General features: G+C 41.9%; 4 protein-coding genes and 1 non-coding gene across 5 annotated transcripts in view; all 5 read left to right on the forward strand.

Moving 5' to 3' along the window:
* The window catches only part of LOC106595225 (zinc finger protein 664-like), a 6,734-nt gene extending 3,524 nt beyond the window's left edge, over nt 1–3,210 (forward strand). Inside the window, exon 2 of the mRNA XM_014186606.2 lies at nt 1,175–3,210. Coding sequence (XP_014042081.1) covers nt 1,175–2,118 — 944 coding nt within the window. The 3' untranslated portion in view covers nt 2,119–3,210. The remainder of the gene's footprint in view (nt 1–1,174) is intronic.
* A 10,645-nt stretch (nt 3,211–13,855) lies between these two features.
* On the forward strand, nt 13,856–19,001 carry LOC106595220 (zinc finger protein 501-like). Its single transcript, XM_014186598.2, has 2 exons — nt 13,856–14,562; nt 17,207–19,001. Exons 1-2 carry the CDS (start codon nt 14,115–14,117, stop codon nt 18,127–18,129), a joined length of 1,371 nt encoding a protein of 456 aa, XP_014042073.1. The 5' UTR covers nt 13,856–14,114; the 3' UTR covers nt 18,130–19,001.
* A 5,860-nt stretch (nt 19,002–24,861) lies between these two features.
* On the forward strand, nt 24,862–34,854 carry LOC106595152 (zinc finger protein 436-like). Its single transcript, XM_045711033.1, has 2 exons — nt 24,862–25,477; nt 33,137–34,854. Exons 1-2 carry the CDS (start codon nt 25,120–25,122, stop codon nt 34,135–34,137), a joined length of 1,359 nt encoding a protein of 452 aa, XP_045566989.1. The 5' UTR covers nt 24,862–25,119; the 3' UTR covers nt 34,138–34,854.
* A 4,691-nt stretch (nt 34,855–39,545) lies between these two features.
* LOC106595217 (zinc finger protein 883-like) lies at nt 39,546–47,341 on the forward strand. The gene is made up of 2 exons (XM_014186597.2): nt 39,546–40,282; nt 45,246–47,341. Exons 1-2 carry the CDS (start codon nt 39,757–39,759, stop codon nt 46,298–46,300), a joined length of 1,581 nt encoding a protein of 526 aa, XP_014042072.2. The 5' UTR covers nt 39,546–39,756; the 3' UTR covers nt 46,301–47,341.
* A 21,859-nt stretch (nt 47,342–69,200) lies between these two features.
* trnal-aag (transfer RNA leucine (anticodon AAG)) lies at nt 69,201–69,282 on the forward strand. Its single transcript has one exon. It is a non-coding gene; the product is annotated as a tRNA-Leu (tRNA).
* The last annotated feature ends 2,807 nt before the right edge of the window (nt 69,283–72,089 follow it).

A 72,089-nucleotide genomic window follows, 5' to 3' on the forward strand; every position in this document is an offset into this window, starting at 1 on the left:
CTAGCTAGCTGGAATTACCTTAAGTCTCTGTGTTAAGCTAGCTAGCTAGCTAATTAATTATCTTTCTTCGTAATTCACATTTCTCCAACCCTCCGCTTAATACAGAAACAAAGATGACACATTTTTTGTTGTTTAATGTGATGACATGCACTGCTCTTTTATTGAGGAACCTTGTCTGGATTAAACCTCATAAGAATACTGTAGTAACCTGGAATATTTATGTTAAGTATTATGTTTTCCAATAGATGGCAGTATGGACAATACGGGGTTTGCTTTCCCGCAATTCGTAGCCGTTTTCTATGTCTGCCATATAACCGTGCTTGAGAAAACCTTTGGTAGTTTACGACCGGGGGGAATTCTGGGAATGTTATTCAAAGTTACAATTAAATACTAAACGTACTTACGTGTCCGGTGTCATCAATCTAAGAAGCATCCTAATATACTACATATCTGGCGACGAGGATGGGATCAACTGATGCTGCCCAATCAGAGAACTTGAATCCTCTGATAAGTCTGTCAATTTCCACATCCATTGTAAGCTTCATGGAATATGGAAGTGATCTTGCCCTATAGAATCTGGGAGTAGCATCTGCAGCAACATGAATGGTAGCTTGGACCCCTTTTTAATGTCCCTAGCTGTTCTTTGAAAAAAACACTCATGCTTTGAAAGCACCTGCTGCAATGTCAATGTCTCTGTTGGTGACCTGTTTGATTTTAATCCCAGTTCAATTTTATTTCCTTCAACCACCCTCTCCATAGTAAGCTGGGGCCAGTACCTTCCACTACTAAGAGAGGCAGACTTTTTTTCTTTTGTCCTCGATTTCCCACTTGAACTTCAGCAACTGCGAACACAGTGATCTTCTCCCCTGTGTATGTTTTTGAGTTTAAATAGGGGTGTCTCTCAGTTTAGGCACTTCACTTCAAACGGTTCCTTATGTCCATTTAGTCCCATTTCTACAATGAAAGGCTTCACCTTTTTCATATTCGCCCCCCTGTACACTGTACATTGAGAACGCTTGCTCTCCGTCTGCGCACTCACTTTAACTTTCTTTTAATTGAATACTAAATGTACTTACTTGTTCGGTGTCATCAATCTAAGAAGCATCCTAAGATACTACAAATACATTTTTATCATGTGGGGGTTTCATTCAGGTCTCTGTTTTCTCTTTGGCAGGAGAGAGACCAGACTCTCATTCTGATAGCGGGAAGAGGCCTTCAGGGGAACCAGAGCCAGCGACGCCCAAACCAGTGAGACGACACCACTGCTCCCACTGTGGAAAGAGTTTTGCCCGGTTAGGGAACCTGAGCATGCATGAGAGAATACACACAAGAAAGAAGCCACAGTCTGGAGAAAAGCCTCATCAATGTTCTGAATGTGGAAATACTTTTAGTCGGTTAGGAAACCTGAAAAGGCATGAGAAGACACACAAAAGTGAGAACCCATACCACTGTGCACAGTATGAAAATTGTTTTTTCTCATCATGGGGCTTAAAAAAGCATGAGGAAACACACTCTGTAGAGAGGCCTTTCCAATGCTCCCAGTGTGAAAAGAATTTTACCCAATTAGCGCAGCTGAAAATCCATGAGAGAATACATTCTGGAGTGAAGGCTTACCACTGTTCCCAGTGTGGAAAGAGTTTTATCCAGTTAGGGAACCTGAAATTACACGAGAGAATACATTCTGGAGTGAAGCCTTACCACTGTTCCCAGTGTGGAAAGAGTTTTACCCAGTCAGGGAACCTGAAAATGCACGAGGCAACACACACCGGAGATAAACCTTACCACTGTTCCCAGTGTGAAAGGAGTTTTTTCTCATCAGGGGCCCTGAAAAAGCATGAAAAAACACACTCTGTAGAGAGGCCTTTCCACTGCTCTCATTGTGGAAAGAGTTTTACCGAGTTATGGAAGCTGAATATCCACGAGAGAATACACTCTGTAGAGAGGCCTTTCCAATGCTTCCAGTGTGAAAATAAGTGTTTTTCATTAAATTCCCTGAAACAACATGAGAGAATACATTCTGGAGTGAAGCCTTACCACTGTTCCCAGTGTGGAAAGAGTTTTACCCAGTTAGAGAACCCGAAAATGCATGAGACAATACACACCGGAGAGAAACCTTAAGACTGTTCTCAGTGTGAAAAGAGTTTTAACTTGTCAGGTGAACTGGAAACGCATTAGAGAATACATACAGGAAATAAATCACACACCATAATGCTGTAAGTATGGACAGAGGTTTACCCTATTAGCAAGCTTTGTTAAAAATATAAATACAATCTTAACTGTGTGTGTGTTTGCATTTGCGTTTCTGTGTATGTGTAGGAGAGTTAAAATTGTTATTTCATCAAATGTCAAGTTATTCCTATTTAGAACCATAGAACAGAACACCCAGGTCAAGGGTTAGTGGCCCACAAACAGGAATATTCCCAGTTCAGACAGAAGGTGGAACCAGATTGCTATGATCACCAGGAACTTTACTTCTGGTTTATTTGTTTTTGTTGATCTTCTAGTACTGCCTGATGATGTTTAAGAGGCAGCCTCACCCATTGCTGATGGGTGTATAAAATCAAGCACACAGCCATCAAGCACACAGCCATCTCCATAGACAAACATTGGCAGTAGAATGGCCTTACTGAAGAGCTCATTGACTTTCAACGTGGCATCGTCATAAGATGCCACCTTTCCATCAAGTCAGTTCGTCAAATTTCTGCCCTGCTAGAGTTGCCCCGGTCAACTGTAAGTGCTGTTATTGTGAAGTGGAAACGTATAGGCGCAACTACGGCTCAGCTGCTAAGTGGTAGGCCACACAAACTCACAGAATGGGACCGCCGAGTGCTGAAGTGTGTAAAAATCGTTTGTCCTTGGTTGCAACACTCACTACTGAGTTCCAAACTGCCTCTGGAGGCAACGTCAGCACAAGAACTGTTCGTCGTGAGCTTCATGAAATGGGTTTCCATGGCCGAGCAGCCACACAAGCCAAAGATCACCATCCGCAATGCCAAGCTTTGGCTGTAATGACGTAAAGCTCACCGCCTTTGAACTTTGGAGCAGTGGAAACGCGTTCTCTGGAGTGATGAATCGCGCTTCCTTACTAATGAATCTGGCAGGCTGATGGAAAAATCTGGGTTTGACGGATGCCAGGAGAACGCTACCTGTCTGAATGCATAGTGCCAACTGTACATTTTGGTGGAGGAGGAATAATGGTCTGGGGCTGTTTTTCATGGTTTGGGCTAGGCCCCTTAGTTCCAGTGAAGGGAAATCTTAACGCTACAGCGTACAATGACATTCTAGACGATTCTGTACTTCCAACTTTGTAGCCACAATTTGGGAAAGGCCCTTTCCTGTTTCAGCATGACAATGGCCCTGTGCAGAAAGCAAGGTCCATACAGAAATGGTTTGTCCAGATTGGTGTGTGGAAGAACTTGACTGGCCTGCACAGACCCCTGACCTCAACCCCATCGAACAAATTTGGGATGGATTGGAACGCTGACTGCGAGCCAGGCCTAATTACCCAACATCAGTGCCCGACCTTATGAATGCTCTTGTGGCTGAATGGAAGCAAGTCCCCGCAGCAATGTTCCAACATCTGGTGTAAAGCCTTCCCAGAAGAGTGGAGGCTGTTATAGCAGCAAATGCGGGACCAACTCCATATTAATGCCCGTGATTTTGGAATGAGATGTTCGACGAGCAGGTGTCCACATACTTTTGGTCATGTAGTGTATGTGTTGCAAATCACTCCTGTTATAAGTCCATAAAGTTAGTAATTAAAGCATCCCAAGGTTAATGCTATGGGCATTGTAATACACGTTTGTGAGACTAGAACAATGTAACTTTCAGAGTTTAACAAAGTGCAAAAATGTATTGCTAGCCTAGCTTGCTGTTTTTAGCCTAGCTTGACTTTCATGTTGCTGATGGCTAGCTGGGCTGGTATGCTAGCGTTGCATTATGGGAGATGTACACTGCTCAAAAAAATAAAGGGAACACTAAAATAACACATCCTAGATCTGAATGAATGAAATAATCTTATGAAATACTTTTTTCTTTACATAGTTGAATGTGCTGACAACAAAATCACACAAAAAGAATCAATGGAAATCCAATTTATCAACCCATGGAGGACTGGATTTGGAGTCACACTCAAAATTAAAGTGGAAAACCACACTACAGGCTGATCCAACTTTGATGTAATGTCCTTAAAACAAGTCAAAATGAGGCTCAGTAGTGTGTGTGGCCTCCACGTGCCTGTATGACCTCCCTACAACGCCTGGGCATGCTCCTGATGAGGTGGCGGATGGTCTCCTGAGGGATCTCCTCCCAGACCTGGAAAAAAGCATCCGCCAACTCCTGGACAGTCTGTGGTGCAATGTGGCGTTGGTGGATGGAGCGAGACATGATGTCCCAGATGTGCTCAATTGGATTCAGGTCTGGGGAACGGGCGGGCCAGTCCATAGCATCAATGCCTTCCTCTTGCAGGAACTGCTGACACACTCCAGCCACATGAGGTCTAGCATGGTCTTGCATTAGGAGGAACCCAGGGCCAACCGCACCAGCATATGGTCTCACAAGGGGTCTGAGGATCTCATCTCGGTACCTAATGGCAGTCAGGCTACCTCTTGCGAGCACATGGAGGGCTGTGCGGCCCCCCAAAGAAATGCCACCCCACCCCACACCATGACTGACCCACCGCCAAACCGGTCATGCTGGAGGATGTTGCAGGCAGCAGAACGTTCTCCACGGCGTCTCCAGACTCTGTCACGTCTGTCACATGTGCTCAGTGTGAACCTGCTTTCATCTGTGAAGAGCACAGGGCGCCAGTGGCGAATTTGCCAATCTTGGTGTTCTCTGGCAAATGCCAAACGTCCTGCACGGTGTTGGGCTGTAAGCACAACCCCCACCAGTGGACGTCGGGCCCTCATACCACCCTCATGGAGTCTGTTTCTGACCGTTTGAGCAGACACATGCACATTTGTGGCCTGCTGGAGGTGATTTTGCAGGGCTCTGGCAGTGCTCCTCCTGCTCCTCCTTGCACAAAGGCGGAGGTAGCGGTCCTGCTGCTGGGTTGTTGCCCTCCTACGGCCTCCTCCACGTCTCCTGATGTACTGGCCTGTCTCCTGGTAGCGCCTCCATGCTCTGGACACTACGCTGACAGACACAGCAAACCTTCTTGCCACAGCTCGCATTGATGTGCCATCCTGGATGAGCTGCACTAACTGAGCCACTTGTGTGGGTTGTAGACTCCGTCTCATGCTACCACTAGAGTGAAAGCACCGCCAGCATTCAAAAGTGACCAAAACATCAGCCAGGAAGCATAGGAACTGAGAAGTGGTCTGTGGTCACCACCTGCAGAACCACTCCTTTATTGGGGGTGTCTTGCTAATTGCCTATCATTTCCACCTGTTGTCTATTCCATTTGCACAACAGCATGTGAAATTTATTGTCAATCTGTGTTGCTTCCTAAGTGGACAGTTTGATTTCACAGAAGTGTGATTGACTTGGAGTTACATTGTGTTGTTTAAGTGTTCCCTTTATTTTTTTGAGCAGTGTAGTTTTAGCTCTCGTAGGTCTGAATGGGTAAATGTAATTTCATGTTGTAGCTTGGTTGTATTAGAGTTTCTGTACGTGAGTTGTTGTATTTTAATACTGTCAACACTGAAAGCACCTAGCAATGTTTTGGAGATGAGAGACAGGATGTGTGTTTTACCTTTCTTCATGCTCCTCTATAGAACAACTTGTCAGATGGTGCATTGCAGTCTCTTCATATATCATCATTGGATACTGATACATTATGGGAGATGTAGTTTTGCAGATCTACAGTAAATAAACCCCTAAAAGACAGCAGTGGAGTCGTTCTTCGTTTCTGGTTGATTCTTCTGTGGTGCATATAAAGACAGCAACAGATTGGTACCGTGACCCGGATCAGCTGCAGCGGATCGCACAGGGACCCCTCCTACGCAGAACCTGATGGACATCACACGTTTAGAACATTTGAGGGCAAGGTGAACTTTGGGGGCGCGGGGGGGTCAGTTGGCCAGTATGGTGGAACATAGTGCTAAAGCCCCTCCTGTTAGAACCTTTAGTCACAAATGTGATAAAAGATAATGAATATGTTTTAACTGTGTTAGTCACTAGTGGACATTCATTATATACATCTACATGATGTATTGTTAGACCACATAGGAGCAGTATGGACCTAGTCTGTTCATTATATACAGAACCAGTCAAAAGTTTGGACACACCTACTCATTCAAGTTTATTTTTTATTTTTACTATGTTCTACATTGTAGAATAATAGTGAAGACATCAAAACTATGAAATAACACATATGGAGTCATGTAATAACCAAAAAGGTGGTAAACAAATCAAAATATATTTTAGATTCTTCAAAGTAGCCACCCTTTTGCCTTGATGACAGCTTTGCACACTCTTGGCAATGAATGATATTCTTTACATCAAATGAAACGTATTAATTTGTCAGGATGCTGAACTAAAACTGAGTCTCTTCATAGTTTAAATAACAACAACAGTAACTTCTGAGCATTCATTTCAAACAAAAATTAAAGTCCCAACATTCAACTTTTCTTCAATTGTCCATTTTATTGTCAATGTTCCTTTTTTTTAAACCGCTATCTGATGGGTCTCTTCACAGGTCATTCATACCAGGTGGTAACTTTTGGTGATTCTGTAGATCTAGTTTTTTGGGGTTTGGTTGGAGGATAACCAGTATGGTTCGCTTCAAAAGTCTGTCTCTGCAGACGGCCCACTAGAACATCAGATTCTCCTTGTAGGGTTTCCATTGTGTCGGTCCTCAGGAGTAGCTTGGAGGTGTCTCTGGGTTTCTCCTGAACTCGCCACGCTCAGTATCTACAATGTATGATCTGGGCTGTTCAGCTTGACCTTTCACTGTTGCCGTAGTTGTGCAGCCTTTGTCTTGGTCGAGCTTCACGTGCACGGAGTCACCTGGCTGTAATGGTGGCAGGTGGTCTGGCTCCGTGACACCTGTGGTAGTAGGTCCTATAGGATGCTTTTGCCTCAGAGTCTTGCTTGGCAATCTTCTTCAAGTCTGGCCACCTAGGTTCGAGGTTTTTCGCAAAGGTTGGAAGCTTTGTCTGTAACTGATGCCCCATGAGTAGCTGTGCTGGGCTACAATCGGTGTCGCTCTGTAGGTAAGAAGAGCGAGAAAGGAATCTTCTTGCTTTAAAATGTTCTTAGCCGTCTGGACAGCTCTCTCAGCTTCTCCATTAGCTTGTGGGAAGTGAGGGCTGGAGGTCATGTGGTCAATGCCATACTCTTCCTTGAAGGACTGTAATTCGGAAGATGTGAACTGCCCTTGTGTTATCGGACACCGAGACCTCAGCTATTTACGAAATGCGAAAAGCATGCTCTTCATGTTCCAATCACTCCCTCTAGGAGCTGCCGGATTCCCAAGCTGCAGAAGGACACGTGTCTGCTCTCCCGGCCACACCATCGTCAACCTGCTTCATCTGGCATGTGTACCACTTTTATGAATCTTGAGAAGTAACCGACGACAACCAGGTACTGCTGTCTGTCAACCTCACATAGGTCGGCTGCGACACTTTGACCAAGATCTCTGTCTGGCAACTTGGTGGTCATCAATGGTTGTTTGCATTGTGTTGGCTTGGTAGTCTGACACTGCTTGCACTGACTCACTTTGTCCTCTATGTGCTGAGTCCCGGCCACCACACTGAGTATTGAGCACCTTCTCTGCACTTTGAGGTCCCTTGGTAACCCTCGTGGATCTTGCTGAGAAGCTCGCTGGAATCACAATTCTCTCTCCGTGAGCAGTAGTCCATCTGATTCACTTAGGAGCCCTTACTCACTAAAGTAGGTCTTGACTGTCTCGGGCATTGTTTTGATGTGTTTTGGCCATCCGTGCCTTGTGTACTTCTTCAGTGCTGTCTGTATTTCCTTATCTTCACCGCTTGCGTGTGCACTCTGGTGAAGCGGATGTGATGAAACTGGTCTGTGCTCGTTCACTGCGTCAACGAAGGCTGCAACTTCTTCCAGGTCTGAGCTCTTTAGGCAGACTGACGGTTGTCTTGAGAGTGTGTCGGCAATGAGCAGTGTTTTGCCTGGGGTATATTCAGCTTTGGGGCTGAACCTCATCACTCTAATAAGCAATCACTGGCAGCGCACAGGGACCCCATCCAGGTTTTTGTAGTTAAACAATGGCACCAAACGGTTTGTGGTCCGTTAGCAGTTTTAAAGACTCCAGGCAGCACAGGTAACGTGAGAACTTACCACAAGCCCAAACAGACGCCAAGCACACCTTCTCTATCTAGGCATACCTTCTCTCAGCAGAAGAGAGGGTGCGTGAGCAGAAGGCCACAGGCAGCATTTTCCTTTCATGCTCTTGTAACAGTACTCTTCCAATGTCATAACTGCTGGCATCAGCACTCACTACTGTGGGTCTCGAAACATCTTAGCATCCTAGTATTGGTGATGACTAAGGTTGCAAAATTACAATAAATTCCCTGCTTTTCCCAAAGTCCCGGTTGGAGATTTCCCAGAATAAGCAGGAAATACGGAATTCTCCAACCAGGATTTCTGGAAAACCAGGGAATTTTGGGGGAAGGTCCTGGAATTTTGCAGCCCTAGTGCTGACACTAGCATGCTCTTTTACTGTTCTAAAGGTCTTGGCTTCTTCCCCAGGACAAGACGATGTCTTGCTTCAGAAGTTTGTTGAGTGGCTGCAGCTCAGTGGAACTGTTTTTGGTAAGTATCTGCATGGGTAGTTAACCATGCCTTGTATCCGTTTTCAGCTCTGTAACGTTCTGTGGTTTTACCAGTTCTTGCATTGCCCTTACTGTCTCTGGGTCAGGGCTGACAAACAAACCTTGCTGATCCAGTACCCGACGAAGGTGAGCTCACTTTGGTTTTAGACGGCATTTCTCCTTGTTCAACTTCAGTCCTGAAGCTTTTATCACTCTGAAGGCTTCTACTAGCCTATGGGTTGTGCTCCTCCTTTTGAGCGTCCATAAACTAAAATGTAGCATTTCACTCCGTCCAGGCCACCCAACAGCTCCCGTTATCTTCTTTTGGAATATTGCAGGTGCACCGATTTACTCCAAAAGAGAAGTATGTGAAAGCAGTATCTCCTTAAAATAGTTTTATGAAGGTTTTTAGCTTGTTGCTAGTTTCATCCAGGGGGAAGCCAGAACCCACAGAACCCAGCCAGTAAACACTTTGGCTCCTGTCAGCTCTTGAATGATGTCATCCAACATTAGCAGTACGTATTTCCTCACACCACGGCCTCATTTAGCAGATGTAAGCCCACACCGATGCGGATGTAGCCATTTTTATTGACAAGCGGCACCATTTGGAGCACACAACACAAAGGAATCTTGTTGCTTTAAAATGTTCTTAGCTGTCTGTCTGCCCGTCTGGTTTTCAACCTTCCCAAGTTCTCTCACGTCACCCCGCTCCTCCGCTCTCTCCACTGGCTTCCAGTTGAAGCTCGCATCCGCTACAAGACCATGGTGATTGCCTACGGAGCTGTGAAGGGAACGGCACCTCCATACCTTCAGGCTCTGATCAGGCCCTACACCCAAACAAGGGCACTGCGTTCATCCACCTCTGGCCTGCTGGCCCCCCTACCTCTGAGGAAGCACAGTTCCCGCTCAGCCCAGTCAAAACTGTTCGCTGCTCTGGCACCCCAATGGTGGAACAAGCTCCCTCACGACGCCAGGACAGCGGAGTCAATCACCACCTTCCGGAGACACCTGAAACCCCACCTCTTTAAGGAATACCTAGGATAGGATAAAGTAATCCTTCTAACCCCCCCCCTTTAAAAGATTTAGATGCACTATTGTAAAGTGGTTGTTCCACTGGATATCATAAGGTGAATGCACCAATTTCTAAGTCGCTCTGGATAAGAGCGTCTGCTAAATGACTTAAATGTAAATGTAAATGTAATGTCTGGACAGCTGTCACTTCTTGCTTCACATTTGTATGCAAACAGAAGCAAAATGCCCCATTTCTTTTGTATTTCCAACATTCATCATTTTTAGCTAGACCGTATTTCTTCTGGCTGTGCTCTTCACTACATCTCTTCTAATCATCCTTGCCCTGTGCCTGTTTTTGTTTGAATGTCCCTTCCTTAAAACCTCTTGCCTTTTTCCCTGTGAGAAAACTTCACCTCTTTCACTTGCTTGTCACATGACTGCTCTGTGTTCAGACTCTAAATTAGCTGGTGGTTACATACCATTTCAATTGCTCTGGTCAGTGTTAGATTCAATATTTTCTTACTGATTTATCTCTGTGCTATGACAATTTTGTCACGGATGTATTCTTCCTTAGTTCCCTCAAAATATGTGCTTAGACAGTTCGTAGAGTCCCCTTATAAAAGCTTCAATGGACTCCCCGTATTGTTGGTTCATCATCCTCGTCCCGAAATCCGATATTTTTTTTGCCTGCCCATGACGTATATGAACGAGCTGATCTGCACGTCACTGTCCTCTTGTGTTAGCTTAGTTGCTAATGATGGCATGAAACGCTGTTTCCACTCAGACCATTCACTCGACTTTTAGAATAGAAACCCCTCTGGTGGGGGGAACTTTGTCATCGTTAACTCTCGTCAGTATTTTCCCCACCTAACGAAGCTCAGTATTCACTTTCTTGTAAATGATTTCTCCCTTTTTCTGCCGGTTTGACTTCTGACACAATGACATGAAAGCACAAGGGAGACAGTCATGTCATGTTCAAGTTGTTTACATTACGTAACATTTCAAGTACCGCCCACAGCGGGTTACATCCAATGAAGTAATTAAGAATGAGACGCTTTACATGGCTAAAAGAAAAGGAATATAACTTATATACTGTTTGCAGGAAACTCATTCTACATCCTGAGATGAAGTTGTGTGGAAAAAGGAATGGGATGGGGAAATAATTTTCTGTCATGGACAAAGAAGTTCAAAAGGTGTGATATTAGTGAACAAAAATGTCAATCTGAATATGCAAATAGTCAGGAATGATTCGCAAGGAAGGTGGATCTTTTTGAATATGAAAGTGGACGAAAAAGAGATTTGGCTCATTAATCTATGGTCCAAATAAGGATGATCCATACTTCTTCGAAAACATTTATACCAATTTATTGAATTTACACGCAACAAATTATCATATCATTATGGTAGGAGACTATAACACAGCTAACAGACTATAACACAGCTACTTATTTTAGGCAGATGTTCTCTTTACTATCCCATCCTCTCCCACAGAATGAAGATTAGAAAGATGTTTGAAAAGGGTATTTTGTTCTTAAATTATATTGTAAATTGGAATGGTACAGTTATGTCCTTCATGGAGTTATCATAATTGTACGGGAAGGTATTTTCAGTCCAAGAGTACAACCAATTGATTAGAGCATTACCCCCAAAATGGAGGAGGCAGGTGGCAGCTGGAGGAGGTAGGGAACTGGTATGTCTGCCCAATATAAAGGCTCAAAACTGGCGGAGGAATAAAAATAGCATAAATAGGAAAGTGTACCAGTTTCATTTAAGGACCAGGATGATGACAACTGTTCCATACAGATTGTAAAATAGTTGGGAAGAGATTTTTGATGTACCGATTCCATGGGCTGATATATAAAACAACGCAAGATTCAAGACTTCATGCTTTTCAGCTAAAATTATTATATGGCAAGAATTCTAACAACAAAATTTGGAATATTTGGGGCATAAAATCATCGAAGCTCTGCAGATTTTGTTGTGAGGATACAGAATCAATAGACCATTTATTTTTGGCATTGCCCTCTGGTAGCCTGTTTCTGGTCTCAAGTTAAGGAATAGCTGAAAATGCATAGCATTGATCTAAAATCGACCCTAGAAATAGTACTGTTAGGAGATCTGGAGAGACTGGGTCAGTCAAATACTAATATAATAATACTCTTAGTAAAAGTATTTATCTTCAACTCGCAATCTGTGGATTCTATTCGATTAGATAGATTGAAATTGTACGTTAAACATCACAGCATAGTTGAAAGATATATGTTGCGTAGAAATCCGAAAAGGGTGGCCAGCAGAGATGGTTGGGATGGGCTGAGGGAGTTGCTGTGCGGGAGATCGAACGATGGTCAAAGATAAAAGTAAAAAATAAAGTCAAAATAAAACAGGGGCAGTTTTTACAGCTAATGCCAGTTTGCCTGAGGCTGATACCGTGCAGGTGTTGGTACACATGCATATACACACACTCTCATTTAAATAAACACATACAAGAACACACACATACATGTAATAGTGCCAGACATGCACACAGTTGGCATTGCTGTTATGGTTGTTGGTGCATTGGGGCGGGGGGGTTCTTGGGGGGTGGGGAATGGAATTAATAGTATTTTTGACATGTATTTTTCTTCTTGGGGGGGCTGTGGGAGGGGTCTCGAATGGTTGAGGGACAGCTATTGGGGAACTGTGGGGGGGATCTTGGAGGGTTCGGCTTCACGTTTCTTGCCTGGTGGTAGATCTGTCAACGTGCCCTTGAGCAGGACATTGACCCTGGATGCTTCTGTGTGTCGCTCTGAATGGGAATCTGTTGGATGACTGGTGTGGTGTAGTTGTTGATCGGCTTCACTGCAAGTATATTGTATGTTTCGGATATTCAATAATTTAAAAAAAAATCGAACAAAAATAAAAAGAATGAAAATCTGAAATGTCTTGAGTCAATAAGTATTCAACCCCTTTGTTATGGCCTAAATAAGTCAGGAGTAAACATTTCCTTAACAAGTCACATAAGAAGTTGCATGGGCTCACTGTGTGCAATAATAGTGTTTAACATGATTATTTGAATGACTACTTCATCTCTCCACCCCATACATACAATTATCTGTAAGGTCCCTCAGTCAAGCAGTGAATTTCAAACACAGATTCAACCAATGCCTCACAAAGAAGGACACCTATTGGTAGAAAAAAAAATCTAACATCTGAGATTGAATATCCCTTTGAGCATAGTGAAGTTATTAATTACACTTTGGATGGTGTATCAATACACCCAGTCACTAGAATACAGGCGTCCTTGCTAATTCCGTTGCCGGAGAGGAAGGAAACTGCTCAGGGATTTCATCATGAGGCCAATGGTGACTTTTAAACTCTAACTGTTTTATAGCTGTGATAGGAGATCTGAGGATGGATCAACAACATTGTAGTTGCTCTACAATACTCACCTAATTGGCAGAGTGAAAAGAAGGAAGTCTGTACAGAATACAAATATTTATAAATATTCCAAAATCCGCAGCCTATTTGCAACAAGCCAGTAAAGTAATACTGCAAAATATGTGGCAAAGCAATTCACTTTTTGTACTGAATACAAAGTGTTATGTTCGAGGCAAATCTGAGTACCACTCTCCATATTTTCAATCATAGTGGTGGCTGCATCATGTTATGGGTATGCTTGTAAGCGTTAAGGACTGGAGAGTTTTTCAGAATAAAAAAGTTAACAGAATGGAGCTAAACACAGGCAAAATCCTAGAGGATAACCTGGTTCAGTCTGCTTTCCACCTAATACTGAGAGATTAATTCACATTTCAACAGGACAACCTTAAACACAAGGCCAAATCTACACTGGGGTTGCTTACTAAGAAGACAGTGAGTGTTCCTGATTGGCCAATTACAGTTTTGACATAAATCTACTTGAAAATCTATGGCAAGACCTGGAAATGGTTCATTAGCAATGATCAACAACCAATATGACAGAGCTTGAATAATAATAAAAAACAATGGACAATGAATGAGCTCTTAGAGATTTTCTCAGAAAGACTCACAGCCATAATCGCTGCCAAATTGCTTAATTAAACTCCAGGCAGCAGATGGCGATGTGAGTCTTTCAGGTGATGCTTCTTGCGTGACGTATAATCTAGTGGACAGGACGCTCAAGAACCACAACACGGCTACTGTTTAAAACACCTCGGTAGTTTGCTAGCCAACATACAACCGAAACACTGAAGCTCTTTAGACCATTTTTGTGAATATTAATCTCATTGTTTAAAAACAATTCTGTTGAGGTATCTACTGGTTAACTTTAACGTAATGTACTTGTTACATTTGCAAACTTGTTCAGATTGATACTGAGCCTAGCACTAGGCTAGTCGCTAATGCTAACTAGCATCCACAACCATGAGCTCTCTAAGCTACTCGCCCCCAGCTAAAGAAGAGGCGATATGTTGGACGGAGAAAGAATCTCTCGGACTGAACTTTGTCATAAAAAAAGAAGAGGAGGATATCTCAGTGAAAGGAGAGGAAGAAGCTTTCAGAATTAAAAAGGAGGAAGAGGAGTCTATCAGCATCACATTGAAAGAGGAAGATGTGATAGTGAAAGAAGAGAAAGAACCCATTGGAGTGAAGGAGGAAGAAATGATAGAGGCTGTCACAGTGGAAGAGGAGGAGGTAGAAGCTTTGATAATGAAAAAGGAGGAAGAAGCTATCACATTGAAAGAAGAAAAGGATATTATAATGAAAGAAGAGGAAGAACCTTTTAGAGTGAAAGAGAGAGCCTCCTCTATCTCAGTAAAAGAGGAGGAAGTGGAAGGAGAGGAAGAGGAGACTGAAGATCGGATTAGCACCAGTGAGTATTGTCTTAAACAGGGGCACAAACTTTGCGCTTTGAAGTAATATGTTGTTTTAAAGAGGCATTCTACTGAAGTGCTATACTTGAATAGGTTATTCAGTACTGTAGTTATTGTTCAAGGGCAATCTGCAATTGGTACATGCATTTTTGGACTTTTTAATTATTAATATATAGGCCTAGCTATTTGATTATTGGAGAATATAACTGATAAATGCCCAATGAGCTTAGATCAACTAACTATTACAGCCTTGTTATAAAATTGTTTAATTATTTGTTTCCTTCAATCTACAAACAATACCCAGTAATGACAAAGCAAAAACGGTCATTTTTATTTTAGTAAATCTATTAAAAAAAGAAAAACTGGAAATATTACATTTACATAAGTATTCAGACCCTTTACTCAGTACTTTGTTGAAGCACCTTTGGCAGCGATTACAGCCTTGAGTCTTCTTGGGTATGATGCTACAAGCTTGGTACACCTGTATTTGGGGAGTTTCTCCCATTCTCCTCTGCAGATCCTCTCAAGCTCTGTCAGGTTGGATGGGGAGCGTTGCTGCATAGCTATTTTCAGGTCTCTTCAGAGATGTTCAATCGGGTTCAAGTCCGGGCTCTGGCTGGGCCACTAAAGGACATTCAGAGACTTATCCCAAAGCCACTCCTGCGTGGACTTGGCTGTGTGCTTAGGGTCATTGTCCTGTTGGAAGGGGAACCTTCACCCCAGTCTGAGGTCCTGAGCACTCTGGAGCAGGTTTTCGTCAAGGATCTCTCTGAACTTTGCTCCGTTCATCTTTCCCTCACTCTCCCAGTCCCTATTGCTGAAAAACATCCCCACAGCATGATGCTTCCACCACCATGCTTCACCATAGGGATAGTGCCAGGTTTCCTCCAGATGTGAAGCTTGGCATTCAGGCCAAAGAGTTCAATCTTGGTTTCATCAGACCAGATAATCTTTAGGTACCTTTTGGCAAACTCCTAGCGGGCTGTCATGTGCCTTTTACTGAGGAGCGGCTTCCGTCTGGCCACTCTACCATAAAGGCCTAATTGGTGGAGTGCTGCAGAGATGGTTGTCCTTCTGGAAGGTTCTCCCATCCCATGTCAGAATGACCATCGGGTTCTTGGTCACCTCCCTGATCAAGGCCCTTCCCCCCCGATTGCTCAGTGTGGCCAGCTCTAGGAAGAGTCTTTGTGGTTATAAACCTCTTCCATTTCAGAATGAAGAAATGTTTTGCTACCCTTCCATAGATCTGTGCTTTGACACAATCTTGTCTCTGAGCGCTACGGACAATTCCTTCGACCTCATGCATCAGCTTTTGCTCTGACATGCAATGTCAACTGTGGGACCTTATAGACAGGTGTGTGTCTTTCCAAATCACGTCCAATCAATTGAATTTACCACAGGTGGACTCCAATCAAGTTGTAGAAACATCTCAAGGATGATCAATGGAAACAGGATGCAGCTGAGCTCAATATCAAGTCTCATAGCAAAGGGTCTGAATACTTATGTAAATACAGTATTTCTGTATTTTTTGTATTTTTAAAATAAATGTACAATAATTTCTAAAAACCTGCTTTTGCTTTGTCATTGTGGGGTATTGTGTGTAAATTTGACATGTATCTCAGGTGGGCTTAAAGGGTACAGTAGCACAAAAGCACCCTCTATAAAAAATGGAAATCAAAATAAATAAATATTGTTCAATATGATCAATACTAACTTTGCATAACGTTGTAATATATAGTGTATATTTATACCCCAGACCAATGGTTTCCAAATATTTTAAGTACATTTTGCTATTCTGTATTTTTTTTATACCATAAATCATTGCTGTTCCAATTAAGCCCAGTATACTCCTATTAAGTCCAGTTTGCATTGAAACACATGGAGTGTTTTATCACCTAATATTCAATCAACCTGAGCATAAATGTTTTTTTTCTTCTTCAGATTTAAGTTGATTAAAGTACTCAAACTACAGTTATTATTCATAGTGGCCTTTACCAAGATGAAATCATTAAGAACAACTAGAAACCTCTGTACTCTCTGCAACACGTTTAGGGTAGACAGGTAGTTGTTGATGCAGAGAGAGAAGAAGAAGATTAGGGTTGAAGGATATCGGGGGGGGGGATAGAAGATCTACAAGTGGTGGGCAAACAAATGAAGGACAGGACGATGACTACTGGCCGACTACTCATGCAGTTAGGGCCGGGGCATTGTCATATTGTTGTCCTTCCGTCATCCAGGTGATTCTGTTTTTTGGGGGGGGTTCACCACCTGTACCTTTCTAATACAAGAGTAGAGTGGGAGATTAGATACGGTCTTTAGACAGGCTTTAGAAAGACAAGTTGACTAATTAACAACAATTGGAAATGTTAACCAGCTTTCAGATAATTCATTAAAAGTTGTTTGTGTTATGGTCTTTGTGCATGGCAGCTGCAGGATCAATATTCACCTTCGTAATATGGGATGAAGCCTGAGCTGGAATGTGAAGCTAACTGAAGCTGGCTAGCTTTAGAAAACCCTGACAAGATCTCTCTAGTGTCGTAGTATACCCCTCAGAACCCCAAATATAAGCTTGTAATTGTAAACAAACACTGTATAGTCAAAAAACATCCATGTTTAGTATTAAACTTTTTTTGTCTTTGGCAGGAGCGAGACCAGACTCTCACTCGGACAGCGGAAAGAGTACTTCAGGGCAACCAGACCCAAAAATGGCCAAACCAGCGAGACCACACCACTGCTCCCATTGTGGAAAGAGTTTTATTAATTTAAGGAGCCTAAAAGTTCACAAAAGAGTACACACAGGAGAAAAGCCTTACAACTGCTCACAGTGTGGAAAGAGTTTTACTCAGTTAGGGAACCTGAAAATGCATGCGAGAATACACACAGGAGAGAAGCCTTTCCACTGCTCCCTGTGTGGAAAGAGTTTTACCCAGTTAGCTGCTCTGAAAATACATGAGAGGACGCACACAGGAGAGAAGCATTTCCACTGCAACCTGTGTGGAAAGAGTTTTACCCGGATAGGGTCCCTGAAAACGCATAAGCGAATACACACAGGAGAGAAGCCTTTCCACTGCTCCCTGTGTGGAAAGAGTTTTACCCAGTTAGGGGCCCTGAAAACACATGAGAGAACACACACTGGAGAGAAGAATTTCCACTGCTCCCTGTGTAGAAAGAGTTTTACCCAGTTAGGCGCCCTGAAAAAACACGAGAGGACACATACAAGAGAGAAGCATTTCCACTGCTCCCTGTGTGGAAAGACTTTTACCCAGTTAGGGTCCATGAAAACACATGAGAGGACACACACTGGAGAGAAGCCATATCACTGCTCCCAGTGTCAAAATACTTTTTCCGCATTAAGGGACCTGAAATCACATGAAAGAACCCACTTAGTAGAGAGGCAGAGGCCTTTCCAATGCTCTCAGTGTGGAAAGAGATTCATCCAGTCATCACATCTGAAAGATCACACGACAACACACACAGGAGAAAAACCATTCCAATGCTCTCAGTGTGGAAAGGGTTTTACCAGGTTAAGCACACTAAAAACACATAAGAGTACACACAGGAGATAAGCATTTCCAGTGCTCCCAGTGTGAAAAAAACGGTTAGTATACCTGAAAATGCATCCATTAACAACTATTGATGGATTTATTGGGGAAAAAAGATGCACTGAGTAGGAGTACAACCCAGGGGATAACGCGTTAAAGTGAAAATCACTTGTTTCCAACGTGGTCCTCGATGGAATAAACTCAATACAGACAAGACACAAGATAAATATATCTTCCTCCCAGTGTGGAAGGGTATTTGCCTAGTTAGGGAACCTGAAAGACCACGAGGGAACAGATGCCTTACCACTGCTGCAAGTGTGGAAAGAGATTTTTCACATCTGATGACATCCACAGTGGACCCACGCTTTTTGGGGGGGAAGGATTTTGATTTGTTTGTCGTGTTTTCCAGGGAAAGTTTTGGAAAAGGATCAAATCTGATAAGTTTTCAAAAAGTCAATGGAAATTATTTTAACTTCTGTTAGCCATTTATTTAGGCATAGTTTGTAAATATTTTATTCATCACATACAAATCACCATATCAACCAGGATGAGAATGCTTTAATGCTGTGTGACCGCATCACAGGCACGTGCACTGTGGAGTGGGCCTCAAGGGGAGAGAGACAGTAGCACTGTTGCAGCAGCAGGTAGGCCTATAGAATAGGAGAGAACAGACTGACTTGGTAGCCAATTCATTCAAAACATTTTTTGTAGCCTGGCTAGTTAACTATCTGGTTAACTGTTTAGCTATTCACATTTATTCATGCTAGTTAACTGTTTACAGTGAGGGAAAAAAGTATTTGATCCCCTGCTGATTTTGTACGTTTGCCCACTGACAAAGAAATGATCAGTCTATAATTTTAATGGTAGGTTTATTTGATCGGTGAGAGACAGAATAACAACAAAAAAATCCAGAAAAACACATGTCAAAGATGTTAGAAATTGATTTGCATTTTAATGAGGGAAATAAGTATTTGACCCCCTCTCAATCAGAAAGATTTCTGGCTCCCAGGTGTCTTTTACACAGGTAACGAGCTGAGATTAGGAGCACACTCTTAAAGGGAGTGCGCCTAATCTCAGCTTGTTACCTGTATAAAAGACACCTGTCCACAGAAGCAATCAATCAATCAGATTCCAAACTCTCCACCATGGCCAAGACCAAAGAGCTCTCCAAGGATGTCAGGGACAAGATTGTAGACCTACACAAGGCTGGAAGGGGCTACAAGACCATCGCCAAGCAGCTTGGTGAGAAGGTGACAACAGTTGGTGCGATTATTCGTAAATGGAAGAAACACAAAAGAACTGTCAATCTCCCTCGGCCTGGGGCTCCATGCAAGATCTCACCTTGTGGAGTTGCAATGATCATGAGAACGGTGAGGAATCAGCCCAGAACTACACGAGAGGATCTTGTCAATGATCTCAAGGCAGCTGGGACCATAGTCACCAAGAAAACAATTGGTAACACACTACGCCGTGAAAGACTGAAATCCTGCAGTGCCCGCAAGGTCCCCCTGCTCAAGAAAGCACATATACATGCCCGTCTGAAGTTTGCCAATGAACATCTGAATGATTCAGAGGACAACTGGTGAAAGTGTTGTGGTCAGATGAGACCAAAATGGAGCTCTTTGGCATCAACTCAACTCGCCATGTTTGGAGGAGGAGGAATGCTGCCTATGACCCCAAGAACACCATCCCCACCGTCAAACATGGAGGTGGAAACATTATGCTTTGGGGGTGTTTTTCTGCTAAGGGGACAGGACAACTTCACCGCATCAAAGGGACGATGGACGGGGCCATGTACCGTCAAATCTTGGGTGAGAACCTCCTTCCCTCAGCCAGGGCATTGAAAATGGGTCGTGGATGGGTATTCCAGCATGACAATGACCCAAAACACACGGCCAAGGCAACAAAGGAGTGGCTCAAGAAGAAGCATATTAAGGTCCTGGAATGGCCTAGCCAGTCTCCAGACCTTAATCCCATAGAAAATCTGTGGAGGGAGCTGAAGGTTCGAGTTGCCAAACGTCAGCCTCGAAACCTTAATGACTTGGAGAAGATCTGAAAAGAGGAGTGGGACAAAATCCCTCCTGAGATGTGTGCAAACCTGGTGGCCAACTACAAGAAATGTCTGACCTCTGATTGCCAACAAGGGTTTTGCCACCAAGTACTAAGTCATGTTTTGCACAGGGGTCAAATACTTATTTCCCTCATTAAAATGCAAATAATTTTATAACATTTATTCATGTTTTCATCATGTCCCAATAACTTTCCACTGACACTTGCGAGTTAAGGCCATGCAAAGTTTAACTTTTTTTGGACCATTCATTTAAACTGTCATTTTTTGTTACAAACAAATGATTCACTTCGCCATTGTATTAGTTACGATTCTGTGAATCGAATCGTGTGAATCAAAATAATCAATTTGTGAATCACGACGACAAAACCTGCCGTAATGATCTATTATCTAATTCTTCAATCTCCAATAAATGTTATTCATCTTATATATTTATTTATGTTTGTATTTCTTCCTCCAATATGATAATGAGGGGGTGTCAAGCCAATGTCTGTCTGTGGTATCTAACACACCATTGGTTGATCAATGTCACAGCGCTTTGCTCGATTGTTTGCTTTTGCACAATAGTAGAATTTGCGGTTTGCCTTCAAAATAAAAGTCCCGCATTTGAAACTGAAGCAAACAGATTCATATAGTGGAATCACGCCATATTTGGACCAGATCATGTTTGGAATGTTGTATAAATACAAGAAAAGACAAAAATGTGTTAATTTTACCCCCAAAAATGTAATCAGTTGACATCGCACTGTGGATGTATTAGATTTCATAGAACATTGTACAGCCTTGCCTATGGATCTTAGGTCCATGAAATGTCCACAACTGAGGCAATTTCCCACAGTCAAAGTCCTGCAATAAGAGCTACGACGCTAATAGTTGTGTGAACTTTTCACAGTTGTGTTCTGTAACAGTCACTGAGTAGGCTGATATCTATGGATCTTAGATCCATGAAATGTGAAGAGTTTACACAAATATTAGCGTCGTAGCTCTTATTGCAGGACTTTAACTTTTGGGAAATCACTTCACAATTCCATAGGTAAGGCTGTACATGGCAATATGAATGTCCAATACGCACACTAGACTGACTGGGGAGGTGATTTCCTACAGTCAAAGTCCTGCAATATGAGCTACAATGGTAATATTTGTGTACACTCTTCACAGTTGTGTTCTGTGGGTGTCACTGCATAGGCTGATACCCCATTTCACTGATCCACAATTCCATTGTCAAGGCTGTGCAGTGAAATATAAGAATGCCCACAATGCAATTCTAAAAGTCTAATATATTCACAGTGCGAGTTCAACTGATTTGTCCTTTTTTTTGTCAAATTAACTCATTATTGTCTTGTGTTGAATTGATATAACACAATTCCAAAGTTCAGCATTATCTGGACCAAATATGGCAATGATTCCTCTATTTACATCTGTTGCAGGTGCTCGTTCCCATAATAATGCAGTGATGGCCCATCCCATGAGGACCTCCGCGTCACCACCAGCTGCAGTCCCTGATCTGCATCTGTTGGATGACACTATGATGAAGTACCGTATAGCTCTGTTTTCATGCCTGACGGCCTTGGTGAGGAGATTGTGGTCTGTTCTCATGCCTGACGGCCTTGGTGAGGAGATTGTGGTCTGTTCTCATGCCTGACGGCCTTGGTGAGGAGATTGTGGTCTGTTCTCATGCCTGACAGCCTTGGTGAGGAGATTGTGGTCCGTTCTCATGCCTGATGGCCTTGGTGAGGAGATTGTGGTCTGTTCTCATGCCTGACGGCCTTGGTGAGGAGATTGTGTGAAACAGCAGTATCTCCTCCCCACCAGATGGTCATATGACCATAGAGGTCAAGTTAAATGACCTGAAGGATCTCGCCACTGTCTCCTCCTTTATTGGTGATCCAGATTGCCATTCAGATCAACCTCCCCTTTCCCCAGATTATTATTATTAAATTACCTTTCAGGAGTTCCATTCAGATCAACCTCCCCTTTCCCCAGATTATTATTATTATTATTAAATGACCTTTCAGGAGTTCCATTCAGATCAACCTCCCCTTTCCCCAGATTATTATTATTATTAAATGACCTTTCAGGAGTTACATTCAGATCAACCTCCCCTTTCCCCAGATTATTATTATTATTATTATTATTATTAAATTACCTTTCAGGACTTACATTAAGACCACCCCTTTCTGTGTAAAATGCCAACTTCCCAGAAACCAGAGGGTTTTAAATTCTGTCTGAGAACAGCTCAGATATATCATGTATGGTAATGCTGATGGTTTCCATGGCATCAAAGGGGGTCATTATGGCCAGTTAAATTTTGGTTTCATCAGACCAGAGGACATTTCTCCATAAAGTACGATCTTTGTCCACATGTGCAGTTGCTAACTGCAGTCTAGCTTTTTTATGGCGGTTTTGGAGCAGTGGCTTCTTCCTTGCTGAGCGGCCTTTCAGGTTATGTCGATATAGGACTCGTTTTACTGTGGATATAGATACTTTTGTACCTGTTTCCTCCAGCAACTTCACAAGACCTTTGCTGTTGTTCTGGGATTGATTTGCACTTTTCGCACCAAAGTACATTAATCTCTAGGAGACAGAACGCGTCTCCTTCCTGAGCGGTATGACGGCTGCGTGGTCCCATGGTGTTTATACTTGCGTAATATTGTTTGTATAGATGAACGTGGTACCTTCAGGCGTTTGGAAATTGCTCCCAAGGATGAAGCAGACTTGTGGAGGTCTACAATTTTTTTTCTGAGGTCTTGGCTGATTTCTTTTGATTTTCCCATGATATCAAGCAAAGAGCCACAGAGTTAAAGGTAGGCCATGAAATACATCCACAGGTACACCTCCAATTGGCTCAAATGTTGTCAATTAGCCAATCAGAAGCTTCTAAAACCATGACATAATTTTCTGGAATTTTCCACGCTGTTTAAAGGCACAGTCGACTTAGTGTATGTAAACTTCTGACCCACTGGAATTGTGATACAGTGAATTATAAGTGAAATAATCTGTCTGTAAACAATTGTTGGAAAAATGACTTGTGTCATGCACAAAGTAGATGTCCTAACTGACTTGCCAAAACTATAGTTTAACAAGAAATGTGTGGAGTGGTTGAAAAACAAGTTTAATGACTCCAACCTAAGTGTATGTAAACTTCCGACTTCAACTGTATATATATATATTATATATTTTTTTGCTCTGAAAACTTGGGGGGCCAAATAAAACCAGGCCCGCGGGCCGCCAGTTGGGGAACCCTGCTATACACGAACCTAAAAAAAGTGTGTATGTGTGAGTCAGAATGACTTAGTGCCTGCACACATAAGTATGTGTGTGATATCATTTTAATTACCTGTATCAGGCAGTAACTCTTTGGATTGGTTATCTTCAAATTAAATCAAATTTGATTGGTCAGATACACATATTAAGCAGATGTTATTGCGGGTGTAGCGAAATGCTTGTGTTCCTAGCTCCAACAGTGCAGTAGTGTCTAACAATTCACAACAATACACACGTTTTTAAGTAAAATAATGTAATTAAGAAATATATAAATATTAGGACAAGCAACGTCGGAGTGGCATTGAGTAGAATACAGTATATACATATGAAATGAGTAAAGCAGTATGTAAACATTATTAAAGTAACCAGTGATTCTATGTATATAGGGCACCAGCCTCTAAGGTGCAGGGATGAGTAACCGGGTGGTAGCCGGCTAGTGACAGTGACTAAGTTCAGGGCAGGGTACTGGGTGGAGGCCGGCTAGTGACAGTGACTAAGTTCAGGGCAGGGTACTGGGTGGTAGCCGGCTAGTGACAGTGACTAAGTTCAGGGCAGGGTACTGGGTGGAGGCCGGCTAGTGATGGCTATTTAACAGTCTGATGGCCTTGAGATAGAAGCTGTTTTTCAGTCTCTCAGTCCCAGCTTTGATGCACCTGTACTGACTTTGCTTTCTGGATGATAGCGGGGTGAACAGGCTGTGGTTCGGGTGGTTGATGGCCTTGGTCTTTTTGGCCTTCCTGTGACATCGCGTGCTGTAGGTGTCCTGCAGGGCAGGCAGTATGCCCCCGGTGATGCGGGGGCAGACCGCACCACTGTCTGGAGAGCCCTGCGGTTGCGGACGGTGCTGTTGCTGTACCAGGCGGTGATACCACGCAACGGGATGCTCTCAATGGTGCATATGTAAAGGTTTGTGATGGTCTTGGGAGCCAAACCAAACTTTTTCAGCCACACTGTCTGTGTGGGTGGACCATTTCAGATTGTCAGTGATGTGTACGCCGAGGAACATGAAGCTTTCCACCTTCTCCACTGTGGTCCCATTGATGTGGATGGTGGCGTGCTCCCTATGTTGTCTCCTGAAGTCCACAATCAGCTCCTTCGTTTTGTTGACACAGGAGAAATGCTCACTAACAGGGATGTAAACTAATTTGCAAGAAATCAGCTTTTTGTGTATATGGAACATTTCTGATCTTTTATTTCAGCTCATGAAACACGGAACCAAGACTTTACACGTTTATATTTTTATTCAGTTTATATGTATTTATATTCAGCTTCTATATATGTGTGTAGGAAAGTATTACCTGTAAGAAGTAAGAGAGAACATATCAGTTCATTTTATATTTTAGCCAATATAAACAATGTAGTGAATATTGCGGTACCCACTCCAGTCAACAGATGGCGATGTAAAGTCTTTCAGGTGATGGCTCCTTGCGTGACGTATAATCTAGTGGACGGGACGGGACACTTCTTCAACAACGACAACAGGCTACTGATTAAACCACCTCGGTTGTTTGCTAGTAAACATAAAACCGGTAATATTTAGACAATTTGTGTATATATTAACCTCCGTGTTTTAAATACACTGTCTGCGAATTTACTAGTCACTATTTACTTTAATATTTACGTTGTCAGCTAGCTAGCTGTTTTAGTTAGCTTTGCACTAGGCTAGCCTAACGTTCCGGACCATGAGTTCACTATCCTACTCCCCACCTGCTAAAGAAGAGAAGGTCTGCTGGACGGAGAAAGAAGCTCCCGTGAAAGAGAAGGAAGAGGAGGCTGTCACAGTTAAAAAGGAAGTAGAGGGTGAGGCTGTTACAGTGAAAGAGGAAGACGTTTCAGTGAAAGAGGAGGTGGATGTTACTGTGGAAGAAGAGGAAGACGTGTTCAGAGTGAAAGAGGAGGATGTTACTGTGAAAGAAGAGGCTGCAATTGCAAAAGTGAAAGAGGAGGTGGATGAAATTACTGTCACAGTGAAAGAGGAGGAAGAAGAGAAGAATGGAGATCTGATTAACACCCGTGAGAATGGAGATCTGATTAACACCAGTGAGTACTATCTTAAAAGCAGGGGCACAAATCAATGTGTGGTTATAAAGGGGCATTCGACTGAAGGCTATACTTCAATACGTACTCTACTTTGGGAATTATTAAAGCTACAATGTAAGATGTGTATACCCTTAAACAGTGGGCCACTAACAAAACGTAAACAATGGATCGAATGCATCCAATGACATTGATTGAAATACTGTAGTCATCAATATATATTATTATAGAGCTCTTTTCAGCCTGTAAACATGACATTATCTATTATCATAGAGCTCTGATCAGCCTGTAAACATGACATTATCTATTATTATAGAGCTCTGATCAGCCTGTAAACATGACATTATCTATTATTATAGAGCTCTGTCCAGCCTAAAGACATTTCATTATCTATTATTATAGAGCTCTGCTCAGCCTAAAGACATTACATTATCTATTATTATTATAGAGCTCTGCTCAGCCTAAAGACATGACATTATCTATTATTATAGAGCTCTGCTCAGCCTAAAGACATTACATGATCTATTATTATTATAGAGCTCTGCTCAGCCTAAAGACATTACATTATCTATTATTATAGAGCTCTGCTCAGCCTAAAGACATTACATTATCTATTATTATAGAGCTCTGCTCAGCCTAAAGACATTACATTATCTATTATTATAGAGCTCTGCTCAGCCTATAAACATGACATTATCTATTATTATAGAGCTCTGTTCAGCCTGTAGCCATGACATTATCTATTATTATAGAGCTCTGCTCAGCCTGTACACATGACATTATCTATTATTATAGAGCTCTGCTCAGCCTGTAACATGACATTCCATGAGAACAAGATTAGAGTTGAAACTCCACATTATTAATATTATTATGACTGTTTCTTCTTTTTTTTGTGACCAAACATTTATTTTGTTACAAACAAACAGAAAATCTGACGGGGTTACAGATACAAAAACAATCAAAGAGTTGCATAAAAAGATAACCAGCCCATTACCCCCCTCAGTCCCCACCCGCCCGCATCCTCCCTCCACAGCCAGAAACCATGTAACCCTCCCCGCCTAGGCCCCCCCCCAGCTTATCAGTCCCTTTACATCCCCCCAAAACTACCAGAGACACCCCCCCCCCCGTAACACCCCTTCCCCATGGGCCTGAAAGCAAAGAAAGTACCAAAGTCTAAATAACTGGATTGTATGTGTGGGGCTTTACCTGAGAGTGTTCTTTACAGAGTCAACTATATTTGTCCAGGCCTCAGTTGTTCCTTGAGGAGCACCATTCATTCTCACTGTAGATATTTCTAATGGTATAACTTGAAACAGGAACTGTATCCACTGGTTAAATGGGGAGAGAGTGAGGTGGTCGCCATCTTAAGAGACCTAAACATTTTTCGCAGCAGGGCTGCCTGCCAGCAGTAATCGTCTCTGATTGAGAGATTCAAGGAGCTATCATCGTCAAGTAACATAATAGATGCAAAGCATTGAATATTTATATTCATGCACTTTGAAATACATTTGTAACTTTGCCTGAGAAGCATTTAACTGCAGGGCACTTCCACATCATATGAAGGAATGTGCTTACCTGATTTAGGGGGCACAGTGAACGATTTCAAGGTCAAACGTTTTCTTGGTGTTAGATATAGTCTGAACAAATGTAAAATGTATAAATTAATGGTTTGGATTACGGGATGCCAAGGTCCTATTTTTCCATATTTTGTTGCAGGGTTGTTTGGATTAAATTACATCTGTGGACAATACTTTTTTAATGGCAAGCTTTTTAAGCTTTCCAAAAGTTGTTTATGTATTATAGAGATATATTATCTGGGCTCCTGAAATATTATAATCCCATCATTGGATAGTTCGGTAGTTGGGTTTCCCAAATGACTCCATATGCTGCCCTAAATTGTAAATATAGAAAAAAAGAGTTGCCTGGTAATGTGTATCTTTCAAATCTTGGAATGTTCTCAAACCATTACTGTCCATGATATCGGTAAGGGTACGGATTCCACATTTGGATTTTGCATCAAATAGAAATTGTGTGAGCAATAGTAGGACCAAAGAGTAGTTTACATTGTTTAAGGGATATATCAGTGTAGACCACCTCTTCCAGGACAATAGGAGACACCATATTACATTGTTTAAGGGATATATCAGTGGAGACCACCTCTTCCAGGACAACAGGAGACACCATATTGCATTGTTTAAGGGATATATCAGTGTAGACCACCTCTTCCAGGACAATAGGAGACCCCATATTACATTGTTTAAGGGATATATCAGTGGAGACCACCTCTTCCAGGACAACAGGAGACACCATATTACATTGTTTAAGGGATATATCAGTGGAGACCACCTCTTCCAGGACAATAGGAGACACCATGTTTCAGTCACCAAGGGGCATAATAATCATGTCTAAACCAATTTAGGATGGGATGAAACGCTAGTGCCTAGAAGAGGTTGGGTTGAATTGATTTGAACGTTCTGTTAATGGTTTTATCTAAGGAAGGAAATATATCTACTCCCAAATACTTTAAAATGGGAAATGATGGGGATTCCATAAGTAGAGTCTTTCATCAGGGTCTCTTGAGGCTGAATTTATCTATGATCTTCAATGCGTTTGGGAGCGATTTGAGATACATTGTCTAGATATACAGTGAGGAAAAAAGTATTTGATCCCCTGCTGATTTTGTATGTTTGCCCACTGACAATGAAATGATCAGTCTATAATTTTAAATGGTAGGTTTATTTGAACAGTGAGAGACAGAATAACAACAAAAAAATCCAGAAAAACGCATGTTATAAATTGATTTGCATTTTAATGAGGGAAATAAGTATTTGACCCCCCTCTCAATCAGAAAGATTTCTGGCTCCCAGATGTCTTTTATACAGGTAACGAGCTGAGATTAGGAGCACACTCTTAATGGGAGTGCTCCTTATCTCAGCTTGTTACCTGTATAAAAGACACCTGTCCACAGAAGCAATCAATCAGATTCCAAACTCTCCACCATGGCCAAGACCAAAGAGCTCTCCAAGGATGTCAGGGACAAGATTGTAGACCTACACAAGACTGGAATGGACTACAAGACCATCGCCAAGCAGCTTGGTGAGAAGGTGACAACAGTTGGTGCGATTATTCGCAAATGGAAGAAACACAAAAGAACTGTCAATCTCCCTCGGCCTGGGGCTCCATGCAAGATCTCACCTCATGGAGTTGCAATGATCATGAGAACGGCGAGGAATCAGCCCAGAACTACACGAGAGGATCTTGTCAATGATCTCAAGGCAGCTGGGACCATAGTCACCAAGAAAACAATTGGTAACACACTACGCCGTGAAGGACTGAAATGCTGCAGCACCCGCAAGGTCCCCCTGCTCAAGAAAGCACATATACATGCCCATCTGAAGTTTGCCAATGAACATCTGAATGATTCAGAGGACAACTGGTGAAAGTGTTGTGGTCAAATGAGACCAAAATGGAGCTCTTTGGCATCAACTCAACTCGCCGTGTTTGGAGGAGGAGGAATGCTGCCTATGACCCCAAGAACACCATCCCCACCGTCAAACATGGAGGTGGAAACATTATGCTTTGGGGGTGTTTTTCTGCTAAGGGGACAGGACAACTTCACCGCATCAAAGGGACGATGGACGGGGCCATGTACCGTCAAATCTTGGGTGAGAACCTCCTTCCCTCAGCCAGGGCATTGAAAATGGGTCGTGGATGGGTATTCCAGCATGACAAGGACCCAAAACACACGGCCGAGGCAACAAAGGAGTGGCTCAAGTAGAAGCACATTAAGGTCCTGGAGTGGCCTAGCCAGTCTCCACACCTTAATCCCATAGAAAATCTGTGGAGGGAGCTGAAGGTCCGAGTTGCCAAACGTCAGCCTCGAAACCTTAATGACTTGGAGAAGATCTGCAAAGACGAGTGGGATAAAATCCCTCCTGAGATATGTGCAAACCTGGTGGCCAACTACAAGAAACGTCTGACCTCTGTGATTGCCAACAAGGGTTTTGCCACCAAGTACTAAGTCATGTTTTGCAGAGGGGTCAAATACTTATTTCCCTCAGTAAAATGCAAATCAATTTATAACATTTTTGACATACATTTTTCTGGATTTTTTTGTTGTTATTCTGTCTCTCACTGTTCAAATAAACCTACCATTAAAATTATAGACTGATCATTTCTTTGTCGGTGGGCAAACGTACAAAATCAGCAGGGGATCAAATACTTTCTTCCCTCACTGTAGTAAAATATTGTCTGTATATAATATGCGATGAAGTGATCAGTAGATTTGAGGGAAATTGGTGTTTCCTCCGATTTACGAATTGAGTGGGCCAGGGGGTTCCATGGATAATAATCACCTTGTCTGCTGCTTCAAGTGATTCTGAAATGAACAGAGCAGACATTTCCTGTTATAACTATGGCCGAGGGATTGTCATATAGTATTTTAATCATATTAATTACATTTTAGCCAATTCCCATATGTTCCATGACAGACTAGAATGGACATAACTCTAGTTTATCAAAAGCTTTTTTATGCATGAAGAAATAATACAGCCCGAGGAGCTGTTGTTTCTGATGAAGCCTCTAAGATATGGAATAATAATAACAGAGGATAAACGCTTTTTAAACAAACCCACTTTGGTTGGTATGGACCAATTTGGGTAAGTCTCGAGATGAGACGACAACATTTTGGAAAACAGTTTAATATCTGTTTTTATCAAAGATAAAGAGAACACTGGGCAGCATCCTTACCTTTTTTTATACTTTAAAATATAAACACAACATGTAAAGTGTTGGTTTCATGAGCTGAAATAAAAGATCCCAGAAATGTTCCATAAGCACAAAAAGCTTATTTCTCTCACATTTTGTGCACAAATTTATTTTCATCCCTGTTAGTGAGCATTTCTCCTTTGCCAAGATAATCCATCCACCTGACAGGTGTGACATTTTAAAACCTCTTCAGCGTCTCATCCCGTCACCGGGATCAAAATCCAGCGAAAAATCATATCGCCAATTAGCATAAAAAAAATCATAATTAAAAAAAAATAATAATAATATTTTTTTATTTTTTTTATAGATACACCTCTCCTGAATCGACCCACGTCGTCCGATTTCAAAAAGGTTTTACAGGAAAAGCAAATCATTAGATTATATTAGATGAGTCCATTGTAAAAAGCAGCTTCATAGCCATTTTCCGACCAACCACTTGCATCACATATAATCAAAAAACAGCTAAATGCAGCACTAACCTTTTACAAACTTCATCAGATGGCACCCCTAGGACATCATGTTATACAATGCATGCATTCTTTTGTTCAATAAAGGTCATATTTATATATAAAAACAGCATTTTACATCTCTGTCTGAGGTTGACTACATAATTTCCCCTCAAAAGCGTCCCGGTAAACAATGCTACATTTCCCTAAATTACTATCCTATAACGATTTTTTAAATGTATATTGTCAATCTAACATTTATAGATGAATATCTCTTGAGAACACCCGTCATACCAGATTTTAAATTAACTTTACTGGGTAATCACACTTTGCGATAAAAGGAGATGCGATACTCAGAAAATTAGCTAATATACAGAGCTCGGCGCCATCTTCGAAACAATCGCATGTCACATCTCATCTTGTATAATATTGTCAATAATCGCCTACCTTTAGTTGTCTTCATCAGAAAGCATCCCAGGTCCACAACAGATGTATTTTCGGTCAAAAAGTCCATACTTCACGTTCCATTAGCCTGATGTTGGTAGCGCGTGCTATGGCTCTCTCCAAGCGCAGTGCTGAAGTTCCGAATAAAATGCAATGCTCCCGCATGTAGGTTCGTTCAAACATGTCAAACGTTGTAAACATAAATCTTCAGGGCCTGTAACACCAAGAGAGCCAATAAGATTCGAGGGGGATGATGTCATGGCCTTTAAAACCGTATCCAAAGGTGGGGGCAGACATGGCCGCCGGCGTCATAATGGTGATGGCCCATCCCCTGTGACCAATTTCAAACTCGTGTCATTCACTGAGTTTTGACTCTATAAGGCTCAAACCACTGTGAAAGGACTGGCGACATCTAGTGGAAGCAATAGGAAGTGCTCACTGAACCATGGTTAACGGTGTGATTAATAAGGAAAGATGAGAAGTCGAGTCCACAATTCAGAATTCCACTTCCTGTTTCAATCGGTCTCGGGGTTTTGACTGCCATTTGAGTTCTGTTATACTCACAGACACCATTCAAACAGTTTTAGAAACTTTAGAGTGTTTTCTATCCATATATAATAAGTATATGCATGCCCTAGCTTCTGAGTTTGATTAGTAGGCCGTTGAAAATGGGAACGATTTTTTTTCAAAATGCGCTGTGGCGCCCCCTATCCTACGGTATCCTCAAGAGGTTTTAAGAAGCTGATTAAACGGCATGATATTTACACCAGTGCACCTTGTGCTGGGCACTATAAAAGGCCCCTCTAAAATGTGCAGTTTTGTCACACATCACAATGCTATAGATGTCTCAAGTTTTGAGGGAGTGTGCAATTGGCATGCTGACTGCAGGAATGTCCACCAGAGCTGTTGTCAGAGAATTTAATGTTAATTTCTCTACCATAAGCCACCTCAATGTCGTTCTAGAGAATTTGGCAATATGTCCAACCGGCCTCACAACCGCAGACCACGTGTATGGCGAAGTGTGGGCGAGCGGTTTGCTGATGTCAACGTTGTGAACAGAGTGCCCCATGATGGCAGTGGGGTTATGGTATGGGCAGGCATAAGCTATGGACAAGGAACACAATTGCATTTTATCTATTGCAATTTGAATGCACAGAAATACCGTGACGAGATCCATTGGCCCATTGTGAGGCCCATTTGTTTAGGTATCTGTGACCAACAGATGCATATCTGTATTCCAAGTCATGTAATCTATAGATGAGGGCCTAATGAATGATATTTCAATTGATTGATTTCCTCATATGAACTGTAACTCAGTAAAAAAATTGAAATTGTTGCATTTATATTTTTGTTTTAGGATTATAAAAGTGAAAATTTGTGCTTTATTCACATCTCTCCCAAATGAACCATTGTGAATGGCTGTATTAATCATTTTGGGTAATAGTGGATCTAATTGATACCAACATTTTTAAATAGACCTCAGGAGGAGTACCGTCCCATCCAGCTGATTTGCCTTTATTCATGTTATCCAGTGCCCTTGAGTACCAATGCCATTTTGAGTTCATTGCGAGACTTTGAGTAGGTATCCACTTTAGAAGTGAGCATTGCAAGAGATTCATTTATCGGTTTTAATTGCAAGTCGAGGGCAGAGGTAATTTCCTCACGCACAGTCTCTTGGATAGTAGTGGCCAACTCTTTCTGTTGTCTGGTGTTGAGAGCAGCCATGTTCCTTCCCACAGGTGAATTGTGAACGGACAGATTACGCAGCTACAGTGAACCTCTCACACCTTAACATTGGGCTATGTGTTGACAATTATTTGAAAAGAAGTCTGTTAATTTCAAATATAGCCACGCATTCCAGAACCCAACCGGGGTGTTCTAAAATGTTCTACAAACTGAACTCAGGATTTTGAGAGACCTAGTCTGGATTAAACCCTAGGCATCATTCAGGTTTGTTTCAGGTCTTCAGTTTAGTATTTAACTAAATACTCTTTGTCTTTGGCAGGAGAGAGACAAGACTCTCACTCTGACAGCGAAAAGTGTCTTTCAGAAGAACCAGAGACATCCAAACCAGCAAGACGACGCCACTCTTCCCAATGTGGAAAGAGTTTTACCAAGTTAGGGAGACTTAAAAAGCATGAGATTACACACACAGGAGAAAAGCCCTACCAATGTTCCCAGTGTGGAAAGTGTTTTACAAGGTTATGGAACCTAAAAGAACATGCAAGGACACACACAGGGGAAAAGCCTCATCACTGCTCCCAGTGTGGAAAGAGTTTTATCCGGTTAAGCCACCTGAAAGAACACAAGAGAACGCACACAGGGGAGAAGTGTTATTACTGCTCCCAGTGTGGAAAAGGTTTTATCCAGTTAAGGAAACTGAAAATGCATGAAATGACACATACAGGGGAGAAGCCCTACCACTGCTCCCAGTGTGAAAATAGATATGTTTCATCAGGAGCCCTGAAATCACATAAGAGAACACACACAGGGGAGAAGCCATACCTCTGTTCCCAGTGTGGAAAGAGTTTTAGCTGGCCAGGGCAACTGAAAGAGCATGAGAGGACACACACAGGAGTGAAGCCTTACTATTGCTCCCTGTGTGGAAAGAGTTTTACCCATTTAGGGAACTTAAAAAGGCATAAAAGATCACACACTGTAGAGAAGCCGTATCAATGCTCCCAGTGTGAAAATGTGTTTTTATCACCATGGGACCTGAAAAAACATGAGAGAACACACTCTGTAGAGAGGCCTTTCAAATGCTCTGAATGTGGAAAGAGATTTATCCAGCGTTGTCATTTGAAAGCGCATGAAAAAATACACACAGGCATAAAACCATTGTGCACTCATTGTGGAAAGAGTTTTACCCAGTTAGGGAGCCTAAAAGAGCACGAGAGGACACACACTGGAGAGAAGCCATACCACTGTTCCCGGTGTGGAAAGAGTTTTACCCGGTTATGGTGCCTGAAAGCACATGAGAGAATGAAGAAGCTATGTTCTGACTGATGTTTTTGACTGAGAATTTGTGTTTTTGTTCATGTCACATAAAATCAACTTGGTTCGATGCTAGAATCCTTAGTTGCTGCGTACTTTTTTTACTTCTAAATGAATGATACATACTCATTGATTCTTGATTAATATAATATAAATGCCTCATGAGCTTAGTTCAACTGTCATACTAGCTTTAAAGGTCCAATGCAGCCATTTAAAAAAAATCTCAATATCAAATCATTTCTGGATAATAATTAGGTACCTTACAGTGATTGTTTTCAATTAAAATGGTCAAAACAAAAATAACTTCTTAGCAAAGACCAATTTCTCAAGCAAGAGTTTTGATGGGACTGAATGGGGAGGGAACAACTGAACTAGCTCTTATTGACAGAGAGGTTTTCTTATTGATTTGATAACTAATTTACTGCCTGATGGTGATATCAAGAACGCCAAAATGTCATCCTTCCAAAACAGGCTGAAATTTCAGGCGGTCTTTTGAAACAGCTCTTACACTAAAAGGACATGATCATAATTTTCACAGTATTATTCCAACCTCAGTGTGGAAATATTTATAAAAACATGTTTTTGACTGCACTGGGCCTTTTTAAAAGCCTATTCAACAATACATGTGTGTGTTAGTCTTTTTATCTAAAGATATGAATTGAAAAATGAAGTATGTCAGTTTTAAGAGTGTGCACGACAGTTTCAATGTGTATGCTCTCTGTGATTAAATGGTGCATTTCAAACTCTGGCTCTGGGTTTTCTATGTGTGTGACTGAGTGTACCTCATTCAACAAAACATCTATTGTTTATATTTGAGTTGCATATGTTTCTTACAGAGTGTGGCTTTAAGGGAATATATGGTCACATCTACATGTGAAAAAAAATAACAATCCTTATTCTAACAGTATTTATCCATAATGTACATATTCATATTGAGATGTGTGTACTGCAAGGCAGGATCAATAAGTTAGCCATCTAACTTTTATAAAGAACCAGACATAACTATGACATTTCTGGTTCATTAGGAAATCTAAACTTGGTTATTGAGTCAATTAGACCATTTTTTAAAGCTTCTAAAAATGTCAAATAATACATAAGGTGAGGCTAACTCATTGATCCTGCTTTGTTGGATAAGTCTTCTTGTCCAATTCTTTCTGCATCCCTGCCTGTGCCCCTGGACGGTCTGCGGCTCTTCTAAACTGAAATCCTACAGAAGAAAAATAAATGTACACAGCTGTTATTAGGATTGTATTGTAATATTCACTACATGGTATTTTATGTATAACCAATAATGATTGTCATGCAGAAGAGTTGAGTATAACACTTTACAATCCATACACAACATCTTCATAGCCATAGAACCAATGGGCCATCCCAGTAATGTTATTAGGTAACTAGTATAGAACCATCCCAGTAATGTTATTAGGTAGTAACTAGTATAGAACCATCCCAGTAATGTTATTAGGTAGTAACTAGTATAGAACCATCCCAGTAATGTTATTAGGTAGTAACTAGTATAGAACCATCCCAGTAATGTTATTAGGTAGTAACTAGTATAGAACCATCCCAGTAATGTTATTAGGTAGCTTAGTATAGCTATGAGTCACTAGGGCAAAGGATTCAAAAGCATGCCAAGGTTATTTTCTATGAATATAGAGCTATGATAGTCAAAATGTATTATTTTACACTGCATGATAGCAATATGACGATAGCTTTAGTACATTAGCTATCTTGTACCAGGCAGGGAAATTCACGGTAGCTATTGTCAACCATGTAGCTAAGTTAACTAGCTAGCTACCTTGACGTTGTTAACATTAGATACCCTTCTGGCCGACAACGTGATTTTTTTTATTACAATATAACTATGAGAGTTACAATGCATTTTGTTACGTTACAGCTTTATATTCTAAAATTGATTAAATCGTTTTTTCCCCTCATCAATCTACACACAATACCCCATAATGACAAAGCAAAAACATTACATTTACATAAGTATTCGGACCCTTTCCTCAGTACTTTGTTGAAGCACCTTTGTGGGCGATTACAGCCTAGAGTCTTCTTGGGTATGACGCTACAAGCTTGGCATACCTGTATTTGGGGAGTTTCTCTCATTCTTCTCTGCAGATCCTCTCAACCCCTGTCAGGTTGGATGTGGAGCGTCGCTGCACAGCTATTTTCAGGTCTCTGCAGAGATGTCTGATCGGGTTCGCCCCAGTCTGAGGTCCTGACCACTATGGAGCAGGTTTTCATCAAGGATCTCTCTGTACTTTGCGCCGTTCATCATTCCCTCGATCCTGACTACTCTCTCAGTCCCTGCCGCTGAAAAACATCCACATAGCATGATGCTGCCACCACCATGCTGCACCGTAGGGATGGTGCCAAGTTTCCTCCAGAGCTGATGCTTGGCATTCAGGCCAAAGAGTTCAATCTTGGTTTCATCAGACCAGAGAATCTTGTTTCTCATGGTCTGAGAGTCTTTAGGTACCTTTTGGCAAACTCCTAGCGGGCTGTCATGTGCCTTTTACTGAGGTGTGGCTTCTGTCTGGCCACTCTACTATAAATGCCTGATTGGTGGAGTGCTGCAGAGATGGTTGTCCTTCTGGAAGGTTCTCCCATATCCACAGAGGAACTCTGGAGCTCTGTCAGAGTGACCATTAGGTTCTTGGTCACCTCCCTGACCAAGGCCCTTCTCCCCCGATTGCTCAGTTTGGCCGGACGGCCAGCTCTAGGAAGAGTCTTGGTGGTTTCAAACTTCTTCCATTTTAAGAATGATGGAGGCCACTGTGTTCTTGGGGACCTTCACCAGATAGGAGTGTGTCAAGCCACCGGTCTCAGAGCTCTATTGACAATTCCTTCGACCTCATGGCTTGGTTTTTGCTCTGACATGCACTGTCAACTGTGGGACATTATATAGACAGGTGTGTGCCTTCCCAAATCATGTCCAATCAATTTAATTTACCACAGGTGGACTCCAATCAAGTTGTAGAAACATCTCAAGGATGATCAATGGAAACAGGATGCACCTGAGCTCAATTTCGAGTCTCATAGCAAAGGGTCTGAATACTTATGTAAATAAGATATGTTTTTTATTTTTAATACATTTGCAAAAAAAAAAATCTCTTTTCGCTTTGTCGTAGGGTATTGTGTGTAGATTGGTGAGGAAAATGTATAATTTAATATATTTTAAAATAAGGCTGTAAATTAACACAATGTGGTAAAAGGGAAGGGGTCTGAATACTTTCAGAATGTTCTGTTGTTCTAAAATGGAATCAAGTTATATTCAATCTTGTCCTTAACTGTTATTGCATTGGCATCCACAGTCTCAAATTTCGCGACTCTGTTGGGTTGTCACTCGTTACCACAGCCACAAAATCTCAGAGTTTATGTTGATGCTACATCATCCCAGCAGGAACTACCAATGAGATCTGGGGTTTCTGGGATATCGTGTTCAAATCCAGAGGGGTCTACAAAAACACCTATGCACATATATTGTAGTTACGCAGGTAGAAAATAAAACATTAAAAAGGTGGCATGGCCAGTGGTCTGTGGTCCTAGGGCTGGATTAATGAAGGGGTTTACCTTTCACAGCAACTACATGACAAGAAAGAAAAGTTGGCCCACGTGTTTTTCAAAATGGACATATCGTTGGTGATTAAACGCCATGCCAACTACAGACAGAGAAAAAGTTGGCCCACGTGTTTGTCAAAATGGACATATCGTGCTACAGCAACTACATGACGAGAGAGAAGATAACACTGTCACTACAGTAAGTGGTCCCCTTTGTGGACATTGTTGATGTTTGATTAGATGATGATGTAAACAAACTCGTCAGTCAGGAAAGAAAGCCGACACGAAGAATCCACATATGTAGGTCAATCGTGAAATGTTATATATTTACACTATTGTCAAATATGCATTAGTTAATTATAGAGTGATATGTTGATTTTCAAAATAGATGGGTGTTATTTTGGTACAAAACATTAACGTCTTGTGTTTAATATTATAGATGACATCAATCATGAATATGTAATGTCACACATTACATATTGGGCAAAAGCCATGGTGAAAGTTGACAAGATTGTAAGGGGGTGGTTACAAATTCTCTTAAATTTGTTACAATTGACAAATTCTCTTGTCAACCTAAGGTCGGTACCTTAGAAAGAGCTGGCTGGATAAAGAATATTTATATTTGACATTCAATTGAATACCTGAAGTTCCTGGGCGGGCGAGTTGGCTGTACGCAGTGATGCGGGCTGGTGTAGATAAAATGCCAAGGCGGAATTCTTGTCCCATTCCGCCCTGATGACTGTCAACCTGAAAATGTATATTTCGGAATGAAAGAGGAGACAAAATGTGGAAAAAGGGGAAGGGGTCTGAATACTTTCCGAGTGCACTGAACATATTAAAGCCACTAAATACAGGCTATTAATTAAGTCACAACAAGCCCGACATGAACATTACAATTACCTGCGCATGAAACTGCTGACAACGAACGCAAACTGTCAGTTAAATCCTAAACATAATGCATTGAAATAAATGGCACGTAATCAAATGAATAAATTACAATCACCAAAGACGCATACATGTTCATTTAGTTCTCTCCGGGTGACGGGTTTAGCCGAACAGAAATCTAGCTTTGTGGTTGTTGTTGATGATGATGATGATAACTATGGGTAATGTATAGTGTCTATGCCAAATTGTCATACATTTTTCTTCCCTACCACAGATTCCCATAAGGTCTCAGATTCCAGGATGGGAAAAGGCTTACAAGAAAAAAACTGATGGAGATGGAATCAGACAGAGATGTCGATTTATATTGTTACTTGTAGTGTTAAAAAGGGAAGAAAAATATCACATTTTTCTAAATTAGCTATCTAGGCTACTCACCTTACTATAGGCTACAGATTTGAGTCACCACTAAAATAGTTATTTTTGTTATTGAGTAGGCCTACATCTTTGTTTAATCTAATTCAACAAATGATTCATCTAACAATAAAACTCCTTATTATTTTGTAAGAAATGTAAAGGCGGTTTACAATAAATTTGACTAAAGTAGAAGCTCATGTTTTGTCATATTTATTGTCTGCAGTTGTCTTGATGTCATTTGTATGTTTGATATGTTTGTACATACACAGAGCCGCAAACAACATTTCCCCATCGGGATGAAAAAAGTAATTATCTTTTCTTGTGATGAGGAAAGTATTGGCTAAGGGGTTAGAGAAAATGTATTTTCTTATTTGAAATGTATTTGCTCATTTTGAAATTATTATTATTATTATTTTTATTTTTTTTTTTTGACAGAATAAACAATGTCGTGAATAACTGCTTTACCAACTCCAGTCAGCAGATGGCGATGTGAGTCTTTCAGTTGATGCTTTTTACGTGACGTATAATCTAGTGGACGGGACGGGACTCTTCCTAAAAACAAAATGGTAACTAATTCAGCCACCTCGGTAGCTTACTAGCTAACATTAAACTGATGCATTGAAGCTCCTTTGATAATTTGTATATTAATCTGTGTTTTTAACACAACTTGTCTCTTAGTTAACTTAAAACGTAATTTGCTTGTTAAATGTACTACATTGTTAAGATTGATACTGAGCTAATGCTATCTAGCTTACATCCCTGACCATGAGCTCGCTAAAATACTCCCCCTCTGCCAAAGAAGAGGTCTGCTGGACAGTGAAAGAAGCTCTGGGGCTGAACATTGCCGTGAAAGAAGAAGAAGAAGAGGATGATGTTACAGTGAAAGGAGAGAAAGAAGATTTCAGAATTAAAAAGGAGGAAGAGGAGGATGTTACAGTGAAAGAACCGTTTGGAATGAAAGAGGAAGAGGGAATAGAGTATGTAACAGTGGAAGAGGAGGAGGTAGAAGCTTCCAGAATTAAAAAGGAGGAAGAGGAGGATGTTGAAGAGAAAGAACCATTTGGAGTGGAAGAGAGGGTAGAGGCTGTCACAGTGGAAGAGGAGGAGGTAGAAGCCTTCAAAATGGAAGAGGAGTATATCACATTGAAAGAGGAGGAGGCTGTTACAGTGAAAGACGAGAAAGAACCGTTTGGAGTGGAAGAGGACGCTCCCTCAATAAAAAAGGAGTACATTTTGGGAGTGAAAGAAAAGGAAGAAATTGGGGAGGAGACTGAAGACCTGATTAACACCAGTGAGTATGGTCTTTAAAACGGGCACAAACTCAGGCAGTTGTTGAACCAATGTGTGGTTTTTAAAGGGGCATTCTACTGAAGTTCTACACATGAATGTGTTGTTCAGTACTGTAGGAAATATTAAAGGATTATCTGCGATTGGTACATCAAATCAAAATCAAATCAAATTTATTTATATAGCCCTTCGTACATCAGCTGATATCTCAAAGTGCTGTACAGAAACCCAGCCTAAAACCCCAAACAGCAAGCAATGCATGTGAAAGAAGCACGGTGGCTAGGAAAAACTCCCTAGAAAGGCCAAAAACCTAGGAAGAAACCTAGAGAGGAACCAGGCTATGAGGGGTGGCCAGTCCTCTTATGGCTGTGCCGGGTGGATATTATAACAACATGGTCAAGATGTTAAAATTTTCATAAATGACCAGCATGGTCAAATAATAATAATCATAGTAGTTGTCGAGGGTGCAACAAGCACGTCCGGTGAACAGGTCAGGGTTCCATAGCCGCAGGCAGAACAGTTGAAACTGGAGCAGCAGCACGGCCAGGTGGACTGGGGACAGCAAGGAGTCATCATGCCAGGTAGTCCTGAGGCATGGTCCTAGGGCTCAGGTCCTCCGAGAGAAAGAAAGAAAGAGAGAATTAGAGAGAGCATATTTAAATTCACACAGGACACCGGATAAGACAAGAGAAATACTCCAGATGTAACAGACTGACCCTAGCCCCCCGACACATAAACTACTGCAGCATAAATACTGGAGGCTGAGACAGGAGGGATCAGAAGACACTGTGGCCCCATCCGATGATACCCCCGGACAGGGCCAAACAGGCAGGATATAACCCCACCCACTTTGCCAAAGCACAGCCCCCACACCACTAGAGGGATATCTCCAACCACCAACTTACCGTCCTAATACAAGGCCGAGTATAGCCCACAAAGATCTCCGCCACGGCACAACCCAAGGGGGGGGGGGCGCCAACATGCATTTTTTACTTTTAAATAATTTATATGATACGATATACTTTGTTGACCATTTTACATGGAAATTAATTTAGGTACACAAACACAATACACTAGAAAACATCCAGTATGGAAAACTGGAAAGTTAGTACACAAGTCACACATCTCTTTGGCCTACTGTCTGACCGTGCATTGGGCCTCTATCTGTCCTACTGTTCAGCAGCCTGATGGGCCTCTCTCTGTCCTACTGTTCAGCGGCCTGATGGGCCTCTCTCTGTCCTACTGTTCAGCGGCCTGATGGGCCTCTCTCTGTCCTACTGTTCAGCAGCCTGATGGGCCTCTATCTGTCCTACTGTTCAGCAGCCTGATGGGCCTCTATCTGTCCTACTGTTCAGTGGCCTGATGGGCCTCTCTCTGTCCTACTGTTCAGCAGCCTGATCGGCATCTGTCCTACTGTTCAGCAGCCAAATGGCTGCCAGATTGAAACTTGTCCTGCTCCTATTCTTGCTGAACAGTGGGACCTTATATCTCCTTCAGGAGGTCAGCAGCTCAAAACCTAGAAAAAGGTTCTGTGTGGGGTCCTCTGATGTGCTTGGCCTTTATCCCATGTATCAAAGAGGCCCTGAAGCCCCCGACACAGAGGAAGGGATGTTGTGTTGTTGAACTTGACATACAGGAAGTCCAGCACCCACAACGTACTGCTGGGATCACCTGTAGGTGGGGGGGTTAGTCACAGACAAGGTGAGGCTGCATGCAGTTAAAAGCAGAGGACAAGTCTAGGATGAGGATGTGCACATACCTAGACATTGATTCGTGGAAATTATAAAAGTTAGGAGAAGAGATGAAAGGAGCAGATTTGACTCATCAAAGTAAGTGCTGTAGTTTAGTTTGAACAAATAAAATAGATCTGCCCACTGGTATCTGTTACCAGGACAACCAGCAGAGTTCTGTTAATTGACATGAAGATATACTGGTATATTTCCACCACAGTAGACAGTTCTGTTAGTTATTCTACATTGTAGAATAATAGTAAAGACATCAAAACTATGAAATAACACATGGAATCATGTAGTAACCTAAAAACTGTTAATCAAATGAAAATATCTTTGAGATTCTTAAAAGTAGCCAGCCTTTGCCTTGATGACAGCTTTGCATTCTCTCAACCAGCTTCATGAGGTAGTCACCTGGAATGCTTTTCCAACAGTCTTGAAGGAGTTCCCACGTGCTGAGCACTTGTTGGCTGCTTTTCCTTCACTCTGCGGTCCAAACCATCTCAATTGGGTAGAGGTCGGGTGATTGTGGAGGCCAGGTCATCTAGTTCCGCTAAGCACAAACCAGATGGGATGGCGTGTCACTGCAGAATACGGTGGTAGCCATGCTGTTTAAGTGTGCTTGAATTGTAAATAAATCACAGTGTCACCAGCGAAGCACCCCCACACCATCACACCTCCTCCATGCTTCACGGTGGGAACCACACATGCGAAATTCATCTGTTCACCTATTCTACGCCCCACAAAGACACGATGGTTGCAACCAAAAATCTTACATTTGGACTCATCAGACCAAAGGACAGATTTCCACCGTTCTAATGTCCGCTACTCGTGTTTCTTGGCCCAAGCAAGTCTCTTCTTATTGGTGTCCTTTAGTAGTGCTTTCTTTGCAGTGATTCATGCATGTCTCATCTGAACAATTGATGTTGAGATGTGTCTGTTACTTGAACTCTGTGAAACATGTACACACGCGGTCCCGTGTGGCTCAGTTGGTAGAGCATGGTGTTTGCAACGCCAGGGTTGTGGGTTCGATTCCCACGGGGGACCAGTACGGGAAAAAAATGTGTGAAATGTATGCCTTCACTACTGTAAGTCGCTCTGGATAAGAGCGTCTGCTAAATGACTAAAATGTAAATGTATTTGGGCTGCAATCTGAGGCTGGTAACTCTAATGAACTTATCCTCTGCAGCAGAGGTAACTCTGGGTCTTCCTTTCCTGTGGCGGTGCTCATGAGAGCCAGTTTCATCATAGCGCTTGATATTTTTAGCGACTGCACTTGAAGAAGTTCTTGAAATTTTCCGCATTGACTGACCTTCATGTCTTAAAGTAATGATGAACTGTCATTTCTCCTTGCTTATTTGAGCTATTCTTGCCATAATATGGACTTGGTCTTTTACAAAATAGGGCGTCTTCTGTATAACCCACCTACCTTGTCACAACACAACTGATTGACTCAAATGCATTAAGAAGGAAAGAAATTCCACAAATGAACTTTTAACAATGCACACCAGTTAATTGAAATTCATTCCAGGTGACTACCTCATGAAGCTGTTTTAGAGAATGCCAAGAGTGTGCAAAGCTGTCAAAGCAAAGGGTGGCTACTTTGAATCTCAAATATTAAATATATTTTGATTTGTTTAACACTTGTTTTGGTTACTACATGATTCCATATGTGTTATTTCATAGTTTTGATGTCTTCACTATTATTCTACAATGTAGAAAATGGTATAAATAAAAGCCCTTGAATGATACTGTGTATTTACATATATTTGATTTTATATATATATGATACATACATTTTCACAACATTTTAATATATTTCTATATATTATCTTTCAGTTTGTGTGCGCATGTACAGGCTGTCAAATCAAAGGTGCTCCTTCGATATAAAGTTGTTTTTGACAAAAAATGAAAAGATATCAGTTTGTCACTTTCATGAGGTAATAATGAGTAATAACATGTTCAGCTTTGAATCCCATGGTAACACTGGCGTGATTTAGTGCTTCCAAACTAGGGCTTATCACAATATTTTTTTCCATGGCAAAAATTAAAACACGAAGCAGACTAAACTCTTCGGTCCTTTAAAAACCTGCTCTTTGTAAAATATTGTGTGCTATAGCCATCATTAGGGCTGTTTTCCTAAAAAAATTGTTACATCCGTTTGGTGTTTTGCCACGATACTAACAAGTATTGCGATACTGGTATCGTCCCAGCCCTATTCCAAACTGTTTGAAACATTCTGTGTTTGAGCTACAGACTGCTACAGTCCCCCATTGGATTGGTCCGTTTCTTCTGGATCCGCCGATACCAACCATGTGATTAACGATACCGAATCAAATCAAATGTTATTGGTCACATACACATGGTTAGCAGATGTTATTTTGATTGTAGTGAAATGCTTGTGCTTCTAGTTCCGACAGTGCAGCAATATCTAACATGTAATCTAACAATTCCACAATAACTACCTAATACACACAAATGTAAGTAAAGGAATGGAATAAGAATATATACATATAAATATATGGATGAGCAATGACAGAGCAGCATAGGCAAGATGCAATAGATGGTATAAAATATAGTATATACATATGAGATGAGTAATGCCAGATATGTAAACATTATTAAAGTCACTAGTGATTGATTTATTAAAGTGACCAATGATTTCAAGTCTGTTTGTAGGCAGTCAACCACCTGAGCCACGGCCTGTTCACCCCGCTCTCATCCAGAAGGCGAGGTCAGTACAGGTGCATCAAAGCTGGGACTGACAGACTGAAAAACAGCTTCTATCTCAAGGCCATCAGACTGTTAAATAGCCATCACTAGTCAGCTACCACCCAGTTACTCAACCTTGCACTTTAGAGGCATTAGTCAATAATACTCATGAATGCAACTTTTTAAGTCAAACCATTTTTCATTTTACTTGTGTCCTGAAAAGAAAATGGTAAAATACTTAATTGTGAGGCTAAATGTGAGGGCTGGACATGCAGATAAATGAAAGTAGTGAAAAAAAACAGAATCCTGGGACCTTAGTAACTTCACTTCTCTTCGCATGACTAGCACATGAAGCATTTTCAACTGTCAAGTGTACACAAAGGAGGATGTATAATGCTTCCATGAAACTGTCTCTTTCAACCTGCTCATAAGTATTTTTTTATTTTATGGAAATGTTCTGAAAACTTTTATCATGTAGTGGTTTCATTCAGGTCTCTGTTTAACAAAATACTCTGTCTTTGACAGGAGAGAGACCAGACTCTCACTCTGACAAGAGTCCTTCAGGGGAACCAGACCCAGAGAAGAGTCCTTCAGGGGAACCAGACTTAGGGAAGAGTCCTTCGGGGGAACCAGACCCAGAGAAGAGTCCTTCAGGGGAACCAGACTTAGGTAAGAGTCCTTCGGGGGAACCAGACCCAGAGACGGCCAAACCAGTAGGACGACACTGCTGCTCCCACTGTGGAAGGAGATTTACCAAGTTACACAACCTGAAAGAGCACGAGAGGACACACACAGGAGAAAAGCCTTTCCAATGTTCCCAGTGTGGAAAGAGTTTTAGCCGGTTAGACAGCCTGAAAATGCATGAGAGAATCCACTCTGGAGAGAAGCCTTACCAATGCTCCTATTGTGTAATGAGTTTTTCACGATCACAGGCCCTCAAAAGGCATGAGAGGACACACACAGGAGAAAAGCCTTTTCAATGCTCCCAGTGTGGAAATAGTTTTACCCTGTTGGCACACCTGAAATCACATGAGAGGACACACACAGGAGAAAAGCCTTTCCAATGTTCCCAGTGTGGAAAGAGTTTTACCCGGTTAAGGACCCTAATTAGGCATCAAGGAATACACAAAGAAGGAAGGAAGACCTTCCATTGCTCTCAGTGTGGAAAGAGTTTTACTGAGTTATGGGGTGTGAAAATACATGAGAGAATTCACTCTACACACAGAGGAGAAAGGCCTTTCCAATGCTCCCAATGTGGAAAGCGTTTTACCCAGTTAGGGAACCTGAATTTACATAAAATAATTCACTCCGGAGATAAGCCTTACCACTGCTCTCAGTGTGGAAAGAGCTTTATCCGGTCATGCCATCTCAAAGAGCATGAGAAAACACACACAGGAGAAAAGCCCTTCCAATGTTCCCAGTGTGGGAAGAGTTTTGCTCGGTTATGGAACCTAAAAGAGCATGAGAGGATACACACAGGAGAGAAGCCCTACCACTGCTCTCATTGTGGAAAGACCTTTTCACGATTAAGGGAACTGAAATCCCATTACATTTCACACACTCTTATCCAGAGACAATAACAATTGGTGAATTCACCTTAAGGTAGCTAGGTGAGACAACCACATATCACAGGCATAGTAAGTACGTTTTCCCTTCATAAAGTAGTTCTCAGCGAAGTCAGCGCTAGTAGGAAAAGACAAGTTCAGGTCAGATTTATTGAAGATACTCTTTGAAGAGGAATGGTCATCGTGGTTTTCGGGAAGATGGGCTGGGACTCCGCTGTCCTGACATTATGGTTCCGTTATTGGGGTACCAGGACAGAGAAGAACTTTGACTGGGATGATTGGGAGCTGGTGAGAGGGGCCAAGAGACCAGAGATGGCATAATGGAGTGTTCGGGTTGGTTGGGTTGTAGGTAGGGAGGGGCAGTTCCCTTGTATGCACCAGGGTCTTGAAGTGGATGCGAGCATTGACAGGAAGCCAGTGGAGTATGTAGAGGAGCGGGGTGACATGGGAGATCTTGGGGAGGTTGAACACCAGGCGGGCTGTGGCGTTCTGGATAAGTTGCAGGGGAGCCCAGCCAACAGAGAGACAAATGCCTGGATTAGGACCTGCACTGCTTCCTGTGTGAGGTAGGGTTGTAATCTACGGATGTTGCAGAGTATGAGCCTGCAGAAGTGAGTCACTGCTTTGATGTTTGCAGAGAATAACAGGGTCTTGCCAAGGTTCGTTGCACATGAGAGAATAAAGAAGCAATGTTTTTTTGACTGAGAATTTGTGTTTTTGTTTATGCCGCATGAAATCAAATTGTGTGAATGAAATCATAGAACAAAATGGCTACTTTTGTTTTACAATGTTCTAATGTGCTTTTTATTTTAATTAATAACAGATTGATTGTAACTGATTGATTGCATGCAAGTATGAACTGCCAGCTGTTCATTAAATTATTTGGATATTGCAAATTGTAAAATACTAAATAGATTAATGGCATTTTCTTGATTCTAACTTTGAAACCTGTTAAATGTTGTTTTGTTTCATTTAAATAATGAAGGTGTATGAAAATGTGAGGACGTTTTGAAAACATTGACACGTTTTTTTACATTAAAAACATTCACAAGGTCATGAATGTTATCAGTATTATTCCACCATATCAGAGAAAATACAGGTGCTGATTTGTAAAAAGATTTTGATTAATGCAAAATATTTTTGTATATTTTTGCCATGTAGGAGCAGTATGGACCAAGTCTGTTCATTATATACATCTACATGATGTATTGTTACACCATGTAGGAGCAGTATAGACCTAGTCTGTTCATTATATACATCTACATGATGTATTATTACACCATGTAGGAGCAGTATAGACCTAGTCTGTTCATTATATACATCTACATGATGTATTGTTACACCATGTAGGAGCAGTATAGACCTAGTCTGTTCATTATATACATCTACATGATGTATTGTTACACCATGTAGGAGCAGTATAGACCTAGTCTGTTCATTATATACATCTACATGATGTATTGTTACACCATGTAGGAGCAGTATAGACCTAGTCTGTTCATTATATACATCTACATGATGTATTGTTACACCATGTAGGAGCAGTATAGACCTAGTCTGTTCATTATATACATCTACATGATGTATTGTTACACCATGTAGGATCAGTAAAGACCTAGTCTGTTCATTATATACATCTACATGATGTATTGTTACACCATGTAGGATCAGTATAGACCTAGTCTGTTCATTATATACATCTACATGATGTATTGTTACACCATGTAGGAGCAGTATAGACCTAGTCTGTTCATTATATACATCTACATGATGTATTGTTACACCATGTAGGATCAGTATAGACCTAGTCTGTTCATTATATACAGCTACATGATGTATTGTTACACCATGTAGGAGCAGTATAGACCTAGTCTGTTCATTATATACATCTACATGATGTATTATTACACCATGTAGGATCAGTATAGACCTAGTTGCTAATTTTGTATGACTGATTCCCTAAATGCAGATGTGCTTGTTAAAATATTTTTGTCTTAAAATATATTTTCCTCAACTGCGTTACCCACTCCAGTCAGCAGGTGGCGATGTGCGTCTTTCAGGCGATGCTGCCAGTGTGACGTAGAATCTAGTGGACGGGACTTTTCGACAACAGCAACAGCTAGTCAGCCACCTCAGTCGCTTGCTAGCCAAAATTGCCAACACATTCAAGCTCTAAGTCACTGTGTTTTAACCCCATTTCTGTCGTATCTACTCGTTTAAAACCTCTTAGGGATCCCTTAACGCTCGGATCCCGTTACTGGGATCGATTTGACAACATGCGGTGAAATTGCAGAGCGCCAAATTCAAACTACAGAAATATAAATATTTAACATTCATATAAATACAAGTGTAATACATCAAAATAAAGCTTAACTTCTTGTTAATCCAGGCGCTGTGTCAGATTTCAAAAAGGCTTTACAGCGAAAGCACACCATGCGATTTTCTGAGGACAGCGCCCCGCATACAAAAACATGAAAACCACTTTCAACCAGGCAGGTGCGACACGAAAGTCAGAAATAGCCATATAATAAATGCCTTACATTTGAAGATCTTCATCTTTTTGCAGTCTCAAATATCTCAGTGACGCAATGAATGGTCGTTTTGTTCGATAAATTCCTTCTTTATATCCCCAAAATGTCCATTTATTTGGCGCGTTTGATTCAGAAATACACCGGTTCCAACTCGCCCAACATGACTACAAAGTATCTAATAAGTTACCTGTAAACTTGGTCCAAACATTTCAAACAACGTTCCTAATCCAACCTCAGGTATCCTAAAATGTAAATAATCTCTCAAATTTAATACGGGAAAATCTGTTTCCAATACCGAAGAAAAACAACACGGAGCGCGCTCCTGTTCACACGCAACAAAAGACTAGAGACCTTCTGAGTGACACGTAGAAAGAATAGCACTACTTCTTAATTTCTCAAAATAAAAACATTGAACAATTTCTAATGACTGTTGACATCTAGTGGAAGCCAAAGGAACTGCAATCTGGGCCCTAATTAATCAGGTTTCCCATAGAAAACACAATGACCTAAAAAAAAAAATGTCCCTGGATGGATTGGACTCAGGGTTTCGCCTGCCAAATCAGTTCTGTTATACTCACAGACATTATTCTAACAGTTTTAGAAACTTCAGAGCGTTTTCTTTCCAAATGTACTAATTATATGCATATCCTGGCTTCCGGGCCTGAGTAACAGACAGTTTACTTTGTGCATGCTTTTCATCCAGACGTGAAAATACTGCCCCCTATCCCTAAGAAGTTTTAATGTATTTAATTTCATATTTACATTGTTGTTAGTCAGCTAATGTTAGCTGGCTGGCAAAGTTAGCACTAGGCTAGTCGCTAATGCTAACTACATCCCCGGCCATGATTAGTTCGATACGCTGCTTGCTTTCTGTTAAAGAAGAGGATGCCTGCTGGACGGAGAAGGTGGGTCTGTGTCTGAACATTGTCGTGGAAGAGGAGACAGGAGATCAGATTAACATAAGTGAGTACAGTTGAAAACAAGTGAAGAAACTCTGCAGCAGTTGAAATAAAGTGTGGTTTCAAAGGAGCATGCTACGGAAGTTCTACACCTGAATATGTTCACTACTGTAGGATAACAATGGATCAAATTCATCCAATGACATTAATTGAAATACTGTAGTCCTCAATATCTATTATTACAGTCCACGCTGCCAATGTCTCTCACATTAACTCCATCACTGCCCACATTTCGGGAATCTTTAACAGATGATACCAAATATTATTCAAAATATATTTTTTTAAACCACTTGACAAAATGTTTCATTTGGAAAAACAGAAACATAGAATTCGGAGATCATTTCTAGAACAACCAAAAAATAAAGGGAGGTTGTAAAGACTCATGCTCTCTGATCTCTCCACTTCTGCTCCCCAACAAGCATGGGGCACCTTTATAAAAGTCGTTTTATATTGGATATTCGGTTCTCTCGTCAATAGCTATAGAACCAGGCATGCCATGACTATGAAGGTGGTATATTCTGAATTGGGGAAGTATGGAGAGAAATCTATTTGGAACATTACTGTTTGCTTTTTCAGGATTTCGAAGGATGTAAATGCATTATTTGTAAAGAGAGTCTTAATTCAGTTTTAGTACCATAGCTAAAATAAAGAATCCGTCAAAGGATGGCTGGAAAGACAAAAGCATTAAAGGCGATCATCTTTCAAACCCAAATGAATTATCCATATCTTCAAGGAGCTTTTTCCGCTATTGGGTTCACACTGTGTGAGAAGTTAGTCCCATGCACCTCAGTAAAATGTGTTTTATATTGGATATTCTGTTCTCTCGACAATAGCTATTGAACCGATTCTAAATCAGAGGTGGATGGATAATTTATTGGGGGGAGGGGGGCTTTTCAATCTTTAATAGCTCTTACACAAAGCATGCCATGACAAGGAAAATTATGTGTTCTTCATCAAGGGAGTAAAGCTGTGGATTTTGGACTTCCCAGATTCAGAATATTTAATTTTCATTGTTGTGACCCGCTTTGTGTAAGAGCTATTGAAGATTGAAAGGCCCCCTCCCACAATTCATTCTGTTTTCAATACCTTATCCACGGTCTGTTTTCAGTACCTTATCCACGGTCTGTTTTCAATACCTTATCCACGGTCTGTTTTCTATACCCACGGTCTGTTTTCAGTACCTTATCCACGGTATGTTTTCAATACCTAACAGGCTGGCTACACCGCTTGCGTCGCAAAATACATTTTGAAATCTATATTATTCAATTATTGCACCCACACTGCTCGCTCGCACCAACGAGCGTCTGCGTTGTCAAGGGCTAAAATAGAAGTCAGTTCTATTTCTGACGCAGATCGCGCTGCAGGTCCTGCCTCTCCTATCTCCTCATTGGTTTATAGAAGCAGGTACCCACGTGCCATCTCCTCATTGTTTATAACCACGTGGGTGACAATACCTTATCCAGGGTCTGTTTTCTATACCTTATCCAGGGTCTGCGATCAGCCATATTGACCCCAAACCCATACACCTCCATTTTGACCCCAACCCATACACCTCCATATTGACCCCAACCCATACACCGCCATATTGACCCAACCCATACACCACCATATTGACCCCAACCCATACACCGCCATATTGACTCCAACCCATACACCTCCATATTGACCCCAACCCATACACCGCCATATTCGGCGTAATCTCAAAGAACAATGTCATGAAACATCCATCGGACATGATAGCATTCAGATCTCTACTAGCTTGCTGCATTACACCTTATGATCAATGTGTTCACCTCCTCGTCAAACATCTCATTCCAAAATCATGGGTGTTAATATGTACTTGGTCCCCCTTTTGCTGCTATAACAGCCTCCACTCTTCTGGAAAGGCTTTCCACTAGATATTGGAACATTGCTGCAGGGACTTGCTTCCATTCAGCCACAAGGGCATTAGTGAGGTCGGGCACTGATGTTTGGCGATTAGGCCTGGCTCGCAGTCAGCGTTCCAATTCATCCCAAAGGTGTTCGATGGGGTCGAGGTCAGGCTCTGTGCGGGCCACCAAATTCTTCCACACCGATCTCGACATACCATTTCTGTATGGACCTGACTTTGTGGACGGGGGCATTGTCATGCTGAAACAGGAAAGGGCCTTTCCCAAACTGTTCTCACAAAGTTGGAAGCAGAGAATCGTCTAGAATGTAATTGTTGTGTATATAGTGTATTTGAGTGAAAATGTACTGCCCCACCCTCCCATTCAAGGAGACGTTTTGTATCTCCTTAAACTAGAGAACATTTAGGATCACTATCCAAGGTGCTACTGAAACATTAGGATCACTACCCAAGGTGCTATGGAAACATTAGGATCACTACCCAAGGTGCTACTGAAACATTAGGATCACTACCCAAGGTGCTACTGAAACATTAGGATCACTACCCAAGGTGCTACTGAAACATTTAGGATCACTACCCAAGGTGCTACGGAAACATTAGGACACTACCCAAGGTGCTACGGAAACATTAGGACACTACCCAAGGTGCTACGGAAACATTTAGGATCACTACCCAAGGTGCTACGGAAACATTAGGACACTACCCAAGGTGCTACGGAAACATTTAGGATCACTACCCAAGGTGCTACGGAAACATTAGGACACTACCCAAGGTGCTACGGAAACATTTAGGATCACTACCCAAAGTGCTACGGAAACATTAGGACCACTACCCAAGGTGCTACGGAAACATTAGGACCACTACCCAAGGTGCTACGGAAACATTTAGGAACACTACCCAAGGTGCTACGGAAACATTTAGGACCACTACCCAAGGTGCTACGGAAACATTTAGGATCTCTACCCAAGGTGCTACTGAAACATTTAGGATCACTACCCAAGGTGCTACTGAAACACTAGGATCACTACCCAAGGTGCTACTGAAACACTAGGATCACTACCCAAGGTGCTACGGAAACATTTAGGATTACTACCCAAGGTGCTACTGAAACATTTAGGATTACTACCCAAGGTGCTACTGAAACATTTAGGATCACTACCCAAGGTGCTACGGAAACATTTAGAAAGATATGGCAGCCTCACGTAATGACATCCACATCTCTGGCTATTGAGTGACTGTAGATGTTCATGGTCAGGCACCTAAAGGCATCCACACAAAACTATAGGCTAAGATACAGGTATAGAGTCAGTGGAGCTCTAAACTATAGGTTAAGATACAGGTATAGAGTCAGTAGTGGAGCTCTAAACTATAGGTTAAGATACAGGTATAGAGTCAGTAGTGGAGCTCTAAACTATAGGTTAAGATACAGGTATAGAGTCAGTAGTGGAGCTCTAAACTATAGACTAAGATACAGGTATAGAGTCAGTAGTGGAGCTGTAAACTATAGGTTAAGATACAGGTATAGAGTCAGTAGTGGAGCTCTAAACTATAGACTAAGATACAGGTATAGAGTCAGTGGAGCTCTAAACTATAGACTAAGATACAGGTATAGAGTCAGTGGAGCTCTAAACTATAGGTTAAGATACAGGTATAGAGTCAGTGGAGCTCTAAACTATAGGCTGTTCAGAACAAACCGTTTAATGGTGGTCGGTTAGTTGGCAGCAAAATTGACCTAAATGTACATCCCTAGTGTACAACTATAGCCGAAATAAGATACGAGTTCTTTACACAGCTATTAAAACAGAAAATTATTTGTAAGCTTGGGGTTGTGAACAAAGAAGTATATTGTATATTAATATTATGTATGTGTATCTTTTGATAGTATAATCTACAGCTCTCTATGCTATTTATTAGTGTCATTATCTTTATTTAATAACTAATATCATTATTAAATGACAGTAATATATTGTAGATTTATATATTTAAGTAGTTGTCAAGAAGTGCAATCACATAACAGGCATTTAAATTGGGGATTTTTTTATTATAATTAAACCTCATTCAGGTCTGCTGGTTTAACTAAATACTGTTGTCTTTGGCAGGAGAGAGACCTGACTCTTTTTTTGACTTCGGCAAGAGTCCTTCAATGGAACCAGACCCAGAGACACCCAAACCAGCGAGACCACACCCCTGCTCCCAATGTGGAAAGAGTTTTACCAAGTTAGGGAGACTGAAAGAGCATGAGACGACACACACAGGAGAAAAGCCTTTCCAATGTTTCCAATGTGGAAAGAGTTTTACCCGGTTAGGAAATCTGAAAACACATAAGAGAACACACACAGCAAAAAAGCCTTATCACTGCTCCAAAGGTGGAAAGAGTTTACCCAGTTAAAGAGCCTGAAAGAACATGAGAGAATCCACTCTGGAGAGAAGCCGTACCAATGCTCCCAGTGTAGAAAAGGTTTTAACCGGTTAGACAATCTGAAAAATCATGAGAGGACACACACAGGTGAAAAAACATTCCAATGTTCCCAGTGTGACAAGAGATTTACCCAGTCAGGGGACATGAAAATACATGAGAGAAAACACTCTGGAGATAAGCCTCACCTCTGCTCCCAGTGTGGAAAAAGATTTCTCTCATCAGTGGAACTGAAATCACACAAGAGGACACACACAGGAGAGAAACACTTCCAATGTTTCCAATGTGGAAAGACTTTTAACCAGTTAGGAGGCCTTAAAGACCATAAAAGAAGACACACAGGACAGAAGCCTTACCTCTGCTCCCAGTGTGGAATGAGAGTTTTTGTATCACAGGAACTAAAATTACACAAGAGAACACAGACAGGAGAGAAGCCGTTCCATTGTTCCCAGTGTGAAAAACGTTTTAGCCTTTTACAGAACCTGAAAAGGCATAACAGGACGCATGCAGAAAGATGCAGAAAAATTAATCCATGCTTTTGTTACTTCTAGGTTGGACTACTGCAATGCTCTACTTTCCTGCTACCCGAATAAAGCACTAAATAAACTTCAGTTAGTGCTAAATACGGCTGCTAGAATTCTGACTAGAACCCAAAAATTTGATCATGTTACTCCAGTGCTAGCCTCCCTACACTGGCTTCCTGTTACCTCTTGACGTTACCCTAGGACAGGGGGCGCCACAGCGCATTTTGGAAAAAATTCGTGCCCATTTTCAACGGCCTACTAATCAAACTCAGAAGCTAGGATATGCATATAATTAATACCTGTGGATAGAAAACACCCTAAAGTTTCTAAAACTGTTTGAATGGTGTCTGTGAGTATAGCAGAACTCATATGGCAGTCAAAACCCCGAGACCGATTGAAACAGGAAGTGGAATTCTGAATTGTGGACTCAACTTCACGTCGTTGCCTATTATTCACACCGTGAGCTATCGTTATTTGAGCACTTCCTATTGCTTCCACAAGATGTCGCCAGTCTTTACAAAGTGTTTTGAGCCTTCTACTGTCGAAACTCAGTGAATGAGATGCGTTGGAAATTGGTCACAGGGGGAGGGCCATCACCATTATGACGCCGGCGGCCCTGTCTACCCCCACCTTTGGAAACGTTTTGAAACACAATGAAATCATCCCCCTCGAATCTTATTGGCTCTCTTGTTGAAACAGGCCCTGAAGATTTATGTTATACAACGTTTGACATGTTTGAACGAACCTAAATGGGAAAAAAATGTTTTATTTCGAAACGGCTGTGGCGCGCCCGGCAGAGTAGTTGGATACACCATTCAGACGCGCTAACAACTGCAAGCTAATGGAACATAAAGGATGGACTTTTTCGACCGAAAATACATCTGTTGTGGACCTGGGATTCCTGGAAGTGCTTTCTGATGAAGACAACTAAAGGTAAGGGATTATTGACAATATTATACAACATTAGATGTGATATGCGATTGCTCCAAGATGGCGCCGAGCTGTATTTACTAGCTCATTTTCTGAGTATCGCATCCCCTTTTATCGCTAAGTGTGATTACCCAGTAAAGTTATTTTTAAATCTGGTATGACAGGTGCTTTCAAGAGATATTCATGGTATGACAGGTGCTTTCAAGAGATATTCATCTATAAATCTTAGAATGACAATATTACATTTTAAACATGTTTTCGAATAGTAATTCAGTAAATTGTAGCTCTGTTTCCCCGGATTGCATTTGACGCGAAAATAGTTAGTCAACGTCAGACGCCGATGTAAAATGCTGTTTTCATATTTTAAATATGAACTTTATTGAACAAAAGAATGCATGCAATGTGTAACATGATGTCCTAGGTGTGTCATCTGATGAAGTTTGTAAAAGGTTAGTGCTGCATTTAGCTGTTTTTTGGTTATTTGTGATGCATGTGGTTGGTCGGAAAATGGCTATGTTGCTGCTTTTACGATGAACTCCTCTAACATAATCTAATGATTTGCTTTTCCTGTAAAACCTTTTTGAAATCGGACGACGTGGGTCGATTCAGGAGAGGTGTATCTATAAAACGATATGAGACAGTCCTATATTTGAAAAAAATAAATAAATACATTTCGTTATGCTAATGTCGCTAGGAGTTTTCCCTGGATTTTGATCCCGCTGACGGGATGAGACGCTAAAGAGGGCAAGGGCTGATTTCAAGGTTTTACTGCTAACCTACAAAGCATTACATGGGCTTGCTCCTACCTATTCTTCCGATTTGGTCCTGCCGTACATACCTACATGTACGCTACGGTCACAAGACGCAGGCCTCCTAATTGTCCCTAGAATTTTTAGCAAACAGCTGGAGGCAGGGCTTTCTCCTATAGAGCTCAATTTTTATGGAATGGTCTGCCTACCCATGTGAGAGACGCAGACTCAGTCTCAACCTTTAAGTTTTTACTGAAGACTCATCTCTTCAGTAGGTCCTATGATTGAGTGTAGTCTGGCCCAGGAGTGTGAAGGTGAACGGAAAGGCTCTGGAGCAACGAACCACCCTTGCTGTCTCTGCCTGGCCGGTTCCCCTCTCTCCACTGGGATTCTCCGCCTCTAACCCTATTACAGGGGCTGAGTCACTGGCTTACTGGTGTTCTTCCATGCCGTCCCTAGGAGGGGTGGGTCACTTGAGTGGGTTGAGTCACTGACGTGGTCTTCCTGTCTGGGTTGGCGCCCCCCCTTGGGTTGTGCCGTGGCGGAGATCTTTGTGGGCTATACTCGGCCTTGTCTCAGGATGGTAAGTTGGTGGTTGGAGATATCCCTGTAGTGGTGTGGGGGCTGTGCTTTGGCAAAGTGGGTGGGGTTATATCCTGCCTGTTTGGCCCTGTCCGGGGGTATCATCGGATGGGGCCACAGTGTCTCCTGACCCCTCCTGTCTCAGCCTCCAGTATTTATGCTGCAGTAGTTTATGTGTCGGGGGGCTAGGGTCAGTCTGTTACATCTGGAGTATTTCTCTTGTCTTATCCGGTGTCCTGTGTGAATTTAAATATGCTCTCTCTAATTCTCTCTTTCTTTCTCTCTCTCGGAGGACCTGAGCCCTAGGACCATGCCTCAGGACTACCTGGCATGATGAGTCCTTGCTGTCCCCAGTCCACCTGGCCGTGCTGCTGCTCCAGTTTCAACTGTTCTGCCTGCGGCTATGGAACCCTGACCTGTTCACCGGACGTGCTACCTGTCCCAGACCTGCTGTTTTCAACTCTCTAGAGACAGCAGGAGCGGTAGAGATACTCTCAAAGATCGGCTATGAAAAAGCCAACTGACACTTACTCTTGAGTTGCTGACTTGTTGCACCCTCGACAACTACTATGATTATTATTATTTGACCATACTGGTCATTTATGAACATTTGAACATCTTGGCCATGTTCTGTTATAATCTCCACCCGGCACCCCTCATAGCCTGGTTCCTCTCTAGGTTTCTTCCTAGGTTTTGGCCTTTCTAGGGAGTTTTCCTAGCCACCGTGCTTCTACACCTGCATTGCTTGCTGTTTGGGGTTTTAGGCTGGGTTTCTGTACAGCACTTTGAGATATCAGCTGATGTAAGAAGGGCTATATAAATAAATTTGATTTGACATACAGGAGAGAAACATTTTCAATGCTGTCAATGTGGAAAGAGCTATACCCGGTTTCGGAGCTTGAAAGAACATGAGAGAATACACTGGAGAGAAGCCTCACCACTGTTCCCTTTGTGGAAAGAGTTTTAGGTGGTTAGTGAGCCGGAAAACGCATTAAAAAATACATTCTGGATAGAATCCTTTCCAGTGTTCCCAGTGTGGAACAGTTTTACTGAGTTAGGGAACCTAAAAAAACATGAGAGAATTAAGACGCTATGTTGTTGACTGAGAAGTTGTTTTTGTTTATGCCAAATGAAATCATCTTTTTAAAGCCTACACATTTTTTTTTAAACAAATTTAATATAGGTGATTCAATTTGTAGCTCTAAACTATAGGCTAAGATACAGGTATCTGTATTTTCAGTGGGTCACTTCATTTTTGCTGTTCAGAATGAATTGAACCGTTTTTTAACCTGTTAGTTGGCAGAAAAATGTACCGAAATGTACATCCCTAGTGTACAACAAGATAAGAGTTCTTTACACAACTATTAAAACAGAAAATGATTTGTAAGCTTGGGGTTTATGAACAAAAAAGTATATTGTATATTAATATTATGTATGTATATCTGAGATTTTCTTTTGATAGTATAAACTACAGCTCTCTATGCTATTTATTAGTCTCATTATCTTTATTTAATAACTAATATCACTATTAGAGCACTGGTACGCCGACAATGTGACTTTTTAAAGGCATTTTCCCCGGAGATTGCTTTCACAGTAAACGCTGCACAGGTCGGCTCAGAAAAAGCCTTTAAAATGTGAAGTGTGCTATCTAATGTGGACGGGACTAAATCCCTATCTAATTGTCTAACATATTCAGTGTTGGGTTCAGACTACTCAGAATACTATCTAATGTGGACGGGACTAAATCCCTAACTAATTGTCATATTCAGTGTTGGGTTCAGACTACTCAGATTACTATCTAATGTGGACGGGACTAAATCCCTAACTAATTGTCATATTCAGTGTTGGGTTCAGACTACTCAGATTACTATCTAATGTGGACGGGACTAAATCCCGGCTTAACTAATTGTCTAACATATTCAGTGTTGGGTTCAGACTACTCAGATAACTATCTAATGTGGACGGAACTAAATCCCTAACTAATTTTGTTGTGTTAATGAGTAATTTAATTTTAATTGATTTAATTGATTACTTAAATTTTATTTAAGTAATCAATTATTTTGTTACTTTTTCAAATAAGGAAATCGTTATTTTTACAATATTATTTTTACAATTTTATTTCCCTTTTTCTTTGTTGGTGCAAATAAAAATCCCTTTCCCTATCCCTATGTTCGCCACGGTTCGGGCTCTTCCTGATCAAGCACAAACGTTGTAGTTGATAGCTAGTGAGATGGAAGAGACAATAGCATTTAAATCGTGGAAGTATTCACATTACTTTTAATTGGTACAAGAAGAAAAGGACAGATGTTACCCTTTGCTCCTACACTAATGTGATTTTTAAAAAAATATTAAGAACAAATACTTATTTACAATGACAGCCTAGGAACAGTGGGTTAACTGCCTTGTTCAGGGGCAGAACAACAGATTTTTTAACCTTGTCAGCTCAGGGATTCCAACTAACAACCTTTCGGTTACTGGCCCAACGCTCTAACCACTAGGCTACCTTGGCCCAACGCTCTAACCACTAGGCTACCTTGGCCCAACGCTCTAACCAGTAGGCTACCTTGGCCCAACGCTCTAACCACTAGGCTACCTTGGCCCAACGCTCTAACCACTAGGCTACCTTGGCCCAACGCTCTAACCAGTAGGCTACCTTGGCCCAACGCTCTAACCACTAGGCTACCTGCCGGGACAACAGCATACAAGGTAAAGTATTGGATTCACCACATTAAGACATTATCCCTTTCAACTACCTTTTTTCAAGCTTCTTTTTATTACATGAAAACAAGCTTTGCTTTTTATACATACAAGACCATCAGGCTTGATTGAGTGAGCTGTTCTGTCTTGTAGCAATGTGGTGCCTGCCTGTATTATCACAAACCTTTATTTTAGCAATACATGTCATTCAATTTATTTATTTCATAATAACATCATTTTTTGTTTGTCAGTCTGCATTCCTGATTTGTGTAACCCAGGGCTGCCCAACTTTCTTCCTGGAGATCCTGTAGGTTTTCAGTCCAACCCTGATTTAATTCAGCAAGTTAAGGTCTTGTTGAGCAGCTAATTAGTAGAATCAGGTGTGTTAAATTAGGGTTGGACTGAAAACCCATAGGACGTTAGATCTCCAAGAAGAGGGTTGGGCAGCCCTGCTGTAACCGTTTAGTTTACCTGTGTAATATTGACATAAACTCAGATCCACTTGTTTTTGAAAACATGGTCCTGTTTTTATCCATTTCATGGATTCATTACCTCGGTCAAATGAAAATGTATGTTTATATTTGTATTTATGTTTGCAATAAAAATGAATAAAGAAGAATTTACAATAAAATACACAAAGCCTAAGGATATAGAGATTATGTTAATAGCAGGACACTGTGAAGTCCATTATCCCTCTGAAGGAGGTGTGAATCCTAAGCAACCTGCATACACATTGTTTTGAAGGACAATAGAACAACAATAGCTACTGTAGTAGGTCAAAGCTGTATCACTGGAAAACCTTGGTAGAGCATGGGTGCAGTAAGTATTGTGGTACTCATGTGAATGTCCTTTCTTTTTAGGCTTCAGACCAATGCCTACTTCTCACTTAAAATGTCGTTTTTTTTTCGTTTTTAATTTCCATGGTTTCTAAAACGAAGGTTATTATGCAACATAACACAACATAATACAGTGTAACACAACAATAGAAGTAAAGTAAAAAAAATAAACAATAATGACAAATGGCAAGAGGAATTATGTATGTATATATACTACCGTTCAAAAGTTTGGGGTCACTTAGAAATATCCTTGTTTTTAAAAGAAAATCAATTTTATTTGTCCATTTAAAATAACATCAAATTGATCAGAAATACAGTGTAGACATTGTTAATGTTGTAAATGACCATTGTAGCTGGAAACAGTTGATTTTTTGATGGACTATTTACATAGGCGTACCGAGGCCCATTATCAGCAACCATCACTCCTGTGTTCCAATGGCACGTTGTGTTAGCTAATCCAAGTTTATCATTTTAAAAGACTAATTGATCATTAGAAAACCCTTTTTCAATTATGTTAGGACAGCTGAAAACGGTGGTGCTGATTTAAAGAAGCAATAAAACTGGCCTTCTTAAGACTAGTTGAGTATCTGGAGCATCAGCATTTGTGGGTTTGAATTACAGGCTCAAAATGGCTAGAAACAAAGAACTTTCTTCTGAATCTCGTCAGTCTATTCTTGTTCTGAGAAATGAAGGCTATTCCATGCGAGAAATTGCAAATAAACTGAAGATCTCGTACAACGCTGTGTACTACTCCTTTCATAGAACAGCGCAAACTGGCTCTAACTAGAATAGAAAGAGGAGTGGGAGGCCCCGGTGCACAACTGAGCAAGAGGACAAGTACATTAGTGTCTAGTTTGAAAAACAGACGACTCACAAGTCCCCAACTGGCAGCTTCATTAAATAGTAGCTGCAAAACACCAGTCTCAACGTTAACAGTGAAGAGGCGACTCCGGGATGCTGGCCTTCTATGCAGAGTTGCAAAGAAAAAGCCATATCTCAGACTGGACAATAAAAATAAAAGATTAAGATGGGCAAAAGAACACAGACAGCTGAACAGAGATATGGCTTTTTCTTTAGTTGTCAATGTCTTGGCTGTATTACTTTTTTTATAACTAAGTTTAACATTTGATAACATTAACCATATCTTGTTAGCTAGCTACGTTATACTGTGTCATTAGCTGGGTAGCTAGCTAGTTAGCTTACCATCCAGAGCCATGACATAGGCGGGATATATCTTCCCTGTGCGCTGCCAATTAAAAATATATTCTTTCAAATTGACGCACATCCCATCAAACTAACTCTTCAATATTTTCCACTGGAACAAGTGCCCCTGTGACAATTTTGGAACCCCTTGTGGCCCCCCTAAATGTGGAGTATGAAATCATTTTTACATAACAAATTTTTGCTATCGTACTTTTTTTTTACATCCGTTATTAGACAGTGGCAATGCGGAACATGGTCTTTTGCCTGCAATGCAGTGAAGAAAACGATATGACAACAATAACGTCTAATGTAACTGGCCCCTCTAACTGTACAACTGGCCCCAGCTTGCCCCCCCAGTTGAAATGGTCTAGAACTAGGAAAGTTATTGTCAACATTCAGTTGTTACTGGCTAGCTAACTGGATATAACAGGCAATGACGTTCGCTATCTTATTTGTGCTTAACTTTATTTGTTTGTTTACACAGATGACTTCAGCCTTATATATGTTTTTTTTAAACTTCCTTGGATAAATATAGTTAGCTAGTTGGTTAGCTAGCTAGTTGATTAGCTAGCTAGTTGGTTGGTTAGCTAGCTAGCCAACGTTAGCTCTCATCTGGCTAGTACCCCTATCTATGGTATAACCAAAGAAACTGTATGTAGAACCAACGTAAAATACACTGCTCAAACAAATAAAGGGAACACTAAAATAACACATCCTAGATCTGAATGAAAGAAATAATCTTATTAAATACTTTTTTCTTTACATAGTTGAATGTGCTGACAACAAAATCACACAAAAATAATCAATGGAAATCCAATTTATCAACCCATGGAGGTCTGGATTTGGAGTCACACTCAAAATTAAAGTGGAAAACCACACTACAGGCTGATCCAACTTTGATGTAATGTCCTTAAAACAAGTCAAAATGAGGCTCAGTAGTGTGTGTGGCTTCCATGTGCCTGTATGACCTCCCTACAACGCCTGGGCATGCTCCTGATGAGGTGGCGGATGGTCTCCTGAGGGATCTCCTCCCAGACCTGAACTAAAGCATCCGCCAACTCCTGGACAGTCTGTGGTGCAACGTGGCATTGGTGGATGGAGCAAGACATGATGTCCCAGATGTGCTCAATTGGATTCAGGTCTGGGGAACGGGCGGGCCAGTCCATAGCATCAATGTCTTCCTCTTGCAGGAACTGCTGACACACTCCAGCCACATGAGGTCTAGCATTGTCTTGCATTAGGAGGAACCCAGGGCCAACCGCACCAGCATATGGTCTCACAACGGGCCTGAGGATCTCATCTCGGTACCTAACGGCAGTCAGGCTACCTCTGGCGAGCACATGGAGGGCTGTGCGGCCCCCCAAAGAAATGCCACCCCACACCATGACTGACCCACCACCAAACCGGTCATGCTGGAGGATGTTGCAGGCAGCAGAACGTTCTCCACGGCGTCTCCAGACTCTGTCACGTCTGTCACGTGCTCAGTATGAACCTGCTTTCATCTGTGAAGAGCAAAGGGCACCAGGGGCGAATTTACCAATCTTGGTGTTCTCTGGCAAATGCCAAACGTCCTGCACGGTGTTGGGCTGTAAGCACAACCCCCACCTGTGGACGTCGGGCCCTCATACCACCCTCATGGAGTCTGTTTCTGACTGTTTGAGCAGACACATGCACATTTGTGGCCTGCTGGAGGTCATTTTGCAGGGCTCTGGCAGTGCTCCTCCTTGCACAAAGGTGAAGGTAGCGGTCCTGCTGCTGGGTTGTTGCCCTCCTACGGCCTCCTCCACGTCTCCTGATGTACTGGCCTGTCTCCTGGTAGCGCCTCCATGCTCTGGACACTACGCTGACAGACACAGCAAACCTTCTTGCCACAGCTCGCATTGATGTGCCATCCTGGATGAGCTGCACTACCTGAGCCACTTGTGTGGGTTGTAGACTCCGTCTCATGCTACCACTAGAGTGAAAGCACCACCAGCATTCAAAAGTGACCAAAACATCAGCCAGGAAGCATAGGAACTGAGAAGTGGTCTGTGGTCACCACCTGCAGAACATCTCCTTTATTGGGGGTGTCTTGCTAATTGCCTATAATTTCCACCTGTTGTCTATTCCATTTGCACAACAGCATGTGAAATGTATTGTCAATCAGTGTTGCTTCCTAAGTGGATAGTTTGATTTCACAGAAGTGTAATTGACTTGGAGTTACATTATGTTGTTTAAGTGTTCCCTTTATTTTTTTGAGCAGTGTAGTTCATCTGTGTTGTTTACAGTGGGAGCAAATTAAGCATATTGGGCAGAACAAACAAGGAGGTGGGCAAAGTCAAGCAGGAGTGTCACTTCCGGTTTGGAGCGAGCAGTCGCACTACGCTTCGCTCCACAGGTAATATTACACTTCATTACATTACAACGGTTTGATTTGTTTGATCTGAGCAATTTTTCTTAGCTAGCTACATAGCCGTCTTTGTATCAAAGATAATCGTGTAGTTTAGAGTAATTAGAGTAATTATCGAGGTTAGCTATCTTCGTCCTAACGTAGTCATCACTGCTAGCTAGCTAGTCAACACTGCTAGCTAGCCAACCAGCCAACTTCTACCGACTAGCAGCACTGTAGAAACTATTACATTACAACGGAACGACTTGATTAGTGTAGTGTTAGTGTTAGTTAGCTAGCCAGCTACATAGTTGTCTTTGCTGTCTTTGCGTCTAAGATAATCGTGTAGTTTAGAGTAATTATCGAGGCTAGCTAGCCAGCCGCGACGTGACGCCAGACTTAGTCAACACACCTAGTCATCATTAACCCACTGCTAGCTAGCCAACCGTTACCGACTAGCAGCGCTGTAGATACTAATACTTTACAACGGAACGATTTGACTAATGCAGTGTTAGCTAGCTAGCTACATAGTTGTCTTTGTCATAGCTTGATAATTGTGTAGTTTAGTAATTATCGAGGTGAGCTAGCCAGCCGCGACGCGACGCCAGACTTAGTCAACACACCTAGTCATCATTAACCCACTGCTAGCTAGCCAACCGTTACCGACTAGCAGCGCTGTAGATACTAATACTTTACAACGGAACGATTTGACTAGTGCAGTGTTAGCTAGCTAGCTACATAGTTGTCTTTGTCATAGCTTCATAATTGTGTAGTTTAGTAATTATCGAGGTTAGCTAGCCAGCTATTTCCGTCCCCCGCGACGCCATTTTTCCAAACCCAGCCAACTATTACCGACGAACAGCATTGTAGAAACTAAATACATTACAAAGGAACGTCTTGATTAGTGTTATGTTCGCTAGCTACAAAGTTGCTTTTGTATCATGACAAGGTGTAGTACTGAAACTATCGAGGTTATCTAGCCAGCTACACGTTCAAAGTCAACAACGCAGCCACTGCTAGCTAGCCTACTCCACCAGCCAGCAGTACTGTATCATTTTCGTCATTTTTAGTCAATAAGATTTTTGCAACGTAAGCTTAACTTTCTGAACATTCGAGACGTGTAGTCCACTTGTCATTCCAATCTCCTTTGCATTAGCGTAGCCTCTTCTGTAGCTTGTCAACTATGTGTCTGTCTATCCCTGTTCTCTCCCCTCTGCACAGGCCATACAAACGCTCCACACCGCGTGGCCGCTGCCACTCTAACCTGGTGGTCCCAGCGCGCACGACCCACGTGGAGTTCCAGATCTCTCAACAAGGCTGAGTTCATCTCAGCCTATGCTACCCTCCAGTCCCTAGACTTCCTGGCGCTGACGGAAACATGGATTACCACAGATAACACTGCTACTCCTACTGCTCTCTCCTCGTCTGCCCACGTGTTCTCGCATACCCCTAGAGCATCGAGCCAGCGGGGTGGTGGCACTGGAATCCTCATCTCTCCCAAGTCTCTCTTTCTCCCCTGACCCATCTGTCTATCTCCTCATTTGAATTCCATGCTGTCACAGTTACCAGCCCTTTCAAGCTTAACATCCTTATCATTTATCGCCCTCCAGGTTCCCTTGGAGAGTTCATCAATGAGCTTGACGCCTTGATAAGTTCCTTTCCTGAGGATGGCTCACCTCTCACAGTTCTGGGTGACTTTAACCTCCCCACGTCTACCTTTGACTCATTCCTCTCTGCCTCCTTCTTTCCACTCCTCTCCTCTTTTGACCTCACCCTCTCACCTTCCCCCCCTACTCACAAGGCAGGCAATACACTTGACCTCATCTTTACTAGATGCTGTTCTTCCACTAATCTCATTGCAACTCCCCTCCAAGTCTCTGACCACTACCTTGTATCCTTTTCCCTCTCGCTCTCATCCATCACTTCTCACTCTGCCCCTACTCGGATGGTATTGCGCCGTCCCAACCTTCGCTCTCTCTCTCCCGCTACTCTCTCCTCTTCCATCCTATCATCTCTTCCCTCTGCTCAAACCTTCTCCAACCTATCTCCTGATTCTGCCTCCTCACCCCTCCTCTCCTCCCTCTCTGCATCCTTTGATTTTCTCTGTCCCCTATCCTCCAGGCCGGCTCGGTCCTCCCCTCCTGCTCCGTGGCTCGACGACTCACTGCGAGCTCACAGAACAGGGCTCTGGGCAGCCGAGCGGAAATGGAGGAAAACTCGCCTCCCTGCGGACCTGGCATCCTTTCACTCCCTCCTCTCTACATTTTCCTCTTCTGTCTCTGCTGCTAAAGCCACTTTCTACCACTCTAAATTCCAAGCATCTGCCTCTAACCCTAGGAAGCTCTTTGCTACCTTCTCCTCCCTCCTGAATCCTCCACCCCCTCCCCCCCCTCCTCCCTCTCTGCGGATGACTTCGTCAACCATTTTGAAAAGAAGGTTGACGACATCCGATCCTCGTTTGCTAAGTCAAACGACACCGCTGGTCCTGCTCACACTGCCCTACCCTGTGCTTTGACCTCTTTCTCCCCTCTCTCTCCAGATTAAATCTCGCGTCTTGTGACGGCCGGCCGCCCAACAACCTGCCCACTTGACCCTATCCCCTCCTCTCTTCTCCAGACCATTTCCGGAGACCTTCTCCCTTACCTCACCTCGCTCATCAACTCATCCTTGACCGCTGGCTACGTCCCTTCCGTCTTCAAGAGAGCGAGAGTTGCACCCCTTCTGAAAAACCTACACTCGATCCCTCTGATGTCAACAACTACAGACCAGTATCCCTTCTTTCTTTTCTCTCCAAAACTCTTGAACGTGCCGTCCTTGGCCAGCTCTCTTGCTATCTCTCTCAGAATGACCTTCTTGATCCTAATCAGTCAGGTTTCAAGACTGGGCATTCAACTGAGACTGCTCTTCTCTGTGTCACGGAGGCTCGCCACACTGCTAAAGCTAACTCTCTCTCATCTGCTCTCATCCTTCTAGACCTATCTGCTGCCTTTGCTACTGTGAACCATCAGATCCTCCTCTCCACCCTCTCCGAGCTGGGCATCTCCGGCGCGGCCCACGCTTGGATTGCGTCCTACCTGACAGGTCGCTCCTACCAGGTGGCGTGGCGAGAATCTGTCTCCGCACCACGTGCTCTCACCACTGGTGTCCCCCAGGGCTCTGTTCTAGGCCCTCTCCTATTCTCGCTATACACCAAGTCTCTTGGCTCTGTCATATCCTCACATGGTCTCTCCTATCATTGCTATGCAGACGACACACAATTAATCTTCTCCTTTCCCCCTTCTGACAACCAGGTGGCGAATCGCATCTCTGCATGTCTGGCAGACATATCAGTGTAGATGACGGATCACCACCTCAAGCTGAACCTCGGCAAGACGGAGCTGCTCTTCCTCCCGGGGAAGGACTGCCCGTTCCATGATCTCGCCATCACGGTTGACAACTCCCTTGTGTCCTCCTCCCAGAGTGCTAAGAGCCTCGGCGTGACCCTGGACAACACCCTGTCGTTCTCCACTAACATCAAGGCGGTGACCCGATCCTGTAGGTTCATGCTCTACAACATTCGCAGAGTACGACCCTGCCTCACACAGGAAGCGGTGCAGGTCCTAATCCAGGCACTTGTCATCTCCCGCCTGGATTACTGCAACTCGCTGTTGGCGGGGCTCCCTGCCTGTGCCACTAAACCCCTACAACTCATCCAGAACGCCGCAGCCCGTCTGGTGTTCAACCTTCCCAAGTTCTCTCACGTCACCCCGCTCCTCCGCTCTCTCCACTGGCTTCCAGTTGAAGCTCGCATCCGCTACAAGACCATGGTGCTTGCCTACGGAGCTGTGAGGGGAACGGCACCTCCGTACCTTCAGGCTCTGATCAGGCCCTACACCCAAACAAGGGCACTGCGTTCATCCACCTCTGGCCTGCTCGCCTCCCTACCTCTGAGGAAGCACAGTTCCCGCTCAGCCCAGTCAAAACTGTTCGCTGCTCTGGCACCCCAATGGTGGAACAAGCTCCCTCACGACGCCAGGACAGCGGAGTCAATCACCACCTTCCGGAGACACCTGAAACCCCACCTCTTTAAGGAATACCTGGGATAGGATAAAGTAATCCTTCTAACCCCCCCCTTAAAAGATTTAGATGCACTATTGTAAAGTGGTTGTTCCACTGGATATTATAAGGTGAATGCACCAATTTGTAAGTCGCTCTGGATAACAGCGTCTGCTAAATGTCTTAAATGTAAATGAGCTAGCGAGATCTCATTTGGTGCATTTGCATATTTTCCTCTGAAGTGCGCGTGTGCACAAACTCAAATTCGACTTTGCTAAATGTATTGGTCACGTACACGTATTTAGCAGATGTTATTGCCGGTGTAGAGAAAATGCTTGTGTTCCTAGCTCCAACAGTGCAGTAGTGTCTAACAATTCACAACACCCAGTGTGGAAAGATATTTACCCGCTGACTTCACAAAATTAATTTTGATGTAAATAGACAATAAAGTATCAATAATTTAAAAGTAAAAAAATGCATGTACCAATCGCAGATTGCCCCTTTAACAACTCATACAGTACTGAACAACATATTCAAGTGTAGAACTTCAGTAGAATGCCCCTTTAAAACCCCACATTATTTCAACAACGGCATAGTTTGTGCCCCTGTTTAAGACAGTACTCACTGGTGTTAAGATCTTCTCTCCTCCTCTTTCACTTCCAGAACGTCTTCAACCATCTCTTTTATTGAGATAGCCTCCTCTTCCTCCCAAAAAGGTTTGTCTTTCACTGAAACAGTCGACTCTTCCTCCTTTTTCATTCTGAAAGCTTCTACCTCCTCCTCTTCCACTGTTACAGCCTCTACCCCTCTTCCTCTTTCACTCCAAAAGGTTATTTCTCATATTTCACTGTGACTGTAACACCCTCCTCTTCTTTCAATGTGATAGCCTCCTCTTCCTCCTTTTTCATTCTGAAAGCTTCTTCCTCCCCTTTAACTGTAATTAAGCTCCTCTTTTACGACAATGTTCAGCCCCAGAGCTTCTTTCTCCGTACAGCAGACCTCCTCACATCGCAATCTGCTGGCTGCATTGGGTAACGCAAAGAGGATTCTGTCAAACAATATCATAACAAATCATTTTAGTACGTTTTTTATCACACTTCTTATATATACACTATCATCTTCTACGGAATTGGTAAAAAAAACGGAGACATCCGGTTTTCATGGATATAGATTATCTTCAACCTAATATTATGTATCGGTAGCGTGGCCGAGCGGTCTAAGGCGCTGGATTAAGGCTCCAGTCTCTTCGGAGGCGCGGGTTCGAATCCCGCCGCTGCCAGTTTTTTGGCTCTGCATCACTCTGGTTCGATTCCAGGCTGTGATTGGGTCCCATAGATTGGCGCACAATTGATCCAGCGTCGTCCGGGTTTGGCCAGGGTAGGCCGTTGTAAATAAGAATTTGGCTTAACTGGTTAAATAAAGTTTGAAAAAAATATATTGAATTTCAAATTGATTACATTTAGATTTTTTTGGTCACTGGCATACACACAGTGGTGGGAAAAGTACTCAATTGTCATACTTGAGTAAAAGTAAAGATACCTTAATAGAAAATGACTCAAGTAAAAGTGAAAGACACCCAGTAAAATACTACCTGAGTAAAAGTCTAAAAGTATTTGGTTTTAAATGTACTTAAGTATCAACAGTAAAAGTAAAAGTGTAAAAATTTTCACATTTATATAGTAAGCAAACCAGATGGCACAATTTTCTTTTTCTTTTTTTATTGACGGTTAGCCAGGGGCACACTCCAACACTCAGACATAATTTACAAATTAAGCATTTGTGTTAAGTGAGTCCGCCAGAGCAGAGGCAGTACGGTCACCAGGGATGTTCTCTTGATAAGTGTGTGAATTGGACCATTTTCCTGTCAAAAGGTAACGAGTACTTTTGGGTGTCAGGGAAAATGTATGGAGTAAAAAGTACATTATTGTCTTTAGGAATCTAGTGAGTAAAATTAAAAGTTGGCAAAAATATAAATAGTAAAGTACAGATACCCAAAACAACTACTTAATTTTTACTTGAGTACATTACACCACTGCATACACACAATACCACAAAATGTCAAAGTGGAATAATGTTTTCAAATTCTTTTACAAATTAATTAAAAATGAAAAGCTGAAATGTCTTGAGTTTATAAGTATTCAACTCATTTGTTATGGCAAGTGTAAATAAATTCAGGAGTAAACATGTGCTTAACAAGTCACATAATAAGTTGCATGGACTCACTCTGTGTGCAATGATAGTGTTTAACATGATTTTTATATGACTACCTCATCTCCGTACCCCAGATATACTGTACAATTATCTGTAAGGTCCCTCATTCGAGAAGTGAATTTCAAACACATATTCAACCACAAAGACCAGGGAAGTTTTCCAATGCCTCGCAAATAAAGGCACCTATTGGTAGATTAAGAAATATATATATATATATATCATCCATTTTGAATTCAGGCTGTACCACAACAAAATGTGGAATAAGTCAAGGGGTATGAATACATTCTGAAGGCACTGTAGCTATAGATAAATAATGATAATGAAATGATAACTAAATAATGAAACAATCCCTAGTAAGCTAATGTTTTGAGGGCATACTGACAGTATTATTTGACATTAATAGACTGGTTTTACGCACAGCTGGGAGAGTATGGAACGCCGTTTGGGTCTTTGGGTCTTCAAAGAACCAAACGGCGTTCCATAGGAGAGAGCACCAGGAGGGCTCGTGTCATGCAGGTTCAGGTAGCCTCTACAGGACAGTTGTATATTATTTAAAAAAAAAAATGTAATCAATTGGTAGCTGATTAGTATGCTGTTGCATGGACAAAATCTGCAATGTTTGAATGTCCAGCTTTAATTACTGAACAAGTAATGGCATTATTACCACCAGGCAGCAGTCTAACAATTGCAGCATTGCGACAGCGTGTGTAGCTTCGTGAAATGTTAGGCTTAACACGAGAAAATTACGACCAAATAGAGGCCTACCAATAAGCCGTTATTCATTAGCTAAAGCAAAGATATACAGCTGAAGTCAATAAAACTCGTTTTTCAACCACTCCACAAATGTCTTGTTAACAAACTATAGTTTTGGCAAGTCGGTTAGGACATCTACTTTGTGCATGACACAAGTAATTTTTCCAACAATTGTTTACAGACAGATTATTTCACTTATACTTCACTGTATCAGAATTGCAGTGGGTCAGAAGTTTACATACACTAAATTGACTGTGCCTTTAAACAGCTTGGAAAATTCCAGAAAATGATGTCATGGCTTTAGAAGCTTCTTATAGGCTAAATTACGTCATTTGAGTCAATTGGAGGTGTGCCTGTGGATGTATTTCAAGGCCTACCTTCAAACTCAGTGCCTCTTTGCTTGACATCATGGGAAAATCTAAAGAAATCCACAGTAAAACGAGTCCTATATCGACATAACCTGAAAGGACGCTCAGCAAGGAAGAAGGCACTGCTCCAAAACAACCATAAAAAAAGCCAGAATACGGTTTGCAACTGCGGCAGGTAGCCTAGTGGTTAGAGCGTTGGATTTGGAACTGAAAGGTTGCAAGATTAAATCCCCGAGCTGACAATATAAAAATATGTCATTCTGCTCCTGAACAAGGCAGTTAACCCACTGTTCCTAAGCCGTCATGGAAAATAAATGGCCTTGCCGAAACCCTTCTAATTTCCTTCATTTTGTCACTAGAGTCAAATACTTTCTATAGAACAAACTTCACGTCAGGATAGGCAACCGAAATTAATAATTTATGTTTGTGTGTTATATTAAATATGGAGGAGGGAGTAAAATGTAGGCAAGCAATAAACATTTCAGAACAACTACTAGTCGAATAAGCAACAGTCTCACACTCAATTCGTGCATATATGTACATAATGCATTTCAGCAAATTTCGTGCGTTTTTGTGTGGCTTAATTCGTGAGAAAAGACACAAATTTAACCAGTAGGCTACACACAAGCCTTTGCAACTACCATATAGACGCGATAGTTTATATTTCATTTTTTTGTTCTTCTTAATGGCTAATTGTAATGGAAATTGTATGATTAAAGGTTTGACTAAATGATTTCACTCAGAAACCCTATAA

The sequence above is a fragment of the Salmo salar genome, chromosome ssa02 (assembly GCF_905237065.1).
Source record: "Salmo salar chromosome ssa02, Ssal_v3.1, whole genome shotgun sequence".
Lineage (NCBI taxonomy): Eukaryota > Metazoa > Chordata > Actinopteri > Salmoniformes > Salmonidae > Salmo > Salmo salar.

What these genes read in the sequence shown, in the direction of transcription:
- LOC106595220 (XM_014186598.2), top strand. Translation starts at nt 14,115, where the DNA reads ATGAGCTCTCTAAGCTACTCGCCCCCAGCTAAAGAAGAGGCGATATGT. An exon ending in TGAAGATCGGATTAGCACCA is followed by an intron (nt 14,563 to 17,206) that starts GTGAGTATTGTC and finishes TGTCTTTGGCAG; the next exon opens with GAGCGAGACCAGACTCTCAC.
- LOC106595152 (XM_045711033.1), top strand. Translation starts at nt 25,120, where the DNA reads ATGAGTTCACTATCCTACTCCCCACCTGCTAAAGAAGAGAAGGTCTGC. An exon ending in TGGAGATCTGATTAACACCA is followed by an intron (nt 25,478 to 33,136) that starts GTGAGTACTATC and finishes TGTCTTTGGCAG; the next exon opens with GAGAGAGACAAGACTCTCAC.
- LOC106595217 (XM_014186597.2), top strand. Translation starts at nt 39,757, where the DNA reads ATGAGCTCGCTAAAATACTCCCCCTCTGCCAAAGAAGAGGTCTGCTGG. An exon ending in TGAAGACCTGATTAACACCA is followed by an intron (nt 40,283 to 45,245) that starts GTGAGTATGGTC and finishes TGTCTTTGACAG; the next exon opens with GAGAGAGACCAGACTCTCAC.